Here is a 72,089-nt window from a genome sequence, read left to right on the forward strand (position 1 = left end):
CCTTAAAAACTTCAATTGGTGTTAATGTAAGACAAAATCAAAACCGAGCTAAAAAAATTGTTAGTTCAATTTAATGCCTATAAACCTAATTGAAAATTTAAAATAAGATTTATTATATCATGAATTTCATGATATGAAATAGAGATTGAAAATAAAGAATTTTTACTTAAATACATTTACTCGAGATAATTTTTACTTAAAATCGTGTCGAAGATTTGTGAAAAATTTGAAAAATATTACCCGTATAGAAATATTTATTTCTATCGATAATGATAACCTAAAAATAATCATAAAAATTTTAACTTATGATTAATTTATAAATATAAAAATGATATTTCATAAAAAATGTTAATTTTTTTCATTTGTTGCAATATACTTAAAGTGTTGCAATATACGTTGCATTTTGTATTTTTGAAAACAAGTGTTGCATACATTCATTCATTCATTTGCATATATTCGGTCATTCATTCGTTTGCATAAAAATGATATATGTATATATCTCCTCCCACACTTAAATTGGACCATGTCCTCATTGGTGCAAAATGGAGATAAAACATTAAAGATAAAACAAACGGAAAGAAATGAAAGATATAGCAAAGAAAACAAGCATCATAAAATTAAATTAAAACTGAAATTGTACGAAACATAAGAAAATAAAAATGTACGAAACTGAAATGAAAACAAGATAAGATAAAAATAAAAGATAAAACCTAAGCATACGGCGGGGAATTCGGAGGTGTTGGTGAAGTTTCCACATTTCGGCGTCGAAAAAACGAAAGCATCCGATGCCGAGTCGATCTATGCGCACGCCTCAAAGAATTGAGGTTGTCATTCATCACCATGTTGTTCTCCACCAAATCATCAATCCGTAAATTCATTTGTCGATTATTGGCATTGATTTGGTTCAAAATTCTCCTTAAATCCACCGGATCATTATCTTGTGTTGCTTGGGCTTGTGGGGCATCTTCCGCTCCGTCCTCCGCTCCTTCTTCCTCGGTACCTACATTATGAGAACTAGAAGCACCTCCACCCATAGTGCCACGAAGATGAGCAATACGGGTAGCATAAGAAATAAAAACTGGAGGAGCCGCAGAAACCAACAAATGAGCCCGCTCAAGAGCCGCAATGTCCAAAACCGGAACATATCCATGGTAGGTGGACATATCAAAAGTAGCCAATTCATCCCGTGCTCCCAAAACAATAGCGGTTATGAAATTACCGAGAGGGACTTGAGTGGTATGAGCCCTCGAAGCACGATACAAATTGTCAAATATCATTCCAATGCTATCAACCCGTAAACCCTTGAACAAACAATCCCAAACAAACAAATCCCGGACTTGAATCTTCGAACTCTCAACACGACCAAAAAGTGAAAAACTCAAATACTTGTGAAAGAAGAACACAAAGTGTCCTTAATCAACTTGCTTGAAGTGTTTTTAGAATCAAAAGAAGTTTGGTCGGAAAGAGTTTGCCAAAAAGAGTTATTGTCAAAATCCCGAGGCTTATCATAAAAATCACTAGTAGGGAAACCAAACATATTTCCCATAGCCTCATAATCTATGGTATAGGTGACACCATTATTCCGAAAAGAAATTTCAGTCCTCTTTTTGTTCATCGTCAAAGTAACCAAAAATTCAACCACATACTCTTGAATTTGTGGAAAACGCATAGAAGCAAAAGTTTCCCATCCCAAAGTTTCAATAAAAGCAGTAATTTGTGTAGTGAAGTTCAACTTCCTTACCGAATCAAAGTCAAGAAACTGCATATCCACGAACTTACGATTGGCGTTTGAAAAGTGCTTGAAACGTCCAACTTTTTCTTCAGAATGAATGTCGAAATAAGCCCCGCAACTAATCCTTAGGCGATTAGCCTCAGTGACAGCCGGCTTGTGTCCAACACGCTTTGCTCTAGGCATGGTTATGGTGTTTAGGGTTTAGATGAAAAAGATGAAAAGAGAGAAAAGCTTGAGGTTGAAGATGAAGTAGAAGTGTTGTATGTAGACTTGAATTGAAAGGGGTAAGTGATTAAAAAGGGTAATGATGAAATTGGGAAGAGTAAAAGTGAAGTATTGGGAAGAGGTAAGAGTAGGGAATTGGTTAAAATTGGAGGTGGTGTAAGGTTTGTGTAAGGAATAGGTATATATATAGGGTTTGAAGAGGAAGTTTAATAGGTAGAGTAGGAATAGGAAGAGTAATGAGTATAGTTGGAATAGGAAGAGGTGTAAGTAGAGGAGGAATAGGAAGAGTAATAGGTAGAGGTTGAATAGGAAAAAGGTTGAAAATTAGGCCAAAAATCCGGACTTGGAGTTGCCTTTAACACGCGTGTCGCGGTCGTGGATGTGTATCCGCGGCCGCGGATCGCGTTTTTCAGCCAATTTTTTCTTTGAATTGTTGTGGGAATTTGCTGAAGTTACCGAGAAATACACCATTCGCGGCCGCGAATCGCGTTTGGCAGCGAATTTTTTGTCTGAATTTGGAGTAAATTTGCTGAAGTTACCGAGAATCCATTAATTCTCGGCCGCGGATCACCTCGTGGCTACCCAAATCTGCATATTAACTTCATTTCCTGCATTTTCTTGATAAATCCTATCCTGAACTCCTTAAAAATGTTATCTGTACTTAAAAACATAAATATAAAACATTAAATGATAAGGAAAACCAAAGGTTTATCCTTATTAATGGAAAAATAAATGAAAAATGCTTTAATTAATGGATGTTAAATTAAGAATAGGAAAGGTTTGGAACTAAAATTAATTGAAGCATTTATGTGCATGTATTAATGTAAGTTAAATGAATCTTTATTTAAGGAATTGAAACTTAGTTATTAATCATTTAATTAGTAATGAATGGATTAAGTTTGCATTTAATAAGTGCATTAGTTTAGAATTATGGAATTAAATGTTAGTTTAACCAAATAATCAAAAACAGGAAATAATGCAAAAGAGAAAGATTTTTATTGAATAGAAACATATTTACAAACAAACGAAACAAAAGCTATGCTAAAAACTCGTCCCTTTCAATCGGGATTTTCTTAGCCCTATAGCGGTCTATTTTCAACTGCACGAAGGCTTGACGTTCTTGTGCAGAAAGAAAATTGGGTCCTGATCGAAATACTCGTTTCACTAGACCTTCATATTCTAAAAACTCATAGTCTAGCATTGGGAAAGATTCAGCATCACTCCAAGGAACAGAAATACTTCCCTTGTTCCCTAGAATTATTCCACATACAATATTCCCGAATCCAACCTTCTTAGCCTTGGATCTAGATGCGGCAACAAGACCCTCCATCAGAATTTTTGAAGAATAAACCACGTTGCCTTGAAATATATCGCCAAGGACATAAAGATCAGATTCTTGGACGACACTACTGAACGTGCGACCGAACAGGCTGTGACTCAGAAACTTATGCAAATATAGCATAGAGTTGGAATAGAAAGACTTATTATAGTCAAGTTTTGGATGGAAAGGCCAGATGCCGGTGAGCATTCGCCAAATATCAGTGGACGTCATATCTCTTCCATGATGACGTTTGGTAGTATCCTTCAAGGGAAAACCAAACCAAGCATGTAATTCTGGATATCCAAAAGTGAAAGTTTTGCCATCCCGATGAAAACTAAGACGCACCCGACGCTTGTTAACAAAGCGAACCGTACAGAAGAACTCTAATATCCAGTCTCCAATTATAGGAAACTTCATATCAACAAATCTGGTCCATCCTAAACGTTCCAGGTAGCGACTCATATCTTCTTTAATTCCCAACTGATCGTTAAGAAAGTCATCCATGTATAGCATTCCGACAAAGAATGTGTATCGAAGCTTCAAGAAGCGCCTTCCCTCATCATGATTGAAGATGGGAAAGTTACATCCGTAACGCTCTGATATATCAACATGCTTATTGCGTGAAGCAATAACTTTCTTAGACGAAGTGTTTGAGGAAGTCATGGTGTTTGGAATGATTAAGGAAGAAAGGTTCTGAACTTAATTTCTGGGTTGTTGAATGGTAAGAAAATCAGAGAATTGTTCTGATAGAGATGAAAAGAAAGTGACAGAAAACTGAACCTCTAGAACCTATTTATAAAATCCTAGGACGAAAAGAGGTGTTGTTTTTGAAATGAAAATGCATGAAACAACCCTTTTAGAAATGAAGAAACTTAATGCTTCGTTTCTGAAGAGTTGCATCTGCTGGAAAAAGGGTCAATTTTTGCATAATTTCCCCGTGTCGCGACCGAGGATGCTGACCCGCGGTCGCGACACGCTGATTTCCTTGCGGAAATCAGTTGTCAAAACTCCAAATTTCTGATCCTCTACCGAGAATCCTCATCCTCGGTAAGTTCAGAAATTTTCCTTTCAATTTGAAATCAGAATTCTCAACTGAGAATCTGAAATCCTCTACAAGTCCAGAAATTTTCCTGGCTACTAATTATACCCAAATTCTCAACTGAGAATTTTAAATTCTCTATAAGTTCAGAAATTTCTTACCTCTTTAAGAATTCTATATATGTGAATCCTCGACTGAGAATTTCAAATTCTCAACTGAGAATCACTGAATTTCTTCTAATTCTCATTAAATTCCTAAAAATTAATTAAAATCATGACTTGTATATATTTTTCTATATCTAAGATTCTAATATAAAATGATATAATCTAAACAAAACAAAAATAAAAATAAAAAATAATAAAAACTAACTATTAGAAAAATGAAATGATTTATATGTCAGGAAATCTTGTTACGAAATTAGTTCCTATTTCGGAAATATTTTCGTAATAAATTTTACATCGATTACCGTTAACTTTAAAACGATTACCGTTGGTTTCCTCAAGTTCCAAAGAACCATAGTCGAATGTTTTGACGACTAAATACGGTCCGTCCCATCTGGACTTAAGTTTTCCTGGAAATATGTGAAGCCGTGAATTAAATAACAGCACCTTATCTCCAACATTAAAGTGTTTGACTTTGATCTTGGCATCGTGCCATTTTTTCACTTTTTCTTTATAAATCCTCGCATTTTCATACGATAGATGTCGTAACTCATCTAACTCATTTAAATTGAGCAAACGTTTCTTTCCTGCTTGTTGTAAATCAAAATTAAGTTTTCTAATAGCCCAATAGGCTTTATGTTCTAATTCAACTGGTAAATGACATGCTTTTCCATATACCAAACGGTATGGAGTCATTCCTATTGGTGATTTAAATGCAGTACGGTATGCCCATAGCGCATTATTGAGTTTTTGTGACCAATCTTTTCTTGATGATGAAACAGTTTTCTCTAGAATCCATTTGAGTTCTCTATTTGAGATCTCCGCCTGACCATTCGACTGAGGATGGTATGGCGTTGACACGCGGTGGCGTACTCCATATTTTTCATAAGCATATCAAAATTTCGATTTATGAAATGGGTACCGCCATCACTAACAACGAATCTAGGACAACCGAATCTACAAAATATATCGTCAAGAAAATTAATAACTACTTTAGAATCATTCGTAGGGGTTGCAATTGCTTCAACCCACTTCGAAACATAATCAACGGCTACTAATATGTAAGTTTTACCATTGGAAGGCGGAAAAGGTCCCATGAAATCAATTCCCCACATGTCGAAGATTTCAACTTCCAACACGTTTTTGAGGGTCATCTCATCTTTCCTTCCTAAATTTCCCGTTCTTTGGCATTTATCACAACGAGTAATAAATGAACCAACGTCCTTAAACATTGTAGGCCAAAAGAAACCACATTCTAATATTTTAGCTACCGTTTTATTAACTCCATTATGTCCTCCATATGAGCTGGAATGACATTCTGTTATTATAGATTCATATTCATTTTCTCCAACACATCTCCTAATTATCCCGTCACCACATGATTTGAATAGAAAGGGATCTTCCCAAAAATATTGTTTAATATCGAAGAAAAATTTCTTCCTTTGTTGGGAAGATAATCCTTCCGGAACAATATCGGTTGCAAGATAATTAGCAAAATCTGCATACCATGGTGACATGATACTTTCTACTTTATAGAGATGTTCATCGGGGAAATCATGTCGTATACCGACAGTTTCACCTATAGGACCGTTTTCATCTTCTAGTCTCGATAGATGATCGGCGACAAGGTTTTCTACTCCCTTTTTGTCTTTAATTTCTATATCAAATTCTTGTAACAACAAAACCCATCTAATCAGGCGCGGTTTTGTATCTTTCTTAGCAAACAGATAACGTAAAGCTGCGTGATCTGTATAAATAATAACTTTAGATCCTAACAAGTATGACCTAAACTTATCACATGCAAATACTACGGCTAACATCTCTTTTTCTGTTGTTGTGTAATTTAATTGTGCACCGGACAATGTGTGACTTGCATAATAAATAACATGTAATCTTTTATCCTTTCTTTGACCTAAAACACATCCCACTGCTAGGTCACTTGCATCACACATGATTTCAAAAGGTAAATCCCAATCGGGCTTAGCAATTATGGGTGCATTGACTAAGGCTGTTTTCAATGTTTCGAAAGCTTTAATGCAATCTTCATTAAAGTCGAAGGTTGAATCCTTCATAAGTAAATTAGTAAGTGGTTTGGAAATTACAGAAAAGTTTTTTATAAATCTTCTGTAAAAACCTGCATGTCCTAGAAAAGATCTTACTCCCTTGACAGTTGTTGGTGGGGGTAATTTTTCTATTACTGAAGTTTTTGCTCTATCCACTTCTAATCCTTTTTCGGATATTTTATGACCTAAAACAATTCCTTCGTCAACCATGAAATGACATTTTTCCCAATTTAATACTAAATTCGTTTCTTCGCATCTAGAAAGAACTTTATCTAAGTTTTTTAAACATGCATCAAAAGAATCTCCATAAACTGAAAAATCATCCATAAATACTTCCATGATATCTTCGATGAAATCATTAAAAATTGCAGTCATACAACGTTGAAAAGTTGCTGGTGCATTACATAGACCAAAAGGCATTCTTCTATATGCAAATGTTCCATAAGGACATGTGAAGGTTGTTTTATCTTGGTCATCCGGGTAAATATATATTTGAAAGAATCCGGAATAACCATCAAGAAAATAATAAAATGCATGATCGGCTATCCTTTCGATCATTTGATCGATGAAAGGTAAAGGAAAATGATCTTTCCTAGTTGCCTTATTTAGGTTCCTATAATCTATACAAACCCTCGAACCGGTGGTGATTCGCGTAGGTATTAATTCAACTTCATCATTCCTTACTACAGTTATACCTCCCTTTTTGGGTACACAATGGATTGGACTAACCCATTCACTATCCGAAATAGGATAAATGATTCCATTGTCTAAAAGTTTAGTAATCTCATTTTTTACTACTTCTTTCATGTTCGGATTTAAACGTCTTTGTCTATCCGCTTTAGGTGGCTTATCTTCTTCTAAGTGAATCCTATGCATTACAATACTAGGATTAATTCCTTTTAAATCTGAAATCTGCCATCCCATACTTCCTATTCTATTTCTAACAACTTCTTTCAATTTTTCTTCTTGATTTTCTGTTAATTTGTTAGAGATGATTATAGGTAGAGTATCACTTCCGCCTAGGAAAGTGTATCTCAGATGGTTTGGTAATTCTTTAAGTTCTAATTTAGGTGGAACTATTACTGAAGGCGGAACTGGTCCATCTTCTCGAATCAAAGGCTCTGGGTCCTTATCTTCTAATTCTTCACCCATTATAGGTTCCATTATTTCTTCTCTTTGAACAATTTCATTAACACATTCTTCAACTAAATCAAGCTTCATACAAGCGAAATCCTCCATAGGATATTTCATTGCTTGATTCATATCGAACTCGATCTTATCGTCACCTATTCTTAAAACTACTTTTCCTTCCGACGCATCAACTAGAGCACGTCCCGTGTTCATGAATGGTCTACCAAAGATTAGCGGACAATTAGCATCATAAGCAAAATCTAAGATAACAAAGTCAGTAGGAAAAATAAATTTGTCAACTTTCACCAAAACGTCTTCAATTATACCATATGGTCTTTTAGTGGATTGATCCGCTAATTGCAAAACCATATTGGTACGCTTGATGTCTTCTTCTAAACCTAATTTCTCAAAAATAGACAATGGCATCAAGTTTATACTAGCTCCTAAATCACAAAGACAACTTGGGAATTCCATATTTCCCAAAGTACACGGAATGGTAAAGCATCCGGGATCTTTGAGTTTAGTAGGTAATTTGCTTGATACTATCGAACTACATTCTTCAGAAAGTGAAATGGATGAAATTCCTTCCCAACTAATCTTTTTTGAGATTAAATCTTTCAAGAATTTTCCATAGTTAGGAATTTGCGTAATTGCATCCATGATGTTAAATTTATATGCAAATTTTTAAGTTTATCTAAAAATGATAAAAGTTGTCTATCATGGTCCTTATTTCGGACCCTGTGTGGAAAAGGTGGTTTTGGTACAAAAGGTTTTGGATTAGAGTCAATTGGCGTATCTTTTTGTTTTAATGTATATTCTTTGGATTTTGGTAAATCATTTCCAGGTAAAGTTGAATTTCCGGGCATTTCCGGACCTATGTAGTTTTTTCCTGAGCGAATGGTGATAGCCTTAACATGCTCTTTCGGATTTTCTTCCGTTTGGCTGGGAAGACTTCCCTCTTTGCGGGATGGAATTGATTTAGCAAGTTGTCCAATTTGAACCTCCAAATTATGGATGCTAGATGATTGGTTTTTGATAAGCTGATCGAATTTATTTTCGATCTGTTTAAAACCATCGTCTTGATTACTTACCTTTCCATTCATAGCATCAATAAATTTGTCGATTTTTGAAGATAAAATGCTAATCGTATCTCTTGTTTGATTTTGATAATTATTTATCCGATATTGATTAGCATTTGCATTATTATTATTATTACCATCTTTCCAGTTAAAGTTAGGATGATTTCTCCATCCAGGAATATAAGTATTAGAATAAGGATTAGTAGTTTGGTTTTGTCCTTGGACAAAATTTACCTGTTCTATCTCATTCATACCTTCGTAATCAATGTCTCTCTGGATTGGATCATTAGGATCGCATGGTGCCATAAATTTATCAATTTTGTGCGATAAGGCAGAAAATTGGGCTTGTAACATTGCTACAGGATCAAGATTCATTATACCTTTAACCGATGATGTACCTGAGGATGATGGTTTCGCCGTCGGTATATGGCCACGCTCGGCGGGCCACATACTGCTGTTGATTACCATTTCTTCCAAAAGTTCTCTTGCTTGGGCGAACGTCTTCTTCATAAATAACCCTCCAGACATAGCATCTAATGAACCTCTAGTTGTAGGATTTAATCCATTATAGAATGTCTGCATTAAAAGTGCATCTGGCAGTTGGTGGTGTGGGCATAAACGTTGAAGTTCTTTAAAACGTTCCCAAGCTTCATAAAGAGTTTCATTATCATTTTGTGTAAAAGATGTCAACTCTTTGATGACTCTTGCGGTTTTTGCTAAGGGAAAATATTTTTGTAAAAATGCTTGGGCTAATTGGTCCCAAGTTTCAAATGTTGCAGCAGGCATAGAAGTTAACCAAATTTTTGCCTTATCCTTCAAAGTGAAAGGAAAGAGGCGAAGTTTGATTGCTTCGGCTGTTACATCAGTAATTTTAAAAGTGTCACAAATTTCTAAGAAATTTGTCAAATGTGCATTAGGGTTTTCGTTAGGTAGTCCATAAAACGTTACGTTGTTTTGCAACATATTAAGCAAAGCAGGCTTAATTTCAAATTGATTTGCGTTTATACGGGGTCTAACTACACTATTAGTTACACCGGCCATTCCTGGCCTAGCATAATCCATAAGTGTCGGTGGATCGGCCATAATCTCTGGCTGGTCTACTTTGGTTTTTAAGGGTGTTTTGTCTTTGTTTTTGTTGTTTTTCTTGTTTTTTTTAAGTGTTCTTTCAATTTCTGGATCTAAAGGATCTGGTGGCGTGCCCGAATTTCGCAAACTGCGCATGAACTTGAAATTGTTACACGAGCCAAACTACCTTCAAAACAAAATTGAAAACAAGTATGTTATATAACTGAAAATAAATAAAATATAAAAATTGTATAAAAATAATGTATAAACCTATATTCGAAAATAAAATACGAAAAATAAAAATTTTGTCAAAATTTTTGGCGTATCCCCGGCAACGGCGCCAAAAACTTGTTGAGCGATTACCGCAAGTGCACGGTTTCGCTTGTAGTAATAAAAATATCGATCCCACAGGGATACGTTTTTTAACGAAAAAACTTATTTTTTGAATCTGTTAATTTCGAACTAGTTAGATTTACTATTAAATGTAAATGAAAAGTGAAAATTGGTTTAATTGAATTTAGGAAATTTGTTTAATTGAATTTGTGAACTTTGAGTATTTGAAAATGATGGAATAAGATTTTATATTTAGAATAAATCGATTGTTAGAAAGGTCTTCTGATTTTAAGGATGAATTTTACCAAACAGGAACATTTAGAACTTTTTAGAAAAACGAATGAATTTATTCATTTGCATTAAGCAAAGAAAACAACTTAAACTTTGTATCAGTTATGATGATGAAATAAATGACGGAACCTCTAATTAATTGGCTTTGAACGCGACAAAACCCTTTCGGGATAGTTGCCCTTACTCAAATTAAAACTCTTTCGAGATGATAATTTGCCTAAGTGTTCAACAAAGTTTCCTTGTAATGATTTTGAATTCAAGTGCATATTAATGAAAACACCAGCCTCACTTATATTGGATTGGTTACCATAAGTGCTGCATAACGATTTGTCGAATAGAACGGACTTTATTAGATGAAATATAAATTGATACAAGTTTACAGAGAACAAGGAGCATCGAGTTCTTCGAGGGCGTGCAAGTGAAGGGCTTGATCGGTTCCGCTTCCTTGGGTTTCCTAAGAGGTTGTCAGGCTCAGAGGCGAACACTCTACTCAATCTTCTCGCTGTAACTTCGTAATAGGGATTCGGTCGGCCACTACCATGATGCAAACTAAAACTGGAACAATGTCTAAACGCTACTGAGTTGTAATTAAACTATAAACAATATATGTACCTCATCTTGTTTTGTACAGAATCTAATTTCTAACTCTCGAAATGTGTTTACTTAGAACTTCGACATAAGTTCTACGCTCTGATTCTATATCTATATTATAACATTTCACTGCCACTTTTTCTCAACATCAACTCTTTATTTATAGATGTTGAAGGGTTGTGTTTGAAGTGATGTATCCGTTGGTTAAGAGTCGTGTCCGTTGTGAAAGGACGTCTTTATCCACTTGAACGAACGCGTTTCTTGGATTTTCAGCATGTGTTAAATGCTCTTTGTAAATTTTCTACACTTACCGAGGATGGTAATCTGCGGCCGTGAATGACGTAGCATTGAGTTGAGCTTCGGACGAAGGGGAGAAATAGCTATACCACGCGTGTCGCGGCCGCGGGTTGAGGATCCACTGTCGCGGCCTGGTGATTTTTCTTCGACTTGGCGCTTTCGATTTACGTCGTCTTTGACTCCTTTTGTAGGGTTTTTCTTCTGTTTTAAATCCTTTTTCGTTCCTATTTGGATTTTACCAAATATTTAGGTACCTTGCAAGAAAGAAAGATATTCGAGAGTAAAAGTAATCTAAACAGATATAAATAACACGAATTTGTAATAAAAATGATGTAAATGTTAATGATATTTTAGGTATATTTTGGGCTTAACACCTGGATTGATTTCTGACAGTTGGTGAATTTTGCCTTCAAGCGAATTCATATGGGTGGCCATTGTAAGCACTAGTTCAGTCAGTTTTTCCATTTGCACTTGATTTGGTTGCTGGGTTTGAACCGCAGTGATAACGCTAACCAGATCCTTAAGCCCTCGAAGTTCATTCAGAAGCTGAGTAATACCTGTCAGGTGAGAGGACTCAGCTTGAGTAGATTGGTGACCATCAGCTTGAGTAGTATGAAAATCTTGAAGCAAGGACTGAGCAGAAGCAATGACCCGTCGGCCAGACTCAGTAGCATTCAAATAGGCAAACTTAGCAGTATTGGACTCAGAGACTGGTACAGAATTTGATGGTGGTGGAGGAGTTGGTTCTCTGCCAGATTGAGTACCTTGATTGGTACCTAGACTTTGGTTGATTTGATGAGCTGGATCATCAACATTTTGTGTTGGAGAGTGAATTGGAGTATGAGTTGGCTCAACTTGAGTAGTTTGAATTGGATCTGCAGGGTTTTTGGCTTGTTCCTCAACCTGAGTAACAGAGGCTTGCTTTTCCACTGGAATTTCTGGTGGTGACTCATTTTCATTGGAGAAGTACTGGAACTGGATTGTAAAGAGGTCAGTTTCAAGCTCATCAGTGGGAAAGTCGTTCATGAGATCCATTTGCTTTTGGGATTTCTTCTTGAGTCTTCGCCGTGTCTCAGCACGTGGCGGTGAATGGTCAGTTCGAATATCTTCACAGGACTCAGTAGCAACTGTCTCCTCTTCTACAAGTTGCTCAACAAGACCTTCAACAGCATTACTTTCATTCTTTCTCTGCTCAGCATCATCATGAGATACTTCAACATTGGGATATCCTTCCTGCTCAGTATTAACTTCTTGGTGCTCAACATGTTGCTCAGTTTCTTCCACATCTTCATTTTCTTAGTCAGATCCATGACCTTCAGGTTGAGTAGAGGCTAGTGGGACAGCTTCTACTATCTTTAAGGAGTTACCCTTTTTCTTCTTCTTTAAAGGGGTTTCTGGAGTTTCTTCGTTCTCATCCTCAAGGTCTTCTTGCCTCTTTCTTTTCTCAGCTTGCTCCTTAGCCTTATCGGCTTTAGATTTTTCTCTTGATGAAAGCCTTACTTTCTTTGGGACAGCATGAATGTCCTTGGAGCAGGTTTCTACAGCCTTCCTCTTCTTCCTTCTCTCAGGCTGAGCTGTCTCAGGTGACTCAGCATGAGCCTCAACATCTTCTGCAGGCTCAGCTTCAGGCTCAATTTCTTGTTGCTCATCTTCTTCATCTTCCTCAGCATCTCCAGCTCCTTCATAACCCTTCAAGGGTTGATTATACAATAGTCCATCCAGCAGGACTGCAGTAATTTCACTTCCCAATGTGCTTGTCTCATTCACCGTCTCTATTTGCTTGTCCTGTATAATTTTTGTAATGATTGAGCCTAAGCGGAGTTTCTTACCACTTCGTTGAAACGCTCCAACTAGAAAGACGGGAAGATTGAACGGAGTGCAGGTCAACATGTGCCAGATGAAGCACTGTTCGAAGTTTGATGCGGATGAAGCTGAGCTGAGTTTGGGGAAGATAAAGTTGGTCAGCATGAAGTGGACCATCTTTTGTGCTTTACCCATACAGGTGCTGGGTATTTCCCCCTTATGATCTTTGGGTTTACAGAACCCCTTTAGCTTATCAGATGTGGCTTTTGGTATTTTCTCCTTTGTCGTTCTAAACTGAATTCCTTCGTCTGGTAAGTCTAGCAATGTGGCTAGATAGGCAGGGGTTACGATGATTTTCTGACCTTTAACAGTGGTCTCCAGATAGTCACAGTCATCTGCATCAACATGTAGATTCGAGTAGAATTCCCGTACTAACCTGGGATAGGTTGTTCCTGAAAGAGAGAAGAGACCTTTCCATTTGTTCTTCTCGATCCATTCGCAGAATGGTTTCTCAGACGAGACGAAACTTGGAGAAAACCATCGGCACTTTAAAACCTCCAGATTGTTGACCTTGGAGTGTACCTTGATCATTTTCCTTTCTATTTCCGTTGAAGGACCCGCGAGGTCAGTGGGTTTATATGTGGTTTGAGTTTTAGGGTTTTTATTTTTGCCGGGAGCCATTTTTGAAGATTTTGAAGTTCTTAGAGAGAAAGAAATTCGATTTTAGGAGATTACAGTCGTAGTGAATGAAGAGTGGGGATTCTTCCACTTTTTATATAAATCTACGACGGCCCTTAATCATTAACTAGCCGTTTTTACCTAGGGACGTTCAACCGACAAAAATTCTGTTAATTATGACATCTTCGGCGCATGGGATTTGCCATTAATGTGCGTCTTCCCAAGGTGCCAGAGGTTACACGTGTAGGTTCTCTTTACGCGAGTGGGTTTTTACTAAGTTTCACTAGAATTCGAAGCATCCACGATATTTATTCCCTAACTTTTGAGAAGATAATTCCTCTATCACTAAGTAACTCAACATATATTACTTACTCAGCATGCATATTTACTCAGCATAGAGTGATTACTCAATATGTTTATCTACTCAGCATAGGATGTTTACTCAGCTTTTATGCCTACTCAGTATCATCACTTAATATATATGTCAATTCAGCATAGGGTGGCTTTTTCATTTTCAAGCTTAGTAAGGAGTAGATATTTTACTCAACATGGCATTTGCACAATTATTCAAAGTTCAACTCATGTGACAATTTATTCAATACAGATTTTAGTTAGAGTGGATTTGACATACCAATTGCTTCCCTTAGTGTGTTGAATTGTTCTCGTGCCAAGGGCTTTGTGAAGATATCTGCAAGCTGATCATTTGTAGGCACATAGGTCAGCTTGATCTCATCTTTTAATACATGATCTCTGATGAAGTGATGCCTTATGCTAACATGCTTCATCCTGCTGTGTTGGACCGGATTCTTAGATAGATCGATGGCACTTTTGTTGTCGCATTTGATCTCTATTGTCTTTGTTTTGACTCCGTAATCCTTAAGCTGTTGCTTTATCCATAGGACTTGTGCAACACAGCTTCCAGCAGCCACGTACTCAGCTTCAGTTGTAGACAGAGCTACGGATGATTGCTTCTTGCTGAACCAAGATACCAGACAGCTTCCAAGGAAATGACATCCTCCTGAAGTACTCTTCCATTCTAGCTTATCTCGTCCATAGTCAGCATCAGTATATCCAATGAGTGTGAAGTCATTTGAGGTTGGATACCATAGATCTGCATCAACTGAGCTTTGCAAGTATCTAAAAATTCTTTTTACAGCAGTTAGATGAGATTCCCTGGGGTCAGCTTGATATCTAGCACAATAGCATACTGAGTATTGAATATCTGGTCTACTAGCAGTGAGATAGAGTAAGGAGCCTATCATACCTCGATAGAGTTTACTATCAACTGACTTACTCTTTTCATCCTTGCATAGGACAGTATCAGTACCCATGGGAGTTGATATTGGTTTGCAATCTACCATGCTGAATTTCTTTAACATTTCCTTGGTGTACTTAGACTGACTTATAAAGATGCCATTCTTACCTTGCTTGATTTGAAGTCCAAGGAAGAAGTTGAGTTCACCCATCATCGACATTTCGAACTCAGTTTGCATCTGTTGGCTAAATTTTTTGCACAAAGATTCATCAGTAGCACCAAAAATTATATCATCTACATATATCTGTGCAAGTAGGGTATGTTTACCATTTTTCTTAATAAACAAGGTTGTGTCAGCTTTTCCCCTGATATAGTTCCTGGTTAGCAGGAAGTTGGTTAACCTCTCATACCAAGCTCTTGGAGCTTGCTTTAGGCCATACAGGGCCTTTTTGAGTTTATAAACGTGGTTTGGAAATTTTGGATCTTCAAACCCAGGAGGTTGATTTACATATACCTCTTCGTTTATAAAGCCATTAAGAAATGCACTTTTTACATCCATTTGGTATAGTTTAAAATTCATGTAACTGGCATAGGCACACAATATACGTATAGCTTCTAATCTAGCAACAGGAGCAAATGTTTCTCCATAGTCTATACCCTCTTGCTGACTATAGCCTTGGGCTACAAGTCGAGCTTTGTTTCTAATCACATTTCCATGCTCATCTAGCTTATTTCTAAAGACCCACTTGGTTCCTATGGGCTTTTGATTCCTAGGTTTAGGTACTAGATCCCATACCTCATTTCTGGTGAATTGGTCAAGCTCTTCTTGCATAGCATTGATCCAATATTCATCTTGCTCAGCGTCAGCAAAGTTCTTTGGCTCATGTATTGAGACGAATGCAACATTGCTGAGGTATTTTCTAAGCTGATCTCTGGTCATTAATTTGTTGTTGGAGGCATCAAGAATGGCTTGTTCTGTATGTCCTCTTGGGATCTTTATTTCCTTGGGCAATATTGAGTTGTTTGGAAGAGGTGTTTCTACAGTCTCTACAGGAATAGATTGGTCAGCAAATGATATTTCAATCTCTTGCTTACCTTGGGTCAGCTCCTGTATAGTTGACACAGATGCTTCTGGTTGATCAGCGGAAGCTGAGCCTGGTTCATCTTCTTCAGGCTGAGCTGACTTACCTGTAGGGTCAGTTTCATCGAACTCAACATATACAGACTCTTCTACAACCTGAGTTCTTTTGTTAAATACTCTATATGCCTTACTGCTTGTTGAGTACCCTAAAAAGATCGCCTCGTCAGCTTTAGCATCAAATTTAGCAAGGTTGTCTTTTGTATTGAGTATAAAGCATTTACACCCAAAGGCACGAAAGTATCCAATGTTGGGCTTTCGACCTTTCCAAAGTTCATATGGGGTTTTCTTAAGTATAGGTCTAACTAGAGCCCTATTCAGTATGTAACAAGCCGTGTGAACAGCTTCACCCCAGAAGTATTTTGGAAGCCTATTTTCACTCAGCATTGTCCTAACTATTTCGATAATGGTTCTATTTTTCCTTTCAACGACCCCATTTTGTTGAGGTGTTCTAGGGGCAGAAAAGTTGTGGTCAATACCACTGGTTTCACAGAATTCATCAAACTGTTGATTTTTGAATTCTCCACCATTGTCGCTTCTTATGTGAGCTACTCTTAGGTCTTTGTCATTTTCAAGCTTTTTGATCAATGTGGTAAACATCTCAATGGTTTCATCCTTGCTACTCAGCAAGATAATCCAAGTGTACCGAGAGAAATCATCTACAATGACCAAGGAAAATTTCTTACCTCCTAAGCTGACTGGCTGGATAAGTCCGAAAAGATCCAAGTGTAGTAATTCCAATGGTCTTTTGGTTGAGACAATATTTTTGCTATGAAATGACTTTTTAGTTTGTTTGCCTTACTGACAAGCTTTACACAGTTGATCTTTTTCAAACCTTAATTTGGGTAATCCCTCAACTAATTGCTTTCTAGCTAATTTGGCAAGAAGGTCCATGCTGACATGCCCAAGTCTTCTATGCCATAGCCAGGAGTTGTCCTCTTTAGACACTAAGCATATGTTTTTAGAAAACTATTTTTCTAAGTTCAACATATATACATTTTCTACACGAGGCGCAGTTAAAATCAATTCATTTGTATTTCCCTCGAGTATTTGACACTTAGTATCATCAAATACAACCTTTCTGCCGCTCTTGCAAAGCTGAGCTACACTCAACAGATTGTATTTGAGACCTTTAACTAAGGAGACAGACTCAATAGTTGGGTTACCTCCGATAGTTCCTGAGCCGACTATCTTACCCTTCTTATTGTCTCCAAAGCTTACACTTCCACCTCGTTTAAGCTCTAGTGTGATGAACTGAGTTTCATCACCTGTCATATGCCTTGAGCATGCGCTGTCTATATACCATAGTTTTGACTTCTCCACGCATGTCAAGCTGACCTGCAGTTTAAACTATTCATTTTTAGGTACCCAATTTCTTTTGGGTCCTTTCTTGTTAGTATAAACAGGAGCAAAATCATATTTTAACTTGTGACGGCACACTTTTATGGTATGGTCTGGCTTACCACAGAAATCACAAAAAGGTACCCTTTGTGGGTTGAACTGAGTATGGTCAGCATTATTGTGTTGGGCATGCCAACATACTTTTGTGGTATGCCCTTTTCTTCCGCAGAAGTCACATTAGACAATCCGCCTGTTATGCCAACACACATCCTTTGTGTGTCCCCTTTTTCCACAACACTCACATTGAGTGAATTGCTTATGCTGACTAGTATTTGCATACTCAGCATGGGGTCTATTTCTAGGTGAGCCCTTCCCTTGACTCTGTAACATTGTGATATCCTTTCTAAGTTTCTTTGACTCAGATTGGACCTCCGTGACAAACTTATGTAAGATTTGCATGTTGGTATGCAAGTCAGAGTTGTCCTGGAGAAGATATCGGAGGTCACTCAGCTTGACCTCTTCAATCTCATCACAGCGCCTGCTGAGTGCCTTAATCTTTTTGTTACACTTTTTGGTTAGTGTATACAAGTCACTTAGGGCATTTACCAATTCTTTTCTAAGTAAGAGTAAGGATGTTACCTCATTGCTGTGATCCTCCTGGCCAGTTTCTTCAGAAAGATCAGCTTGCTCAGATTGGGATTGGTCAGCTCCATCATCCGCCATAAAGCATATGTTGGCTGTTTCATTTTGCTCAGCTTCAGATGATGTTGATTCGTCACTGTCACTCCATATGGCTACCATAGCCTTTTTGCTTCCCTTCTTCTCTTTCTTGAGATTGGGACAGCTTGACTTGATGTGCCCAGTTTGATGACACTCAAAACATGTGACATACTTTGAGCTGTCCTTCTTGTACTTGTCACTTGACTCAGCTTTATACTTATCATTTCTTCTAAATGACCTTTTGCTGTTTCTATCATTTCTCCTGAACAGCTTTTTCATCTTTCTGGTGAACATGGCCAATTCCTCATCATCAGTTGACTCCGCTTCAGTTGAGTCAGCTTTCATGACAAGTGACTTTTGTTTCTTGTCTTCTGATTTTTCTTTCTCTTTGGCTTCAAAGTTTTTCATAGAGATTTCATGGGTCAGCAGGGATCCGATCAACTCATCATATTTGTAGGTAGTCAAGTCTTGGGCTTCTTCTACAGCTGTTTTCTTTGCTTGCCAGCTCTTGGGCAGACTTCTCAGAATTTTCTTCACCTGTTCTTCTTCAATGAAGTTCTTTCCAAGCCTTTTTAGCTCATTTATAATGTTTGTGAACCTTGTGTTCATTTCTGAGATGTCTTCATTCTCCTTCATTTCAAACAGCTCGTAGAGTCTCATATGTTGATTGACTTTAGACTCCTTAACTTTGCTTGTGCCTTCATAGGTTACTTCGAGCTTTTTCCAAATCTCCTGTGCTGACTCGCAACCTGAAATCTTATTGTATTCTGCAGCATCTAATGCACAGTGAAGCATATTTATAGCCGAAGCATTATTTTGTAATTTTCTGAGGTCATCCTCTGTCCACTCAGCCTCACTTTTAACAACTTTCTCATTGTTAACAGTTTTGTATGGCACATGTGGACCTTGAACAATTGCAAGCCATGCACTCATGTTTGTGGCTTGAATAAAGTTTTTCATCCTATTCTTCCAGAATGTATAATTTGACCCAAAGAATAGGGGAGGTCTAGTGATTGATAGTCCCTCAGGGAGTATCTGTGTTGTTTGGTTTCCTGGAAGGAACCGAGTGCTATTCTCACCCATTTTTCGGGATCAGCTCAAGATTGTTAAATCTTTGAGTAGTGAGCTTAGGCTCTGATACCACTTGTTGGTCCCTGGTAATTAGTTCCAAGGGGGGGGGGGTTAGGAACTATTATAACTTTTTGTGTTTTAATTAAGCTGACTGGAAGTTATTTTGAGAGTTTATTAACTCAGCTTATGGTAAGCTTGGTGAGATATGTTTGAAGACAGCTTTAGTCAGATATTGACTAAAGTTGTTTTCTTGTGAGTTGAGAATTGACACTCTTGGAGGTCAGCTTCTAACTCAGCACCACTTACTTACTCAAGATCAGCTTAGACAATTTATATGCTGAGTAAATAAAGTAAACAACACATGCAATTATAAGGGAGAGTTTAGAGATTACTCAGTATCACTTATCCTGGTTCGGCCTCTCTGCCTACGTCCAGTCCACCCTCACACGTTTTCTGATCTGATGAGAAAGCTATGGATTTTGTAAAATGGGATGGTCACCGGTTAAATCCTTTGCTAAAGGATAGACTGAGTTCGGTGCACCAACCAAAGGAGGGAAGAGACGATAGAGGCATGGAAGAAAATAAGAAGGTCAAAGAACATACTGATCGTAATTATATTGTCTTGAATGCCTCTAGAAATGAGGTTCTATATTAGGTGGAGAGCAATAGAAAGCACATTCAGTATCCTCCTAAGATCAAGTCATATGGTCGAAGGTACAATGGCTTATGTTCCGAATTTCATAAGAGTGAGGGTCATGACATCGAAGACTGTAGGCAATTGGCTGCTGAGTTGAACAAGATGGCCAAGGAAGGAAAGCTAGACAAATTTCTCAAAAATGGAGTCCTCCGGGATTTTTGAATCCAATACTGAGCTCTTTAAAGGTAGAGCACAAACCGATTACAAGGCAGTTGAATATGCAAGAGTGCCTTCCTCTATTCGTCTACTCAACTCCTACTAAGTGCTACAACCCAGCACCTAGATTTCTCTACCACTGAAATGCTTACAACCAAGCACTCAGCTTTACACTCTCAATATTCCTATTGATCACAGACTTGTTCTTTTTGAACTAAAGAACACTTTAGATGATTACAAATCAATCTAGCATTTACACATAGAATAGGAAAGTCGGTGTAAGATTCTTTTTGTGTTTGAGTGCTTTTGAAACTTTCTCTCTTGTATTTTTCTTTCGATGCTTCAGTGTTTGTCCAAGTTTTTCGATTGTCCTTTTATAGAAGGAAATCTGTAGATTTGATCGTTTTGAAATGTCTTAACCGTTAACATCAAAATGGCTCTTTTGGAGAACAATTTCTGGAAAGCTTCAGACTGCACCTCCATTCCCTTTCTCTGTTTTCTTCAGGCGTCAGGTTTGTCTTCTAGCGTCTGGTTTGTCTGTTTGTGCCAGTTATCTGTTTCCAATAATCCAACGTCCCATGACTCTTGGAATTAGTCTTTTAGGTGTCTTCGAGATTCCAATTATTGGTGCAGAAGATTGGCAGACTCTGTCTTTTAGTGAACGGATCCTTCATGCTGTCCTGACTGTTACTCAGCTTCGTTTGTTCTTTTCGAATGTTCAACGTTCATGCTGAGTTCCTTCAAGGTCAGCTCCGTTCTATTTAACCGCTTCCTGAAGAAGTCTTCAACTTTAGTCAGCTTTGTTTTGCTTCTGAATTTTAACTCCACTCAGCTTCTATTCTGTCATGTTGAGTTCCGTTCTACTCAGCTTCGTTTATGCTGACTTTTGTCCTGTCTTTACTTTATATATTTTTGCACTCAATATTTAACAAATATATTAGTACAATTAAATCAAAGCATCTAAATTTAATTGCCTCTTAATCATGGATGATTTTGTCAAATCAAAATCTTGTGGAAAGGTGTTTCAACAAATACTTCGTCCAGGAATAAATCCAAATTGATTCTGAGAAACAATGCGAGATGCAATAGAAGCGAGTCTATCAGCCAAAATTTTTACAATTATTTTATAACTAAAGTTGCTCATTGCAATAGGCCTATACTGATCAAGAGATATCGCACCCTCCACCTTCGGGATAAGGACCATAATACTGGAGCACAGGCCAGGATGTATCATGCCACTCATAAAGAAGCTTTTGACAACAGCAAACACATCAGCACCAATAATATCCTAGAAAGACTGAAAAAAGACCTCAGAAAACCCATCAGGTCCAGGAGAACTACTGTTATCCATTGCAAAGACTGCCATACGAACTTCATTCATATCCGGGCAACGAGTAAGCAAATCATTATTTAAGTCAGAGACAAGATGTGGAACAACCTCATAAACTAGATCATAATTCTGTGGCAAGACCTCATCATTTTTAAAAAGACTTGAATAAAATTCAGCAATATGTGTCCCAATTTGATTCGGATTAAAGATCGGCTCATCCTCAATTTGAAGCACCAAAATCCCAGAGGCAGCAGCTCAAATAGATTCCATACGATGGAAGAAGCTGGTATTTCGATCTCCCTCCTTAAGCCATCTAACTCTGCTCTTGTCACGCAAAAAAGCCTCCTTTCTATGCAAAATATTATCCAAGTGTGCATGAGCATTCATCTCCTCATGATGTAGTTCAGGAGTAAACCCATTCTTAGAGATTTCTGCCTGCACACGGGCCAGATCCGTCTTAGCATCAGTGAGACACATATCAATGTTACCAAAAACCACTTTATTCCAGTGACGGAGCACCGACCGAAGTCGCATGAGTTTATCGCATAAAGCTTGCATAGGAAGTAAGCTAGGATGCATTCCATTCCAAAAATCAGCAATCACCTCCCTAATCCCTGAATGCAGAATCCACATAGACTGAAATCTGAATCTAGAGATAAGGCGATTCCCTTTGGAGCAGCTAAACATCAAAGGGCAATGGTCAGAGTGATGCCGCGGCAAAGCCAAACTGCAAATCGATTCCCAGAAGTCCGAGAATAAAGCAGATAATAAAACTCTATCCAGCCGACATTCAACCCGCGCAGAGCCAGACCTGCCATTAGACCAAGTAAAGAAGGCCCCATGAGTAGGACCATCAGCAAAAGAACTAGAATCAATAAAATCACGAAACTCCCTACAAGGACGCAAAGCAGGAGCCCATCCCGATTTCTCATGAGATCCAAGGACAGAATTAAAATCTCCAAGAAGCACCTAATGCCCATTCAACCTATTTTGATGAGCCAAAATATCAACAAACATAGTGACACGTCTATTTGCCCAAACGCTCCTTTAAACAAAGCAGACAAAAGTATTTAAATTAGACAAACTCAGAATAACAAATTGTTCATGGCTGAAACAAATATTGGTAACCATGGAAGAATTAATCTTTGCAAAAACCTATAGAGTTGGAAGCTCCTTATTGTTCATAGCAATTAAAGACAAACCAAGTCTTCTCCTGAAGGCCTCATTAACAGAACTGAACTCCACCATAGGCTCAGCTAAACAAAGAAAATCCGGTTTATGAAGAGAACACAAATGATGCAAGTAACCCTGAGTATCCCTATTAAGAATACCCCTACAATTCCAGTAAAGAAAGATCATTTAAAACGGACCAGAGGTTTACTGGCTCGTTTGTTTCGAGTTGGCAAATTCTCCGTTGTTGTCATAATTTTTTCCCTCCGCCTTACTTTCTTAGTGCTAACTATGTTCCAGCTATTGTCATCCTCCTCTACCATATCAGCCTAGGATTTAGTACGGGATGATGATTCAGATGCTGAATCAGCTCCCTCATATCCAGTGAGAATATTGTCCATTCCAGGTGAATTCGGCCTATCAGTTTTATCACATCTGTATTCATCCTCCTTCCTAAGTTGCGGGCTGCCCGGTAGAACAACCTCCACCACACAACCAGTATCATTAGGAGGTCTAAGCTCAGAAACAATCCGTGAAGTGGCATGTTGAACAGGCACCTCGGTCAGAATTGCATTAGGCTTTCTCACAAACTTTATCTCCTGTGAAACCATTGTACATTTTCTTTCAATAACCGGAGCCTCTAGAACCTTTTCCAATGGTTTTTTATTTTTCCTGCAGTCATAAGCCATGTGGCCAATGTTTGAACAAACTTTACAGAAGCTTGGTAATCTCTCATACACCACATCTATCCAAATTTGTTTTCCTTCTCTCTCAATACCCATTTTAACAGGAAGCTCATGTTGGTCCCTGGTAATTAGTTCCAAGGGGGGGTTAGGAACTAATATAACTTTTTCGCGTTTTAATTAAGCTGACTGGAAGTTATTTTGAGAGTTTATTAACTCAGCTTTTGGTCAGCTTGGTGAGATATGTTTCAAGACAGCTTTAGTCAGATGTTGACTAAAGTTGTTTTCTTGTGAGTTAAGAATTGACACTCTTGGAGGTCAGCTTCTAACTCAGCACCACTTTTTTACTCAAGGTCAGCTTAGAAAATTTATATGCTGAGTAAATGTAGCAAACAACACATACAATATAAGAGAGAGTTTCAGAGATTACTCAGTATCACTTATCCTGGTTCGGCCTCTCTGCCTACGTCCAGTCCCCAGAGTCCTCCGGGCTTTTTGAATCCAATACTGAGCTCTTTAACGATAGAGCACAAACCAATTACAAGGCAGTTGAATATGCAAGAGTACCTTCCTCTATTCGTCTACTCAACTCCTACTAAGTGCTACAACCCAGCACCTAGATTTCTCTACCACTGAATACTTACAACCAAGCACTCAGCTTGACACTCTCAATATTCCTATTGATCACAGACTTGTTCTTTTTATGCTAAAGAACACTTTAGATGATTATACAACAATCAATCTAGCATTTACACAGAGAATAGAAAAGTGGGTGTAAGATCTTTTTGTATTTGAGTGCTTTCAGAATTTTCTCTCTTTGTATTTTTCTCTTGATGCTTCGGTCATAATCCAAGGTTCTTCATTGTCCTTTTATAGAAGGAGTTTGCAGATTTGGATCGTTTGAATTGTTGTTACCGTTAACACCAAAACGGCTCTTTTGGGGAATAAGTTCTGGTTAGCTTCAGACTGCTCCGCCATTCCCTTTCTCTGTTTTCTTCAGGCGTCAGATTTGTCTTCTTGCGTCTGGCTTATCTGTTTGTGCCAGTTGTCTTTTACCAATAATCCAATGACCCATGACTCTTGGAATTAGTCTTTTATGTGTCTTCGAGGTTCCAATTATTGGTGCAGAAGATTGGCAGACTTTTTCCTTTAGTGAACGGATCCTTCATGCTGTCCTGACTGTCACTCAGCTTTCTTCGTTATCTTCGGATGTTCAACTTTTAAGCTGAGTTCATTCTTGGTCAGCTCCGTTCTGTTTTTACGCTGCTGAAGAGGTCTTTTGTTTTAGTCAGCTTCGTTCTGGCATCTTGGACTAAAACTTCTGATACGGAGTTCTACTCCATTCGGCTTCCATTCTTTCATGCTGAGTTCCGTTCCACTCAGCTTTGCTTTCGTTCTACTTAGCTTTGCTTATGCTGACTTCTGTCCTGTCTTACTTTATATATATTTTTGCACTCAATATTGAACAAACACATTAGTACAATTAAATCAAAGAATTTAAATTTAATTGCCTCTTAATCATGGATGATTTTGTCAAATCAAAATCTTGTGGAAAGGTGTTTCAACAAACTCCCCCATTTTGATGTTGGCAAAATACATAATTATGGAACTCAGTTATAAGTTACCCCATGATTGATATTTTTGAAATGACTCCCCCGTAAGGGTTGCACATATTGTCTTAACTTAATTCTAAACCTTCCAATGTTTAATTGAATTAGTTTTAAGACACTTGTGTATGCTGACTTAGTTAAATGTTGGATTTTTCAAGATCTGATTTTTCTTTTAATTTTAGGTCATCTTTCAAGCATGTTGTTACTCAGTTTATTACCTAAGTGTCATTGTAACTGAGTATTCTTTACTTCTTAATTTATTTGTTCAGTTTTATCGACCAGTTTGAGGAAATTGTACTTGACATAGATTTAAGCAAAAAGATAAAGTCAACCAGGACATATAAACGTTTCTATGCAAGTGCTAAACAACCAACATTTACTAGACTAGACTACATCTAGTTCTACTTCTTCTTCTTCTGAGCTTGGTGGTCAGTATGAGCAATTCCTTTGCATTTCTCTTTACTTCCAGAAGCATTACCTGCAGGCTGAGGCTGAGTTCCTCCTTGACTTGTCTCCCCCGTTTTGCCATCATCGGGTTTGTAGAGGAAGGTTTCATTTCGAGCTGCAAATGAGAGATAATGGGAGTAGCGCTGAAGCCTTTTAGTGCTTTCACCCAAGCCATCAATGACTGGTACACTATCATCTTGGACATGCCTAGGAACCCGAAGGGAGCTGCTGATCATGCTAAGGAGGCATTCATGGGATTTGCTCAGCCAGGTGAGCGAGCTTGTGATCTGACCAAAAGATTGATGGTACAACTTTAGTAGGGCAGAATCATAGAACATACGCTGAGTATTGTTGATGCACATTGCCTTCATGATAGCTTGTGAAAAGCTCATGAGTTCACTGTTGGAGACTGGATCAACATCCATCTGTGCTCTGTCTATGTTGAGGAGTCTGACTGCTTCACTTAGTTGGTCAATAGTACACTGAGAGGAGGAGGATACTAAGTCACGTGTACTGGTCAGCTCAGCATTAAGCTTGGTGAAGCATTGTTGGAGTTCGGCAGAGGTGACAAACTCAGCATTGCCAGGTGGACTTGATTTAGTCAGCTCAACATTCAGCTTGGTAAAGCAATCATGCAACTCAGCAGAGGTAGCATACTCAGTATGGGCAGTGGCACTAGATTTGGTCAGTTCCGTAGTTAACTTAACAAAATATTCTTGCAGTTCAGTTGAAGTTGCATACCCTGGATTGACTGCCGACAATTTTTGAACTTGCCCTTCAAGTGAATTCATATGGGTTGCCATTGTAAGCATCAGTTCGGTCAGTTTTGCTATTTTCCCTTGATTCGGTTGCTGAGTTTGAACCGTAGTGATAATGCTAACCAGATCTTTTAGTCCTCGAAGTTCATTCAGAAGCTGAGTGATACCTGACAGGTGGGAGGACTCAGCTTGAGTAGATTGGTGACCATCAGCTTGAGTAGTATTGAAATCTTGAAGCAAGGACTGAGCAGAAGCAATGACACGGCGTCCGGACTCAGTAGCATTCAAGTATGCGAATTGATCAGCATTGGGCTCAGAGGCTGGTATTGAGTTTGATGGTGGTGGAGGAGTTGGTTCTCTGCCAGATTGAGTACCTTGATTGGTACCTGGACTTTGATTGATTTGATGAGCTGAGTCATCAACATGTTGTGTTGGAGGTGGAGTTTGATTAGACAAGTTAATCTTCTCAGCTTGAAGAGGTGAAGTGGAAACAGGAAGTGTGTCACCTTGAGCAGCTTGGATTGGATCTGCAGGGTTTTTGGCTTGTTCCTCATCTTGAGTAACAGAGGCTTGTTTTTCTACAGGATTTTCTGGTGGTGACTCAGTCTCATTCGAGAAATATTTGAACTGGATGTTGGAGAGGTCATCCTCAATTTCTTCTGCAGGAAAAGCATCCATAAGATCAATTTGCTTTTGCGCCTTCTTCTTAAGTCTTCATCGTGTCGTAGCTTTTGGGGATGAAAGGTCAGCTTGAATTTCTTCGCTGGACTCAGTAGCAACTGTCTCCTCTTCTACAAGTTGCTCAACCTGACCCACAAAAGCATCACTTTCTTTTTCTCCCTGCTCAGCATCATCCTAAGATTTCTCAACATTGGCATGTTCTTCCTGCTCAGTATGAACTTCTTCCTCAGCATGAGTTTCATCCGCAGCTTGTTGCTCAGTTCCTTTCTCAGCTGCTTCGTCTAGGTCAGTTTCATGACCTGTAGATATAGCCTCATCCAGTGGTGCAGTTTCAACTAGTTGTAAGGTGTTAACCTTCTTTCTTTTCATCAGAGGGGATTCAGGGGTTTCCTCTTCATCCTCAGGCTCTTCTTGCCTTTTTCTTTTCTCTGCTAACTCAACTTGCTTTTTAGCATTGTCAGCTTTAGCTTTTTCCTGAGATACAAGTCTCACCTTTTTGGGGACAGCACGGATGTCTTTAGAGCAGGTTTCAAGAGCCTTTCTCTTCCTCTTCTTCTGCTCAGGCTGAGCTATCTTAGGGGACTCAGCATGAGCCTCTACTTCTTTTTCAGGTTCATGTTCAAGCTCAGCATCTTGTTGCTCAGCTTCTTCATCTCCCTCAGCATCTCCAGCTCCTTCATATCCTTTCAAGGGTTGATTGTATAACAGTCCGTCCAGCAGAACTGCAGTGATTTCACTCCCCAAGCTACTTGTTTCATTTTTTGTCTCGATCTGTTTGTCTTCGAGAATTTTTGTGATTAGAGATCCTAAGCGGAGTTTCTTACCACCTCGTTGAAGAGCTCCAACTAGAAAGATGGGAAGGTTGAGTGGAGTGTAGGTCAGCATGTGCCAGATAAAGCACTGCTCGAAGTTGGAGGCGGATGAAGCTGAGCTGAGTTTGGGGAAGATAAAGTTGGTCAGCATGTAGTGGACCATCTTTTGTTCTTTACCCATGCAGGTGCTGGGTATTTCACCCTTATGAACCCCTTGAGCTTCTCAGCCGTGTCTTTTGGCACTTTCTCCTTCGTCGTTCTAAACTGAATTCCTTCGTCTCGTAAATCTAGTAAGGTGGCTAGATAGGCAGGGGTTACGATGATTTTCTGACCTTTAACTGTGGTCTCCAAATAGTCAGAGTCATCTGCATCAACATGTAGATTCGAGTAGAATTCCCGTACTAACCTGGGATAGGTTGTTCCTGAAAGAGAGAAGAGACCTTTCCACTTGTTCTTCTCGATCCATTCATAGAATGGTTTCTCAGACGAGACAAAGCTTGGAGAAAACCATCGGCATTTTAGAACTTCCAGATTGGCAATCTTTTTGTGAACCTTGATCATGGTTCTTTTCACTGGTTGTGAGGAACCGGCGAGGTCAGCCTGAGTGGGTTTGTTTGAGGTTTGAGTTTTAGGGGTTTTGTCTTTGCCGGAAGCCATTGTTGAAGGTTTTGAGGTTTTAAGGAGAAAGAGAAGTTCGATTGCAGGAGATTACAAGCGTAAAGAGTGAAGAGTAGGGATTCTTCCACTTTTTATATAGATTTACGGCGGCCCTTATTCATTAACTAGCCGTTTTACCTAGGGATGTTCAACTGACAAAGATTCTGTCATTTATGACATCTTCGGCGCATGGGATTTGCCATTAATGTGCGTCTTTCCAAGGTGCCAGAGGTTACACGTGTAGGTTCATTTTACGCAAGTGGGTTTCTTTTTGATTTTTCTAGAATTCGAAGCATTCGTGATGTTGAGTGCCCATGTTTTGTCTATCTCGAAATAACTCAGCATACGTTTGAGCACTCAGTATGTGCTTCTACTCAGCATAAGATGAAGACTCAATATGTCTATCTACTCAGCATAGGATATTTACTCAACATTTATATCTACTCAGTATAACCACTCAATGTTTATGTCTATTTAGCATGAGGCTATTTTTAAACTTAAATAGAGAGTAGATATTTATTGTTAATTTACTTAGCATGGCATTTGCACATTCATTCAAATTTCCACTCAGTATAGCAATCATTCAATCATACAGAATTATTTAGAGTGGATTTGACATACCAATCGCTTCCCTCAGTATATTGAATTGTTCTCGTGCTAAGGGCTTAGTGAAGATATCTGCAAGCTGATCATTTGTTGGCACATAGGTCAGCTTGATCTCATCTTTTAGTACATGGTCTCTGATGAAGTGATACCTTATGCTAACATGCTTCATCCTGTTGTGTTGGACTGGATTCTTAGATAGATCAATGGCACTTTTGTTGTCACATTTGATCTCTATTGTCTTTGTTTTGACTCTATAATCCTCAAGCTGTTGCTTTATCCATAGGACTTGTGCAACACAGCTTCCAGCAGCCACGTACTCAGCTTTGGTTGTAGACAGGGCTACGGATGATTGCTTCTTGCTGAACCAAGATACTAGACAGCTTCCAAGGAAATGACATCCTCCCGAAGTACTCTTCCATTCTAGCTTATCTCGTCCGTAGTCAGCATCAGTATATCCAATGAGTGTGAAGTCATTTGAAGTTGGATACCATAGACCTGCATCAACTGAGCTTTGCAAGTATCGAAAAATTCTTTTTACAGCAGTTAGATGAGATTCCCTGGGGTCAGCTTGATATCTAGCACAATAGCATACTGAGTACTGAATATCAGGTCGACTAGCAGTGAGATAGAGTAAAGAGCCTATCATACCTTGATAGAGTTTACTATCAACTGACTTACTCTTCTCATCCTTGCATAGGACAGTATCAGTTCCCATGGGGGTTGATATTGGTTTGCAATCTACCATGCTGCATTTCTTCAACATTTCCTTGGTGTACTTAGACTGACTTATAAAGATGCCATTCTTACCTTGCTTGATTTGAAGTCCAAGGAAGAAGTTGAGTTCACCCATCATTGACATTTCAAACTCAGTCTGTTGACTAAATTCTTTGCACAAAGACTCGTCAGTGGCACCAAATATTATATCATCTACGTATATTTGTGCAAGTAGGGTATGTTTACCCTTTTTCTTAATAAACAATGTTGTGTCAGCTTTTCCTCTGACATAGTTCCTGGTCAGCAGGAAATTGGTCAACCTCTCATACCAAGCTCTTGGAGCTTGTTTCAGGCCATACAAGGCCTTTTTGAGTTTATAAACGTGGTTTGGAAACTTTGAATCTTCAAACCCAGGAGGTTGATTAACATATACCTCTTCATTTATAAAGCCATTAAGAAATGCACTTTTCACATCCATTTGGTATAGTTTAAAATTCATGAAACTAGCATAGGCACACAATATACGTATAGCTTCTAGCCTAGCAACAGGTGCAAATGTTTCTCCATAGTCTATACCTTCTTGCTGACTATAGCCTTGGGCTACAAGTCGAGCTTTGTTTCTAATCACATTTCCATGCTCATCTAGTTTACTTCTAAAGACCCACTTGGTTCCTATGGGCTTTTGATTCCTAGGTCTAGGTACTAGATCCCATACCTCATTTCTGGTGAATTGGTCAAGTTCTTCTTGCATGGCATTTATCCAAAATTCATCTTGCTCAGCATCAGTAAAATTCTTTGGCTCAAGCATTGAGACGAAGGCAACATTGCTAAGGTATTTTCTAAGCTGATCTCTGGTCATCAACTTGTTGTTGGCAGCATCAAGAATGGCATGTTCTGTATGTCCTCTTGGGATCTTTATTTCCTTGGGCAATGTTGAGTCGTTTGGAAGAGGTGTTTCTACAATCTCTACAGGAATAGATTGGTCAGCAAATGATATTTCAATTTCTTGCTTACCTTGGGTCAGCTCCTGTATAGATGACACAGAGGCTTCTGGTTGATCAGCGGAAGCTGAGCTTAGTTCATCTTCTTCAAGCTGAGCTGACTTACCTGTAGGGTCAGTTTCATCGAACTCAACATGTACAGACTCTTCTACAACCTGAGTTCTTTTGTTAAATACTCTATATGCTTTAATGTTTGTTGAGTACCCTAAAAAGATCGCCTCGTCAGCTTTAGCATCAAATTTAGCAAGGTTGTCTTTTGTATTGAGTATAAAGCATTTACACCCAAAGGCACGAACGTATCCAATGTTGGGCTTTCATCCTTTCCAAAGTTCATATGGGGTTTTCTTGAGTATAGGTCTAACTAGAGCCCTATTCAGTATGTAACATGCCGTGTGAACGGCTTCACCCCAGAAGTACTTTGGAAGCCTATTTTCACTCAGCATTGTTCTAGCTATTTCGACAATAGTTCTATTTTTCCTTTCAACGACCCCATTTTGTTGAGGTGTTCTAGGAGCAGAGAAGTTGTGGTCAATACCACTGGTTTCACAGAATTCATCAAACTGTTGGTTTTTGAATTCTCCACCATTGTCGCTTCTAATGTGAGCTACTCTTAGGTCTTTGTCATTTTCAAGCTTTTTAATCAGTGTGGTAAACATCTCAAAAGTTTCATCCTTGCTGCTCAGCAAGATGATCCAAGTGTACCGAGAGAAATCATCTACAATAACCAAGGAAAATTTCTTACCTCCCAAGCTGAGTGGCTGGATAGGTCCGAAAAGATCCAGGTGTAGTAATTCCAATGGTCTTTTGGTTGAGACAATATTTTTGCTATGAAATGACTTTTTAGTTTGTTTGCCTTGCTGACAAGCTTTACACAGTTGATCTTTTTCAAACTTTAATTTGGGTAATCCCTCAACTAATTGCTTTCTAGCTAATTTGGCAAGAAGGTCCATGCTGACATGCCCAAGTCTTCTATGCCATAGCCAGGAGTTGTCCTCTTTAGATACCAAGCATATGTTTTGAGAAAACTGTTTTTCTAGGTTTAACATGTATACATTTTCTACACGAGGGGCAGTTAAAATCAATTCATTTGTATTTCCCTCGAGTATTTGACGCTTAGTATCATCAAATACAACCTTTCTGCCGCTCTTGCAAAGCTGAGCTACACTCAGCAGATTGTATTTGAGACCTTTAACTAAGGAGACAGACTCAATGGTTGGGTTACCTCCGATAGTACCTGAGCCGACTATCTTACCCTTCTTGTTGTCTCCAAAGCTTACACTTCCACCTCGTTTAAGCTCTAGTGTGATGAACTGAGTTTCATCACCTGTCATATGCCTTGAGCATGCGCTGTCTATATACCATAGTTTTGACTTCTCTACGCATGTCAAGCTGACATGCAGTTTAAACTATTCATTTTTAGGTACCCAATTCCTTTTGGGTCCTTTCTTGTTAGTATAAACAGGTGCAAAATCACATTTTAACTTGTGACGGCATACTTTTATGGTGTGGCCTGGCTTACCACAGAAATCACAAAAAGGTACCCTTTGTGGGTTGAACTGAGTATGGTCAGCATTATTGTGTTGGGCATGCCAACATACTTTTGTGGTATGCCCTTTTCTTCCACAGAAGTCACATTGGACAATCCGCTTGTTATGCCAACACACATCCTTTGTGTGTCCCCTTTTTCCACAACACTCACATTGAGTGAATTGCTTACGCTGACTAGTATTTGCGTACTCAGCATGGGGTTTATTTCTATTTGACCCCTTCCCTTGACTCTGTAACATTGTGATATCCTTTCTAAGTTTCCTTGACTCAGATTGAACCTCCGTGACAAACTTATGTAAGATTTGCATGTTGGTATGCAAGTCAGAGTTGTCCTGGAGAAGATATCGGAGGTCACTCAGTTTGACCTCTTCAATCTCATCACAGCGCCTGCTGAGTGCCTTAATCTTTTTGTTACACTTCTTAGTTAGTGTATATAAGTCACTCAAGGCATTTACCATTTCATTTCTAAGCAAAAGTAAGGATGTTACCTCATTGTTGTTTTCCTCCTGCTCGGAATCTTCAGAGATGTCAGCTTGTTCAGATTGGGATTGGTCAGCTCCATCATCTGCCATGAAACATATGTTGGCTGTTTCATTTTGCTCAGCTTCGGATGATGTTGACACATCACTGTCACTCCATGTGGCTACCATAGCCTTTTTTCTTCCTTTCTTCTCCTTTTTGAGGTTGGGACAGCTTGACTTGATGTGCCTAGTTTGATGACACTCAAAGCATGTGACAGACTTCGAGCTGTCCTTCTTGTACTTGTCACTTGACTCGGCTTTATACTTGTCATTTCTTCTAAATGACCTTTTGCCGTTTCTGTCATTCCTTCTGAACAGTTTTTTCATCTTTCTGGTGAACATGGCTATTTCCTCGTCATCAGTTGACTCAGCTTCAGTCGAGTCAGCTTTCATGACAATTGACTTTTGTTTCTTATCTTCTGATTTTTCTTTCTCTTTAGCTTCAAAGTTTTTCATAGAGATTTCATGGGTCAGCAAGGATCCGATCAGCTCATCATATTTATAGGTAGTCAAGTCTTGAGCTTCTTCTACGGCTGTTTTCTTTGCTTGCCAACTCTTAGGCAGACTTCTCAGAATTTTCTTCACCTGTTCCTCTTCAGTGAAGTTCTTTCCAAGCCTTTTTAGCTCATTTATAATATTTGTGAACCTTGCGTTCATTTCTGAGATGTCTTCATTCTCATTCATCTCAAACAGCTCGTAGAGTCTCATATGTTGATTGACTTTAGACTCCTTAACTTTGCTTGTGCCTTCATAGGTTACTTCAAGCTTCTTCCAAATCTCCTGTGCTGACTCGCAACCTGAAATCTTATTGTATTCTGCAGCATCTAATGCACAGTGAAGCATGTTTATAGCCGAAGAATTATTTTGTAATTTTCTGAGGTCATCCTCTGTCCACTCAGCCTCACTTTTAACGATTTTCTCATCGTTAACAGTTTTGTATGGCACATGTGGACCTTGAACAATTGCAAGCCATGCACTCATGTTTGTGGCTTGAATAAAGTTTTTCATCCTATTCTTCCAGAATGTATAATTTGACCCAAAGAATAGGGGAGGTCTAGTGATTGATAGTCCCTCAGGGAGTATCTGTGTTGTTTGGTTTCCTGGAAGGAACCGAGTGCTATTCTCACCCATTTTTAGGGATCAGCTCAAGATTGTTAAATCTTTGAGTAGTGAGCTTAGGCTCTGATACCACTTGTTGGTCCCTGGTAATTAGTTCCAAGGGGGGAGTTAGGAACTAATATAACTTTTTCGCGTTTTAATTAAGCTGACTGGAAGTTATTTTGAGAGTTTATTAACTCAGCTTTTGGTCAGCTTGGTGAGATATGTTTCAAGACAGATTTAGTCAGATGTTGACTAAAGTTGTTTTCTTGTGAGTTAAGAATTGACACTCTTGGAAGTCAGCTTCTAACTCAACACCACTTTTTTACTCAAGGTCAGCTTAGAAAATTTATATGCTGAGTAAATGTAGCAAACAACACATACAATATAAGAGAGAGTTTCAGAGATTACTCAGTATCACTTATCCTGGTTCGGCCTCTCTGCCTACGTCCAGTCCCCAGAGTCCTTCGGGCTTTTTGAATCCAATACTGAGCTCTTTAACGGTAGAGCACAAACCAATTACAAGGCAGTTGAATATGCAAGAGTACCTTCCTCTATTCGTCTACTCAACTCCTACTAAGTGCTACAACCCAGCACCTAGATTTCTCTACCACTGAATACTTACAACCAAGCACTCAGCTTGACACTCTCAATATTCCTATTGATCACAGACTTGTTCTTTTTATGCTAAAGAACACATTAGATGATTATACAACAATCAATCTAGCATTTACACAGAGAATAGAAAAGTGGGTGTAAGATCTTTTTGTATTTGAGTGCTTTCAGAATTTCCTCTCTTTGTATTTTTCTCTTGATGCTTCGGTCATAATCCAAAGTTCTTCATTGTCCTTTTATAGAAGGAGTTTGCAGATTTGGATCGTTTGAATTATTGTTACCGTTAACACCAAAACGGCTCTTTTGGGGAACAAGTTCTGGTTAGCTTCAGACTGCTCCGCCATTCACTTTCTCTGTTTTCTTCAGGCGTCAAATTTGTTTTCTTGCGTCTGGCTTGTCTGTTTGTGCCAGTTGTCTTTTACCAATAATCCAATGACCCATGACTCTTGGAATTAGTCTTTTATGTGTCTTCGAGGTTCCAATTATTGGTGCAGAATATTGGCAGACTTTGTCCTTTAGTGAACGGATCCTTCATGCTGTCCTGACTGTCACTCAGCTTTCTTCGTTATCTTCGGATGCTCAACTTTTAAGCTGAGTTCATTCTTGGTCAGCTCCGTTCTGTTTTTACGCTGCTGAAGAGGTCTTTTGTTTTAGTCAGCTTCGTTCTGGCATCTTGGACTAAAACTTCTGATACGGAGTTCTACTCCATTCGGCTTCCATTCTTTCATGCTGAGTTCCGTTCCACTCAGCTTTGCTTTCGTTCTACTTAGCTTTGCTTATGCTGACTTCTGTCCTGTCTTACTTTATATATATTTTTGCACTCAATATTGAACAAACACATTAGTACAATTAAATCAAAGCATTTAAATTTAATTGCCTCTTAATCATGGATGATTTTGTCAAATCAAAATCTTGTGGAAAGGTGTTTCAACAGCTCATTCATCAAATCCACATCAATTAACATTCTAGCATAATGACCAAACTCACCTTCAAGAGTGGTATTATCAAATCGTATAAGCCCTCCAATTCCCTTTGAAATATCCGAAAGAATTTGAGGATCCCAATACTCCCACAGAAGAGAATATAATCTAACCCAAACCCGAGCATTTGTAGACTTCTCAGCATAGGGGTCAAAGTCCGGAACCCATGGTTGCAAACGGAAAGTACGTGGCTTAGTATTGATAATGCCCCGCGCTAGCAACTGATTTTTGATCTCTTGGGATCCCAAAACCACATGAAAAAAGCCTCTCCCGATAGATATCAGTCGCCAAGGATCCTTCAAACCCCAAACCTTTGTTAAAGTTTCCTTAAGAGAAAGAACCTTCCATGGGGCATCTCCTTTGTTTAAGATTAACCTGCCACTCAGAGATGATGAGAAAAGGGTCGCACGCCTATCATAGGCAGATTGAGAAATTCTAACCGATCGAAGACCGCCAATATCATAAATCACAGCAGACGATCAAGGAGTCGGATCTATATTTCCAGCAAGGACCTTCGCAAATGACCTGCCATGCACCTCCAAATTAGGCTTTCTCAAAGGATCCTGTGAAATCGAAGCAATCTGTGGTTGCGGGATACGCTATTGCGAATTATGAAAATGAGCCTTTGGATTAAAGAGAACCTCTATACCGAGGTAGTTATCTAGATAATCCATGGTGGATCTAGCTCACAAAATATATTAAAATGAAGTTCGTACTTGCTCAACTCTAAAACTTACCTTCTCTAATATTAGAACCGCATATCCCGATCTTGATCATTTTACTTTTTTTAAAACGCATAATACATCTTCCGTATTTAACTTACTTTTTTACAACTGTGTGATTAATTGATTATATTTTACGCAAATTCAGGGACAAATTGGACATTATATGTAAGTTCATGGGACTATTAAGACACTTTGAAGGTTCATGAGACCAATTAAGATTTTTGGAAAAGTTCAGAGACATGGCAGAAGCGATGCATGCGTCCGCCGCTCGTTTGTCGACCCTCAGTAAGAGTCTTCCAGCCTCGAAAGGCACGTGTCATTGGCTAAGCCCCCGCAAACCCGTAGATTGGAAATTTGTCGGACGGGGCTCATTTCTAAAAAATTCCACCGAGAGTCTCATGTATACAGAAATATCACAAGAACATCGTCTAGTCCGTACGTTGAAAAATAAATAAATAACCCTTCGAGCCACAAAATACCGTCTTTTTAGATTTGCATTCCATTTCGAATTTATATAATTCTATTTAGTTTTTTTTAATAATTCTTTTCAATCACAGTTGAACTATTTGCTATTGACGATTCGGCTGCTTTGGCTCACGGACGAGGCTCGTGCTCTCGGATTGCGGAATGCTGCATGGATGAAAGGATTAAGTTTCCTCATTATGCTCGTAGTCCCTCGATAAAAACAACTGACTCATCCTTCTTGTAGTCTCGAGGCTTCCTCGATACTGCGTGCGAGCGCGGACGGCTCAAATGAGTGCTACCCGGTTGCTCCTGGCAGCAGTAATATGTTTCTCTCAGATAGATAATTGGAAAGAAATGAAAGTTGAGTTTGGGGAGGCACGAATTGAAGTGACAAATGGCAACAATACTTATCGCGTATTTAATTCGTCTTTAATGTATTAAACACTTTTAAATATGAAAGAAGCATTAATTAATTTAAATTTATTACTTAAGAAAAATGGGAAAATGAATCTAGCCAGGAATCTCACTTCTGTTCAAAGCTTTAAAAATTGAAACGGTTATTTATTTGTCGCCTTTGCGTTTGCTCTGTTTTGTCCTTTTATCTCCACTACATTCTAGACTCTACTCAGTACTCATACTTTTAAGCCTTCCTTCTTGCTGTAAAAATCAAAATCATCATCGGTCCCCCTACGATATCTGCACTGTACCACCGCCACAAATGGAAGAATCCGGCGTTACTATTTCTACACGGCCTCTCAAAGTTATAACCGGAGCTGACTCCTTTGGCTGTCCTCTCAAAGACGCTCTCGTCTCCCATCTTCGCTCTCTCAATATAGACGTTGAAGATCTCGGCACTTCCTCCTACTACTCAATCGCAGCAGAGGTTGGCCGCCGCGTCTCCGCCGCCAACACAACATCTCCATCTTCACCTTCCCCTGAAATCCGCGGCCTCGTCGCTTGTGGAACTGGATGTGGCGTTTCAATCTTCGCCAACAAGTTCCCTGGCGTTTTCGCCTCCACCTGTCTTACTCCCGCCGACGCCATTAACACCCGCTCCATCAACAATTGCAATGTCCTCGCCGTCTCCGGCATGTCAACAACTCCAGAAACCGCGATAGAGATCCTCGACGCATGGCTCAATACTCCTTTCAAAGCACCATGTCCGGCTTCAAATTTCGCTCCCTGGAGCGAAGATCTATCTTCTTTCCTGGATAAATCCCTAATTGAGATGCCAAAAATTGGGGGAAAAGATGAATCGAAAGAAAATCTAACTCCGTGTGCGCTTTGTTGTTTAACGAAGAACAGGAAATTGGATCCGATTGATATGATTCCAGGAGGTTCGATGAAGATAGTGAGGGAAAGTCCGACTTCAGCGATAGTGAGGTTCAAAGCAGGGAGTGTGGAACCGGCTCATCACCATACATTTGGGCATGATTTGGTGGTGATGAAGGGGAGGAAAAGGGTGTGGAATTTGAGCAAAAAGGTAAAGTATGATTTGAATGTTGGAGATTATTTGTTTACTCCAGGTGGAGATGTGCATAGGGTGAAGTATTTTGAAGATACTGAGTTTTTCATTAAGTGGGAAGGGCAGTGGGATATTTTCTTTGATGAGGAACTTGAGGTTGCTAAAGCTAAAATTGAAGAAGAAGAAGGAGAGGATGGATTTGAGTGGATAAAGTAGAGCTATTTTGGGTGAAATAGAATTGAGTTGGATGCTTGTAATTAAGGCTATGTTTGGATGAATAACTTGTTTTCCAAACAAGGGTAAAGTATAATATAAAGGGTAAAAATAAATAAATAAAGACTGTAATGCTGAAGCCAGAATCAATTTAACTCAGAGTCCAATTTTATTTATCAACTTAGGTGTTTTTGTTTGATAAAACTAAAAATTAAGTGCTGAAAAAATAAGTACTGAATTTTAAGTGTTAAATATTATAAGTGTTAGAAATTATTAAATGATATAAGTGTTTGATAAATATTAAAAATAAGTGATGAATATTAAAATATTAGTTGATAAGAGCATCTCCAACAGCCTCTTAAGTTGGCTCTTAAGTTATAATTTAAGGAGAGAGAATGAAAATTCATCTCCAATAGTCTTTTAATGGCTCCTCAAATCACTAAGAGTTTCTCCATCCCCTTTATTAATAGAGAGCCTCTCTCCACCTCTTAGTGCCTCCTAATTTTATTTTTTATTAAAAATTTATTATTGATGTGTCTCTCTTTTAACACTATTGGTAATGCAACAATAAAGAATAATCTTAATAATAAAATAATAAATAAGGAGGGAATATAAGGAGCATTGATCATATATCTTAGCCACTCTTAAATCACTGAGAGTCAATTATTTATATTATTTTTAGAGAGCTCACTAAGAGTCTTTTGGAGATGCTCTAATGCTTAACTTAAAATTTTAAGTTAAATATTTTGACTTTTCAAAATAAGTGATATGTAGCTTAATTGAATAATTTAAGTGGTTAATAAAATGCTATTATCAAACACACTTAAATTAAACAAGTGCTTAATTTATTAATTTAAGTGATTTTTATTATTATCAAACAAGGCCTTAGTTTTCAAGTCGGCAAATTTTAATAAGTTAATCCGAATTTAATATCAAAGAATGTATAACTTCTGTGAAGTTAAAAATTGAGTTGATACCTAAATATCAGTTTAAGTTGAGAGTATTTTCAACCGTTTTTTAATTTGACTCTTACAATCAATTTCAATAATTTTTTATTGGCTCTTTAAATCATTAAGGGGGCGTTTGGTTTGGAGTCTTTAGAAATGGGAATGGGAATGGGAGGGTTTCATTCCATTTGTTCTTGTTTGTTTATAAAAAAAACTCATTCCCTTTACCCACTTTAGGTTAAGCCATTACCCACTTTAGGTTAAACCATTACTCCATGTCCTCTAGGAAATTGGATTCCCTTTACCCCATTCCCTTTTCTAAACATATCCAAACACATAGGGGAATTAATGATTAGTGCAAGGCCATATACTTCCAATGTTAGATATAGCTAAACTTTTTTGCAGCCAGAAATGTTAAAACCACCATTATCACTATTCTCGCTTCACAAAATCAATCCAATTTTCATATAAAATCACTCTCAAACTCATCAAATTTCCTCACCAACAATCCAGCTTACTGGTGAGAAAATGCCTATGATTTATTGTGGGGGATTGTGAGAAAATGACTTTAATTGGTGTGTATATTTGTAAATTGTGACTTGGATTTTAGGAGCTCTTTTCCTATCCCACGTGAAAAACTTATCAAAGTTTCTAAGGATATATATAAAGGCTTAGGTTTTACAAGCCTTTAAATTGTGTTAAGTGGGTTTTGACAAATATATCACATGCGTGTGTTCGTTCCCGTGACGCCTGTTCGGTTGGATTGGGCCCAAATTTTAATTTTCCTCCTGTTCTATCTCCACAACTGCACGTTCTAACGTTCAGATTTTTCCAACTCTTATATATTAGTTTGGTTTTCAGCTTTGAGATACACAGTTTTAATCTCTTCTTTTCACAAAACTTTCTGGGCAACCTTGGAGAGCGACCGGATTTAAGATTGCACATCGGTCTGCTGAAATCGCTTTCAAGGCAGTGGCTCTCACCACGACACAGTTCGATTTCTGTTTCAATTTGCGATTAGTTTTTTCTCTAACCCAATTTTTTTCCAACAACCGGAACCACTAGAAAATCTAGATTCTGTCACCGGACATGAAAATCACAGCAAGTTCTTTGCTGATCTTTCTCTGCTTCAACAACCATTAAAAGAAGCCATAGAAGAATTAAAACCAGACGGATTAGTTTCAGACTTCTTCTTTCCTTGGACTACCAATTTAGCTGCAGAATTTCGGATTAGTATCAGAACGCATTGAAGAACATGATTGTATCAAATGGCTTGATTCAAAGAAACCTAATTCAGTTCTTTAAATTTGTTTCGGTACAGTTGCGAATTTTTCGGATTGGCAGCTCCGGGAACTTGCATTATGGCTCGAAACTTAAGGGCAAGAGTTAAAGGGAATGAAAGAAAGGGAAGATTGAGAAGGAATGTTAAAATGAGTATTTTAGGTTTTAACAGGGGAAAGGAGAGAGAGAACAGGTAAAAAATGAGAGTCAAAGATCACAAATGTTGATCAACGGTCACAGTGGCCACAACAAAATGTAAAGTTCAATGGCCAATACCGTGAAGAATTGAAGTTCAGTGGCCATAATGTGAAAATGGGTATAGTTCAGTGGCAATGGGTGTAATTTACCCAAAAAAGACATGTGGTTTGACTTTTTTTTCTACAAACACTGTTCCAAAACTTGGAAACAGAAGTCAGTAGTTTGTGCAGTTTGCAAACTCAGACATTCCGTCAAAATTTGTTACCGCGGCTGTTTATCCAAAAAAAGAGCGATCGGAGAAATTAAAAAATCTGATTTTACAAATTACCTTATGTATAAGGCCCGATTTTACAAATTAACCAAGCCACAAGTATTTTTCTACCGAAAAATTGACTAAAAAATTCAACTGCAAATTACAAAACCATAATTATTGTTTGTAAGTTTTTAACTGCGAGGCTGTGTTTGCAAATTGGGTAAATCAAGGTTTTTTTTATATACTTTACCCTTGGTGTTAACAGAGAATTGGAGAAATAAATTTTGAAGGACTCCTATTATGCTTTTCTTGTTAAGAGGATTGAAAAATGACAATATGCGGTTGTGTTCACATGGACCCTCGTGATTAAATGAATTTGGTCATTCACCATTCTAAACTCATTTAATCTAAACCTTATAATGCTTTGAATTTTCACTTTAAGATATATCTAACCGTGAATGACCAAATGTGTGCTATTGTTATCGATTTTTTTATTTCATTTTATTTCTACATTCTAATTTTCTATAATTACAATTAAATTCAAATAGGAGATTATAAATATTTATATATATGATTTTTAACAATTGAAAGCTAAATAATTATCTTAATTAAAATATATTTAGAATTGAAAACCTCTTAACCAGAACGCCTTAATTAAAACATATTCTGGATTGAAGACCCCTAAAAACGGAAGCTCCAGGCGACTGCCTAGACTGGCTGCCCCTGGAGCCGGCTCTGAACAAATATTCTATTATTCCGACACATCAGCCAATAAAGGCTCTAAAATTCTAACAAGTGCCCATTAGTTTTTTTTTTAAAAAAAATTGCACACAATGCAGTTACATTAAAGAAGAAAAGAAAAATCTCTACCAGACCCGGATGTTATTCGAACCCATGACCTCCCTAGTCATAGGTAAATTCTCAACCACTAGGCTAAGAACTTCACCGCTAACAAGTGCCCATTAGTTATGACCCCTAATAAGGTAATAGTTAATGTGGCATTATTAACCCTCAATTGAAAATTGGGGGTTTAACCGTTTAATTGTTACAAATTATAGAGAAGTTCTATTGAAATGAGTAGAGGGACGTGAGTGATATTTACCATTTCATTACATATTTAAGTATAAAACTAAATTTTATAAATATTGGCATTAATACATTTAATTGAATTACATATTTTTGTATAAAAAAGGAAAAAGATTTTTCTATGACCATTACAAGCTCTCATACAAGACTCAGCTCATCACTGATAGCAGCAGACTCAGTACTTTCTGCAGATTCAATGGCGGCGAGCTTCTTCTTCAACGAAACCAGCTCTTCCCCAGCATTGCATATATATGCTGAAGCCTGTCTACCCGACAATGTCGCGCCTTCCATACTGTCTATGTAATCCTGTTCATCATATGGTAGATAGACACATTAATTCTATTTCTCAACATATCATATGGTTTCTTTAATTTGGGAAGTTTTAGAAACCTACCTGTTTTGTATAAGAGCCAGCAAGGAAGAAATTTCCGACCGGAGTTTTTTGATCAGGTCGAAAGGGGTCTTTTCCAGGTCCCTCGCGATATAAAGATTGCCCGATTTTTACAACAGATGACCATGTCACTTCTAATCCTTGGGATGATGGAAATAGAGCCAAAACCTGAGTTGTTATGAAGACGAAAGAATTATCATAACAGTTTTAATCACGCGGAACCTGAATTGCTTTAACCATATTAGACGGGCTGATTCGCGATATGCAACTTCTGCTGTTAGAGAAGTCGAGCTTATGCATTTGAAGCATGTGCAGCATTTCAATGCAAGGTATCTTATAGAAAGATGCAAGATACTAAATCATAGATAAACTGAATCTAAAGATAATATTTACGAACTTCGATTATCATGCAATGCGCATAAGAAGCTACTAACCTGCTTTGTCACTCGGTTTATGATTTCATCATTTGGCAAAGGCATGTAAGGATCACCTGGCGTAAGCACGCATCTGAAAAATTACAGTTTCAGTATATTGCAGAAGTACATGAAAGATGCAATCAATAAGGGTAACTTATAATTGAAACAACCAAAACAGACCAAAAGTGAGAATATTCATTTGGATTCTATACACGTACGAAGAATTTATAATATAACATAATGTCGAGGGAGAAAATTATCGAACCCTCTTAAATGTTTGAGGCTTATGATCAATACAAGAGTCGGAATTTAAGGTTATCAAGAGGGATTCTAAATCAAGTCATTCAAATGGCAAAACAGTAAGATGATGATTTCTAGCTACAAAATATCAGCTTCATCAATCCGATGAAACACATGCCACGGGAGCTACAAACAACAACAACAACAAAGCCTTAGTCCCGAGATGATTCGGGGTCGGCTAACATGAACCATCATATAAAACCGTGAAATCAAGTCGTGTCAGCGACACAAATTCTCTCCCTCCACTCTTTCCTATCCACTACCATATTTTCCTCAATCCCCAATACACTCATATCACTCTCGATCACCCTACTCCAAGTTTACTTAGGTCTTCCCCTACCCCTCACTACTACATCCCTTTGCTACTCTTCAGTCCTCCTAACCGGCGCATCAACCGCTCTTCGTCTTACATGGCCAAACCACCTTAGTCGGTTTCCCTCATTTTATTCTCAATAGATGTAACCCCTACTTTTGTCCTAATTATTTCATTACTCACCCGATCCTTTCTCGTATGACCACACATCCATCTTAACATACGCATCTCCGCCACCGACATCTTATGAGTGTGACAGTGTTTCACTGCCCAACACTCCGTACCATATAACAGTGCTGGTCTGATTGACGTGCGGTAGAATTTTCCCTTCAATCTATTTGGCATGCCGGGGTCACAAAGTAAACCCGTATTACTCTTCCACTTCGCCCAACCAGATTTAATCCTATGAGCAACATCTCCATCTACTTCTCCATCCGTTTGGATAATAGATCCTAAATACCGAAAGCAATCCGATGCCTGAACAACTCTTCCATCTAGGGTGATTGTCCATGCCTCCATACTCCTATCGCCGCTAAACTTACACTCCAAATATTCTGTCTTACTTCGGCTCAGCTTAAAGCCTCTAGATTCTAAAGTTTGTCTCCATAGTTCCAACTTCCTCTTCACGTCTTCTTTCGTCTCATCAACCAACACAATATCATCTGCAAACAACATGCACCATGGTATACCATCTTGAAGTGAACTCGTTAGTTCATCCATAACGATGGCAAAAAGAAATGGGCTTAGTGCAGAACCTTGATGCACTCCAATCGTAATAGGGAACTCTTCATTCTTCCCAACACTGGTGCGTACACTCGTGCATGCTCCCTCATACAGCTAAAATCAAATAATTGGGATTGATGCATTTCATCATATTAAAAATTATGAATTTATGTCTTCAATGAATGCCTAAGGTGAATTTTTTCTTCTAAATTTTCGAGATGTTCCTTACAGCCACAGGCATGTATATCTTAGCTTCTGACAGACGCATCTTGCATCCCATCCTGAAATATATACTCCTTAAAGGATAGGGAGGCAACTATAAATCATGACTTGTTCACAAACAGAATCCTCCAGTGGTGATTATGAACCATAGGACTGTTCAGGACACGGGGGCGTATGCAATAGATAGTGTTTGATGCAGCTTATATATTAACTGTAATTCTCATCAGTAACAAGTTTTACTTACTGTAGCAGTGAACCTTGTCCTTCAAGGTAGTAATCTTCTGGAGATGTGAGTGCTAAATCTGCAAAACAAGAAAAATCTGCATCCGGAGTGTACAGGAGGTTGTCTAAACCCACAGCTTGCTTCGATTGCCTATATTCGAAACAAATAGGTACCGAAAACACCTTGTCAAGTAGTCTCGAAAAGTGAAACAAAATCAAATGATTGCTTCAGTTTGCAAACACATGCTAGAGTCGCATAATAGGAAAGGTAGTTGAAGAGAGATTCACCTTGATCGCTCTAGATCACGCAACTCGGTGACCCAACCATTATATCTAAGTTGTACTGTTACTACAGGTACTCCAACTAGCTCATAAATATTATCGAAAAATTTTGATTCCCTCCATTGCGAAGGAAGTAATCTTTTAATTCCGGGAACATCACATGCTGCCAGAATAAAGAAAGAAAAAAAACATTTTGATTACATACTATCACCCTAAAGAGGGACAAAAACATATGATCATATAACAGAAGAGGGAAACGAAGGAATATTTGAATCCGAACCTGCTACATAAGCATCAGCCTTTACGACTTTTTTGTCAGTAGCCTGCAGCGAAACAAAACTTTTCACCATTAAAGACTAAATCAAATCAGCACTGTATCAATGTCATAGAGGGGACAAGGTACTCCAAGGACCCCCCACCCAAAAATTGACACGTGTCTCCCAATCATCATTTACGACGTGTCAATTTTTGAGTGAGAGTTTATCAAAGAGGAGAAACATGAAAGCAATTACTTTTGACATGGCAAGCCCTGTGACATAGGTTTCTCCATCAGCAGATTTATCATAGAGTATCTCTCTGCATCCCCATCTCAGATGAAACCTACTCAAGCAGAATTGATTCATACAAACATTTAGAAGACAAGACAACAATGGATTTGTAATATAAAAAGTTCGAACTTTTAATCTGTAACACAGTCTTTGAACCATACCTGCCTCCTCTATCTTCAATGTACTTTCTAATGGGACCACTCAAGTATACGTCTGGCGAACCCTTGAGCATCCGTAGTAGTGATGCCTCTGTCTTGGTCGCAAACAATGAGAATATAGTGAGCATACAACGGGCACTGATGTTATCACAGTCAATAAAACCAAGGGCATATGCAACAGGATCCCACATTCTTTGGATACTCATACGTGTTCCGCCTTTCGACATAAACCAATCAGAGAAACTGATCTGGAAGAAGAAATATCGTTTCACGTAAAAGATAATCGTGATGTAATCGACAAAAAGTTAAGAGCTGTAAAAAGAATAATATAACATTGCTTGCTTACACTATCTAAATTTCTTATGTCCCTCATTGCTCCATCCGGATCAACAAGGGCCCTAACAACTGGACTTAAGGCAAGGGCCAGTGCATTTCTCGCTTTATCATATGTCTGCACTTTAACAGCAACAGCAGAAAATGTATCAAGAAACTTTGAATGAAGAAAGGTAGAAGAAACTGAAAACAATGTTTTCTGTATCACTGAAAAGGGTATATGGATAGAATTCAGTAAGGTCGTCGTAATGCATTTCTTACCTTAAGCTGATTCGTAGTTAAAAATGCTTGAATCCCATGCAAAGGAGCTCCAACTGGAAACCGAAAATCGAGCTCTGAAATTCAAGTCAAACTTATTCAAAGATTTAACCATAGTACCCAAAATGTTGACTATAATGCCAAAAGAGAGATAATATTGATCTATGGTACTAAAATAACGTTAATCGAATCACATAAGGTCTAGCATAAAACCATACCACCAATATCACCGCCTTTGTTCACAAATGTGTGAGTGTGATCCTTCACGAGGAGGTTCTTATCTGCGCCTACCTGAAATGATGCAGAGATTTAGGAGAAACAAATATTATAGACCATTCAAAGTGTAGCAATTGAAATTAAGTAACAAAAATTCAATATAAATGTCGTCATTGAAGTCAAATAACAAACTTCAACATATAAATTATGCAGTTCAAGTCAATATGCCAATATTTCATTATTTGGTAAAGGATTGAACTCCGTCAAACATGAATATTTGAAGAAAATACAATATGATATCAGAGTCCAATCCTGATTCAGCACATTAGTCATAGAATATTTCTGAAATTGAGATGAAATATTTCAAATATACCAACAAGACACGGAAAGAAGGCCGGTAACATCATAAAAGTAGTTATGAAATGGTCTTTAAAACATCAATCACACGAAAAGCAACATTTCCATGCCAATAAAGTATCATTGGATACATAAAGTAATACAGCAATAAGTTACTTATATTAGACAATATAAGAAAAATTTAGACAAACAAGGAAGCATTAAGGCACTCAAAACATTATTTACCTTCTTCATCAAACGGAAAAGGTTATTATAGCAACCAAAGAAAACATGAAGTCCCATTTCTATGTGATTTCCTTTTTTATCAACAAACGAACCCACTTTACCGCCAATAAAAGTCCTTGATTCATATATATCCACCTGGGAAACAACAGACTTCATATTACTAAATGAGGCCAATTACCAAGTTAAAGAAACTTAAACGCTGAAATACGGATTATATCGTTTAATTCCAATGAAATTAACAAAACGAGAAAGAAAAATAACTGCCGAAAGCAAATGGATAAGAGATTATTGCTATAATCAAAAGGCCTCAAAGAGTAAAATGAACAACACCTCATGACCTTGATCCAAAAGCTCCACTGCAGTTGACATCCCTGCTAGCCCGGACCCAATAATAGCCACCTTCAGCTTTGGTCCTCTATAATGTTCGGGTTCCGGTGGAAACAACCCCTTTGGAGCTAACAAGCATATCATTCAACATGTGGTGAGAAACAAGAATAACAAAACTTCTGTCTAGAACTACAAGACTTCTTAAAACCCACCCTTTTGGTGACATTAAACAAAAAGAATAACAAAACAGTAAAAGTATGCATTGAAATTAATCACAATTCACAATAATTTGTTCTATGATTCCTATTGGATCTTGACACAGAAGCAGCTAAAGAATTGGACTTCAGAGCTCCAATTTGACATCCCAAAGCAATTTCAACCCCCAATTTCTTATTGATAATTTCAAATTAGGCAAAAGTGAACACTATCAAAGGAGTGAAAGCTTAGAAAATTACCATTAACACTCATATCAGAAACCTTGGTTTCCAGAGAGTCCAAAGCAGAACGAACAAAGAACAACCGATGACTCCTCACCACCGACCGGGGACCACCAGATAGCAAAAACGCAGTGTTCCTCCTAGTTCCGACCATAGAATTCGCCGGAAAAAGAATAGAAGAAGCCATAATTTTGAAACACAATCAGTTCCCTCTACTCTTCCACCTCTCTTTATTTATATCTTTCAAAGATAGAAGCAGAAATGAAAACCCCCTTTCTGACTTGTATTCTTCAGTAAAGTGTCAATTTGAGGAGGAGCAAGTTGAGAAAAGAAGGAAGGTTTAGCTACATAAGAGACAAAAAGCTCATAGCAGCAGAAGAAGAAGGAATCTTGAGAATTGAGAGAAGAAGATGCTTGAGTTAAGCATGAGCTAAATCCGTTTCAAGAGTTTTTGTCTGGTAATGTTATAAAGATCCCATATTTGGAGGAAAGTATTGCGGTGGGCAAGTGTTGCACTTTGATTAACAGGTGGATTTGCCACTAACAACGATAATGGACCGATAAATCATAATTTTCAATTTAACATGAGCGAATCGACGTTGTTTGTGTCGAACGATTTGTCGTTTAATGGAGACGGGCTGTCGTTCGTTACCTTCTAGTACTTGGGTTTAACGTAAATTGGGTAACTTACACCCATGGCTTCTCAATTTGCTCTTATTTTTATTATTACCCCTAAATTTTAAAACATGATATTATGACCATTTTACTCTATCATGACTAGACCTGGGCATGGGCCGGGCTCGGAGCCGGGCCTGTCGGGCTTTTAATAAAACCTGACGAGCTCAAGCCCAGCCCAGCCCACAATAAATTGAGTCAGGCTCGGGTTCGGGCTGGACTCGGACCTAAAATATGAATCCCAAACCCGCTTGTTCAAGCCCATCTGCATATTAAAAAAATACAATTAAAATATGACACCAACTTTTCTTAATAAAAAAATAGTATACACAACACAATACTTAATAAGTTTGTAAAAATTCTAAAAAACTAATTGTCTATCAAAACATCAAATCCAAAATAAATTAAATAAATATCATCTCATAAAAAATATAATATATATATATTTATAAATTATAATATATATATATGTAGTATATCGAGCCGGCCTGATGAAAAATTCATATAATCCAAGTTTATCCAGTTTCTGTCGAGCTTATACAAGCTTGGTCGGACCTGACTTGACACCAATCTCATGTGTCCAACCCTGACTAAATGGATCTGGATGGACTGGGCGGGCTCACCAACCCATACCCAGATCTAATCATGACTACTCAATTCAAGGAGTTTTTAGAGACAAATTTTCAAAAATTATAATTTAAAATTGAAAACAACGATTTCATATTTATATGGTTCTAAATAATTTTAAATCTTAAATTTTTCTATTTTCATAGGTGAAAAACCCCATAATATTGGGTAAATTACACTCATGGTCAATAAACTTTATCAATATTTATGTATGATCACTAAATTTTAAAACCTAATATAAAAGTCATTGAACTTCACCCTCTCCATGTTTTACTCTTATTTCTTTCTTAAAGCTATGGAGAGATAAAAAAAAATATACAGAGAAAAAGAGGAAGTTTTGAAAGAAAAAGAAATGGATGGTTAAAATAAAGAAAGAAACAAAACTAACTTGTTAATAGGTCATCATAATAGTGGTCACGGTGGTCACGGGTGTAGCAAAATGTAAAGTTCATTGTTTTTTACATTATATTTTAAAGTCTAATGCCCATATCATAAAAAAGGAAAAGGTTTAGTGGTCATTGGTATAATTTACACCATAATATTAGTAAAGTGCCAACTTAGAGACTATAATGTCTAATTTTAAAGTTTTTGAGCTATAATGTAAGTAGAAACAAAATTAAAAGGCCATGAATGTAATTTACCCGTGGCCTCTTATCTTTTCCCTTCTTCTACATGGGAAGGAAATGGACCACGTTCACCCACTTTGAATGAGGCTTCTCTTTAGCCAAAATTCCTCACATTTGGATTATTATTAATTATCAAAATCGAAAATGTCAATTTTTTAAACATATATGTACTGAAATAACCCACATAATTATACCTAGTCACACACAATAAAAAATATTTATATGGATACCATTTTATGGTCTTTTAATTACACAGATAACATTTTTTATATATAAAGGAAGGGATAGATATTTGATTTTCCAATGTTGAGGGAAACCTATGTAAATAATAAATTTGCATAAACTTTTTAACAATAACAATATATAAAAAAACTATTCAATTACAATGTATGAATCATATTTTAAAAATTTTGGATAACTTTTTCATTGATAATGCTATTAAATATTTTTCTTCAAATATATATAACTAAATAATCATTTAAATACATTTCCTAAAAGGTTAGGGAGTGGAGTTTTCAATAAATACATTCTCGGAAATACTATTTCCGCTGATGTAGTTGGAACCGGTTAAATTAAAGCTACCTTTACTAGCAAATAGATCAGAAAATATAACACATTCTTCATTGTCCTAACTAAGCTCTTAGCAAGATCTCTTTAAGCTTTAAAAACTGAATGTAAGATCACACATCAAAATATAAGTTTCCAACTGATCTATAAGTATAGCAACCTGCATAATAAAAAAATCAAACGGATAAAACTGAAGAAGTTTAATAAGTTTTTGTTTATCAATGACAATGTAAAATAACTCAACTTGACAATCATGCAAGTTTGTAATATTTGGAGAATTTCTTCGTAACTTTCCTTTATCCACAAACACATTATTCATTTTTGGAACAGTGGTGTTATTCTTTTCACGAAAAGAAACCATTTCGAAAAATAAAGATGTCCATCCATCATCTCTCATTTCTTAGAGCTGATGTTTGAAAATATTAACAAAGGCTATTATATTGATGATATCTTGATCTTTTCTGTGTCATGTTTGGGATTTGTAAATCCCAATATATTTTTCATCAAATTACAAGTTTAAAACAAACTAAATGATTGTATCAAAGCAAGTAAGGCATGAGCTTGATCTTTTTGCTCTGGATTTTGCCTATCAAGCACATCAATCATGGAGGTAAACATATGATTAGACTTACCAATGAAACATAAAGCGAACTCCATTGTGCATCACCAGCTCATTTAAGGGAAGTTTATTGATATAAACCTATACCACTTTATACATCTTCATTTGTAGTGCTTCAATAATTTTACTATATTATTTCTCACAGAGAGGATCTCTTCTCTTTTTGCATGAAGCTCCCATAATATTTGATGAGTTAGAAATAACATAAAACAACAAAGTAGCAACAAACGCTAATAGTAAGTGATTAGCAAAATAGTGGTCATACTATGGAGAAGGATTTTGCATCAAGATCAATGCCTTTAGGCGTTAAACTAAAAATTTATAATTCTAGCTTTATCACAACCTTATTACACGTAAAGGTGGTATGCTTAAACCATGCTTGGTAAACAATTGTTCCACGCCAACTTAAGTGATAATGGAGTTGTATCACTAACATGCACAACACCAAAAAAAAGTTCAATAACACATCCTTTTGCATTCATATAACATAATACAATTTACATTTTTTCCTTCACTGATATATCCTGATATTCATCAACTAAAATAGCAAATTGTTCATCATAAAAATTATTGATAATAACTTTAGTGGTTTCAACGAAAGCAACACACACAATATCCTTTTGAAGGAGTCTCAAAATCTACTTCAATGTTGTTTTTAATTCATTAAGTATTGACATTTATTCAAAGCTTGGTTATACGCACTATTATGGCTGCCAACTTGATTTGGACCTATCTTTCCTTTTCCAATTTCTAAATCCTTCAACGATAAAAACAATCCCCACTTGCTTGCTTCCAATTTGTGATAACAATATGGACAAAAAAGTGCATCTTTATTAATATTTTTCGGTTCTTCTTTTGTTTGAAATCATGTTCATATTTATTAAACTCCTCTAAACTCATTCCCCGTCCCTCTTCCCTCCTAATGTTTTCTATTCCCTTTTCCCAATTCCTCCTAACTTCAACTTCTACTTTCCTTATAAAATTATACTTTACTATTTATTTTACTTTTTAATTTTTATTTTGGTCCATATATTTATTTTTTTACTTTTTTATTATTGGATTAATTTCATTTTTGATCCTTGTAATTATTTATTTTTAAATTTTATTTAAAAAAATATTTTTGAATAAATTTTATTTTTCATTTTTATTTTGATCATTGTACTTATTTATTTATACTTTTGTTTATCCCTAGAGTAATTTCACTTTTGGCTCATATACTTATTTATTTTTAATTTTTTACTCTGAGAAATACTTTTGACCAAATTTTTTTCATTTATTATATTATTCAGGTTTACTATTTATTTTTTAATTATTTTAAAATAATTATTTTTTTTTAAAATAGAATGTTTATGTATTTTTTTGATTAATTTTATTTCAATTTCTCCAGTTTCATCCTATTTTGATTTTATTAGTTAAATTAATTATTTTTAGTTCTTATATTTTATTAATAGAGATATATGTATGTATAGAAATTGTTGTTAAAACTCTGGTTTATTACCTTATGTATATCATTCTTTTTATGGAACCGAAACAAACAATGTAGGAACCAGGATCATTCCATTCTTTTCTTCTTGTTTCTCTTTCTTGATTTCATTCCGTCACCGTGCACGAACCAAATGCCCCCTTATTTTATACGCGTTCTGTGAATTCTCACCCCCAAAAAGCCCATTACGGCCCAATTAGAGTTACTCCCAAAGCCCATTGCTAGGTGGGACATATATGTGATATATTATCCTCTTGCCCTGTCATTTCCTGTTTAACGGTTTCTCAATCTTTTATTTCTTTTACCGGAAATTCATTGGTGATGGGAGGGTTTCCACTGCAATTCTGCTTTCCTTCAGTTCTCCGATCCGCGGGGTAAATTTTGTACGAGAATATTTGCATTTTAGTTCTGATATTTCGTTAGTAGCAAGGTCGTTACTACTTTTTGTATATTCTAGCTTTACGAGAAGGAGATATTGTGTGGCAATGAAGTTGGATGAGCAATTTCCTTCACTACCGTTCAAAACATTGCCGAGAAGATTGGCGTTGAAGTTTATTGGACTCAATGCTATCGTATTGATAGTTAATCCTGTTTTTGCTGCTCCAGTTCCAGATATGAAAGAGCCTGAAATTATCAGGTAATTTGTTTTTGTGCTTTCCAAGCTTAGAAGAAAATTATATCTTCTTTGGCTCACTCTCATTAAAACTCTTGTTTTGGAATTTGAAGTATTCAGGACTCTGAAGCTTGGCAGTGGTGTGAGAATTCAAGGTACTTATTTCTTATTAAGTATTAATTAGATGCCATGTGACATATAGGTTTAGTTGTGTTCAATTGGAAATTGAGCTTTATACATGATCTCAAATTATTTGTGCGTTTTATCTACATGAAATTGTGGAAAATTAATGAAATCCTAATTAATTCAGCATTATTATCTAGTAAAAAAGGATTGCAGATAGTGTTTTTATAGTTGATGGACAGACATTGTTTTCCATGTTATTCAATTGTCTCTGGTATCTCGTTTTCAGAATTTGGAACTTAATTCTTGCTTTACTTTCTAGAAATTGTTGAAGGAGAAGGTCCAGAAGCTAATGAAGGAGATGTTGTTGAAGTAAATTATGTATGCCGCCGCTCAAATGGATATTTTGTTCATAGGTACCTTCATCGTTACAGTTTTCTGTTGTTTTCACGCATTTTCTAATGTACATCTACTCTAACTTCTAGGGAATGATGGAAAAAGATCATCCGATACAATGCTGGATTCTAACTATTAATTCTTAAATGCAGCACAGTGGATCAATTCAGTGGGGAAAGTTCACCTGTCATACTTCCTCTGGATGATAGTAGGGTAGGTTGCAAATTCACGAATCTTCTTGAGAGCATTGACTCGAAATTTCTAACTTGTACATGATCAATGCAGATTAAAAGTTGATAGGGGAAATTGTTCAAGTTTTAAGTACTTTTATTGAATGCCGTTACATTTTTATGGCAGAAAATAAAGAGTATGAAGTATGGGTGCTAGATGTATTGTATTTTATCGTCACAAGAGAAAATGGAGACAGCATAAATTGTTTTTTTGCTATAATCATAAATTGTTTCTTTTTCGTTTTGACAGACCATTAAGGGCCTGAAGGACGTCTTAGTAGGCATGAAGGTTGGAGGTATGTGAAATTGATACTTGCGTTGCTTTTTTTCCTCAAAGTTCACTAATCAAATGTGTTTGTGGTATTCCTTTTATAAAGGAAAGAGAAGAGCGCTGATACCACCTTCTGTGGGATATATAAATGAAAACTTGAAACCAGTCCCTGATGAGGTATAAATATAAGCTTCTTTGAAACTTGAATGAATCCTACTGGTTCTTTTTATCCTTACTTGCGTCATTTACAACCTCTCTTTGTTTGGCAGTTTGGTCCTCGACGAAGCCTTCTGTCCCATGCAAATGAGCCTCTGATATTTGAGGTGCAGCTCTTGAAAGTTTTATAGGTTTGTCTTTGTTATAGTGTACATGCTCTTGATGTTATTATTCCAAAAGAAGTTTATAGATCTTTGTGATAGATTTTGTATTTTAGTATATCTTATAATTCTATAAACTTCGTTATTTTAATAGTGTCAAATATTAATTCTCTCTGCAGGCACTTCAACTCTTTATAATTTTTTCTTCTTCCATGTTAAACTGATTTTATGAATTAGTTGTGGTATATTATTACTTACATTTCTATCAATTTTGTCTCTTTCAGTTAGATCATTAAAAAACAAAGCATCCATGGAAACTTCTCGTTTTTTCTTGATGCTTGAATTGTTACGTGCGTCTGTGTAGGGAGAGAGAAGAGGTACTAGTTTTCAAGAATTGCATAGGGACTTTCTTTATAGTTAAGTCCCTTTTAATCAATCTAACTAGATCATCCAATATTTGAGTGTCTGATTAAAAGAAACAGAGTTGAATCAATAAAAAGCAAATGTGCCCAGAATCAGATGTTAAAGTAGATAAGGTGGGAGGAGTAGATGTTAAAGTACATCAGTTTCAGCTTGGTTCAACAGAAATAAATCAATAATAACATGGTAAGTAAGACTGGTCTAAAAGTTGTTAGTTATGATGCGTAAGGCTAAGGATTTCATTGAAATTTTAGAGGTTAATGTGGTGGGGATAGGTTGAGTTGTCTTTTTAAACTAAATTCAGATGCAGCTTTGAAATATATTTATGCTGCTGCAGGATTTGGGCTAGCCAAATAAAAGTTTTGAGGTGTTAAAATGAGTTGAATTAGCTGATGCAGGTGGTTTGCTGTGCGATTTATGTGTGGCAGTGGCATTGGAAGATTAACTAATTGCTGAAACAGATTCATTAACGGTTTCGGGGTAAGTTTCTGGTTCTACTGCTTTGGACCTGGCTGGTGAGTGTTGAAATGTTATATATATACACGTGATGTGTCCACTTATCACAATCATTTATAGATCTCCAAATTCTCTGTTAACAATCATTTGTAAATCTGGCCTAGTGTGAAAGCATTTTGGATAGTTCAAGGTTACTAAATGATAATTCAGGGAAAATCCAACATTTTGATAAATCAAGGGACAAAAAATGCTTTAAGTCAAAAATTATATAATGGTCACATTTTTATTGATAAGATCCAACGAACCAAGACTATAATAGAATTTTTCCAATTCCGTACTTCACATGTTCAACCTAAATAAGTGTCGACATTCATTTATTATGGTGCAATCAACATCGTGTATATAAAGATGAGTTGATGAATAGGAGCAGGAAAAGAACCACCCGTATAAGGGTGGTTTCTAACAGCCGGAGTGTGTCAGCATATGTCCATATCACGGCCTTAGAGGCCTAGATAACAGTCCCAATCTTATGAGTTATGTTACTCAAGCTCAAAATTGATCCATGTAAGATTTTATCATTTCTTTTGTCAGGATATAAGGTAATGAGAGAAAATTGACTAAGGTGGTTTGGCCATGTAAGATGAAGAGCGCTTGATGTGCCGGTTAGGAGGACTGAAGAGTGGCAAAGGGATGTAGTGGTGAGGGGTAGGGGAAGACCTAAGCAAACTTGGAGGAGGGTGATCGAGTGATATGAGTTTATTGGGGATTGAGGAAAATATGGTAGTGGATAGGACAGAGTGGAGGGAGAGAATTTGTGTCGCTGACACGACTTGATTTCACGGTTTTATATGATGGTTCATGTTAGTCGACCCCGAATCATTTCGGGACTAAGGCTTTGTTGTTGTTGTTGTTATATTTGTCTTTCTTCTGTTATGGTTAAAATTATACCTAAATCTAACATAATTATTTTACATGTAATTAAATTTAAAACTAATTATGCATCCATGTATTTATTAATATTAAAGTGAAGAAGAAAAACATTGCAGAATCGGAGGCTTCTAGTATTAGAACGGAAGAGATAGGAGTTGAGACAGACAACTTTATTTAATTCTACTCTAACTTTATTTAATTTAAGAGAAAAGTACAAAAATAAATCTTATGGTTTGGGCCATTTTCAATCGTATACTATGTGGTTTAAAAGTTTACAAACTGGTACCTTGAGGTTGATTCCGTTAGCAAATAGGGATAAAAAGTGTAACACCGTTAAAAAACGTGTGATTTGTCAATTTGGGTCAAAAAAGTCAAAGGGTAAATTTGTCTATTTCCTTCATTTCTTTCCTCTTCCTTCTATTTCCCTTCCCTTCTTTGGTCTTCGTTCGCCATCTTCTCGCGACCCTGACCCTGCTGTGCTATACCTGGTAAGATCTTAACCTATGCCACCTGCTGCGCCATTGGTGAATGGATTTCTTCTTTCTGATCGCTAGCCTGCCGGACCGCCCTCTCGATCAAACTAGATATTTCATAAGAGAAGAAAGATCGTAGCGTAGAAAAGAAAGGAGAAATCGTTTTGATTTCTGGTTCTTCTCGGTTTAACTGGTTGAAAACCATCTTCTTCCTGTTCCTGAGATTGAAAGAAATGCATGAGCTATGGTAACCACGCCGCTTCCATCTACTTCTATGCGAGTTTAGATGAGGAAAGCGTTTTTTTTAACGGAAATATAGTAGATTGACTCTGATGAATTTGAATTACCGACTGTGGAATTATCGCCGGAGGATGTGGTGGCGTGGAAAAAACTTAAACAAGTTTCCATTTGCTGCAACTTCTTGGAATTAAGAAGAAGAAAAGGCAAATTAGGGAAATAACAGATTGAATGCAATTGAGTATAAGAAGAATGTAACAGGTGCAGCAAAAAAAGACAGTTACAGGAGTTTTTGAAGGTTGGTCTTTTCGAGTTCTTCCATTGCAAAATTTCGTTGGGGAAACTAAACAAACACATTCAGAGCAGAGGGGGGAATGAATCGTTGGAAGAGAGCCTCTAGAACTCTCAAAGACCGTAAAGCCTTATTGACGGCAAGCCTTTCATGGCGGACGTCGGTGGACGTCTTACCGGATTCCTTTTCTTAAAAGTTTGGTCTGGAAAAGCTCTTAAGAAATGGTAGAGTAAAGGTAAATAAATGGAGAATCTAGGAAAAGTGGTGGTGGTGGTGGTCGGGGGTGGCGGCGGAGGAGGATGTGGTGGTGTTGAAGTGGAGAGATTTGGAAATGGAGTCACCGCCACAGGGAGTGTAGAAATGGAGCCATTGGAACGGAGAAGACGATCAAGATGTACAGGAGAGAGAGAGGAGTAGTGAGGTGTCAGTTGGTTAGTGGGTGAATTTTAAAAATATTAATAAATTATAACATAAAATAAATGAATGTACAAAATTACCCTTCAGATTTCTTGACTTTGACTGCCACCTCAGCTTTTTTAACACCGTTAGGTTTTTTTATCCTATTTGCTAACGGAATCAACCTCAAGGTACCAGTTTGTAAACTTTTAAACCACATAGTATATGATTGAAAATGGCCCAAACCACAAGGTTTATTTTTGTACTTTTCCCTTAATTTAATGATACCGACAACATTTACAGGTTTGTAGAAGGAGGATTTCATTAGGGCTGTAAATCGCCTGAACCCTCATGAGCATTTGGATCAATAAAAACTTGATCATGTTCAATTCGATTTATAAGCGAGCTGAGCTTGAGTATGGTGAAACTCGGTTCGAAAGCTCACGAGCAGGTTCAATTATAGGTTCATGAACAAGTTCATGAGAAAGCTCGATTATAATGTTTATGAACATGCTCATGAGCAAGTTTGATTCGGGTTTTTTTTAATAATAATATTCCTAAAAATGGGGAAATGTAAAACAACGTAGTTTTGTGTAAACTTAAATTTTGTAGATATCAAAACTACGTAGTTTTGTGTTAAATAAATTTCAAATCAATATAATTAATGAGTTGCTGGCGAGTGAAATTCATGAATTGATTAACGAGCTTCTCACGAACAAAGCTCGTGAACATGCTTGTTAACAACAAAATGTTGAGCTCACCAAATTCTTTATATACTTCAACAACTTTATTATACTTCAACAATAGTAACCGGAGAAATCAATCAAGCTTAGTCCTTGCACTATTAATCTAATGAAAGCTCTATATGATAATGATGTTGGACTAGAGGATCGAGATGGTTTAATTACGTAGAAACTAGCAATATCAGAATGAGCTCCATGGCTTGTTGATGCAACGTTTGATGTGTATGAAGTCAAGTGTTAAAGATTTGAACACATATATTATCAGAATTGAGATAAATTAGTGAAAATAAGAGTTTAGATATACCGAATTACATTGGGATAAACATAGATATGATAATGTACATCACTAATTATCTTTATTTATTGATCATGAATGTGAAATGTTAACAAGATTCCCGAATGAAGTCCCAAACTGAGTAATTTATATCAAATTTCTTCCATATGAACATTCCATCAATTACTACTTATGAGAGTGTTGCTAAACCTAAACCAATATTCGTAAGTCATTTCCAAATACCGTCCCATAAAGTCCCATGTGTATCAAACCTCGACCCTTATAGAAGGGTACACTATATATCAAACCAATATTGGTTTACTCTCTCATCACTCAATATTCTCGTGAATTAGCATCAGAAAAAGAGAGAAAATAAATCAAACATGAATTAAATGAGTTGAATTTCCAAGACAATAATAAAATTGTTAAAAATAGAAATTTTAGTGTTAAATTCCCTCCAAGTAAAACTTCAAATAAATGGAATATCAAATCCCCCAAAATCGTCACATATTAAGAAATGAATGGAGTATAACTTCTAGAACCTGTTTGGTAAAAATCTTTCTAGAGAAAAATTAGAGATTTGAGACACTTTAAAAGTTTTGACTAGTCAAAGCTCTAATAGGGGTGTTTGGTAAAAAAAAAGTTTGAAAGAGCTTATCGCAAAAAGCTAATTTTGAAAAATCTGGTTTTAAATTTTTTTTCAATTAGCTTATTACTCCATCTCTTTTGAATGACACTTTCACCCCTAATTACTACATTTTAATCTCAAATAAAGGCTTTACCATGTCCTTATTTATTATTTTACAGAAACGGCTATTAGCAATCAACTAAATTTTACCAAACAAGTTTACACAATCATAACGAATACCAAAATGTGAAGGCCGAACCACAAATCTACATCATTAAAAAAAATTTGACAAGGTCACCAAAATAATATAGCCTATAAGGAGTTATAAATATCATTGTCTTATGCTGAATTTGATCATCCGAAAGACAGTATTTTCCTTTGGTAGAGAATACAAAATAAATAGAGAGAAATAGAGACGGACATTTAGAGAGTTCGAGAAATACTACATTATGAGTGTAAAAATACAATTTTATTATTTCAATTGTCTCATAAATTATTGTATGCTTCAAATTTTTCACATAAATTTGTGTCTATGTTTATTGTTTTATTTTATCCTCATAATTTATTATTACTCTATTTTAATTTATACACATCATGATGTTACCAATTTGATTTGCAAGATCCTAATAAGTGGCATCAGAGTATTGGTTTCACACAAGTGGTGGTATAATTAAAATGAAATGTTTTTCTTCAACTCCAATTATATTGCAAGGATAAGCATGAAGAAATAGAAGGAGAACAAGCTTAGCTCTAGGAAATGAAGAATTAAGACTAGAACAAGGTCGTCGAAACCATCCATTGGCACCTAGATTTCAACGTGTTCCACCTTGTGTCCGAGAAAACGTTATCGATGAACTGTAGAATAAGTTGCAGGAACTGTATAATTGAAAAATAGCTAGAAACAAATTGTTTCTTATAAGGAAACTTGCCAACCTCAAATATAATAAAGTCACCATAGTCACTGAATATTAAATAAATTTCTTGGTGATATTAAGCAATTATTTTCTATGAAGATTATATTAGAAGATGATGTTCAATTTTTTTCCACACGATGGAGCATGATGCAGTTGAAGAACGAGTTATGAAGTTTATGGAAAAGTTTGATTTAATGACATTTCAGTAATTTCGATCAAGTTGTGGAGTTTCATTTTTCTGTGTTTTCGAACATTATTTTACATGAAAACAGTCCGCAAGCAAAACACACCTTTTTATTATGATGGTTGTGCCTTTCTAGGCAAATTCTATCATTTAGACATTCAATTTTGCAATTTAATGTTTTCCGCGATTTTTTAGGATTTTACTTTTATCTTTCTGATTCCTTTCAGTTTTGCTTGAGGGTTTTGCCTAATCTAAAGGTTTGTTTTCATTGTAAAGAGACATTTTTTGCATTAATGAAATATTGGTTTTGTATTTACTAAAGTTTTTGGAATTTTGAAGGTTTGTAATAGATATTTGTGCGTGAATCAATTATTAGCAACAAATATGTTTTTATTATGTTGCCTTATAAAGGGACATGAAATGTCCACCTTATGATTTATGGTTTCAGTTAGGAGTGAACTGTGTTTTATCGATATATAAATGTAATTTTTTAAAAGACAAAAACGTCATTGATTGTCGGTTACACACTATCAAAACTTGATGGTGTAATTTAAAAAACTTATAAACCATGGACATATGTTTGTAAATAGACAAACTACATTTATTTATTTTTATTGTCTAATAAAAATATTAAGAACTCAATGAAAATTCAATAAAAGACAACTAATTATATACTAACTAAGAATTATAATATACATTTCTAATTTTTTTAGATATAAAAGAGCATCATTGTTTTGTTTTCTTCTTAAACATTGGAAAATTACAAAATAAATGAAATTCATTTTGCTTGGTTGTCAGAATTCACATCGAATTTTTTCTCAACAAATAAACTAACTTCGCAACAGGGAAGTAGGAGAAGAGTGTATAATGAGTTCTCCCGCACATGACCCTAAATTTAAAAGGTCCCAATTTTTTTTATTATATAAATCTAAATAAATTATTGTTACTAATTATCATGTGAAAAATTAAATGAATATTAATTTGTCTAGAAAATTAACGCTCTAAGAGCTTTAAGGATCCAATTTTTTTATTATTATTATTATACAATATCTAATTTAATTATTTTTATTATGTTAAAAGTATTTTTATTATGTTAAAAATCAAGTTAAAAGTATTTTGGTGTTTCATTCTGTAAAAATATTATATGAAAGTATTGAATTTTTTTAATGCATAGAGCTCAATTTTTCATTTAGTATAGGACCCAAAAATGTTTAAGACGATCCTATTTGACAATATTGGCTTAATTAATTATGATATCACCGGAAAAATTGAGTTGAGTGCAAAATAATTAATTAAATTGAATTTTACCTAATTAAAATCATGTTTTCCTGACACTATTTTACACTATTTAAAAGTGGCTCCTTAAAAAAAACAATTAAATTTCTTGCTAAATTCAATTAATTCATGTTTTAATTTTGTTTGAAAATCAATTACTAATTAATAAATTTATTATACCAAAAAAATAATATATTTATTTCATCTAATTTCCATATGAGATTTTTTTTTTTTATTGTGTGCATTGTCAAATATACGGTTGCATTTGCTTTTAAAGTTGACTTGAGTGGCATATACATCAAATTGCTTAAGATAGAAATCTCGAGTTCAAGTCTTAGATTATGTAGTAGACTTTAATTAGAAAAGAGCATAGACGCTGTAAAAAAGGGCTAGAAGAGCTTGAGCATCATTGGTCCCAGGAAAATATTGGAAAATTCTATGAAAGATATATATGAGACTTTAATTTTTATATAAAAGCACTCAAAAAAAAATATCAATAGATCGTCCATAAATCACGAGAGATCGCCTTGAGTACCCCGTCAGTGAGATTGAGAGATGTCAATTTTGTGTGGTATCAATTGAGCATAAGTAACTATATCGGCGAATCCTAAATCCATCACTGGAAGAAAGGTCACTAAAAGTGCCTCAGCACGTTTGAACGAATTAATTAGATCTAATGACAAATAATTCTTTTAATCTCTATTGTTGCTTTATATCTTAATCAGATATTTTGATAAAAATCTTAATTAGATTGTTGTTTGTAAATGATGAAAAAAAGGTATATAGCTTCATTGATGAAGGGAAAATTAAGCGTTTTGGAAAATACAAAAGTTAAATCTCGATTTGAAACATTATCATACTAAAAGAGATGAAGAGCAAAAATAAACATAACCATCACAGGAACCCCAACTCCATTCTCTTCATTTCCATAATCTTCTCAGCAATGGCAATATATGTTTACATGTATATCACCATCTGTTAACTCTTTCTTATCTTCGGATTGATCAAACAAAGGTAGTTGAAAAAACAACCACTCTATAAATGGTATACCAAATAAGGATTCTGTCATTCCGATTTCATATACTAAATTAAGGATTCTGCCATTTAGATTTATACAATTAAAGATTTTGTCATTCAGATTTCATATACTAAATTAAGGATTCTGTCATTCAGATTTCATATACCAAATTAAGGATTCCATTCTAAAAACAACCACTTTATTTATACAATTAAGGATTCTGTCATTCGGATTTCATATACCAAATAAAGCTTTTTCTAGGTTATTTTCACTTTTTAATTCTATTGTTTTTAGATTTCAATTATCCTACTTTATAAAGAGGAAATTACTCTAGATATCATATTTAAATTTAATTTTAATTAATGCAATTATCTTTTTTCAGTTTTATCAATAAATTAATTTTTTTAAGTATTTCCTCAAAAACTAATATTTTATCTTATTTTTGGCAAGATACCAAGTTAAGCCACATGCAAATAATATATAAATTCTGAATTTAATATTAGATAATTATAATACCCTTAAATTCATGTTTCCACTGTTTTTTTTCTTTCTACAGTTTTCCCTTTTTTTCCTATTGTTCCTTGCTTCAATTAACTGTTTCATGTTTGGTTCTCTCATTTCATTTTCTCACTATTTTCCTTATAGGAAACATATGAATCGCAAAATCTAAAATTTAATTGAATAAAAAACAAATAGATAGAAAAAAAAGCAAAAAAAAAAAAAATATGGCAGTTTTTTTAAAAGATAAAAAAAATGATGATTGTAGTTAAACGGGTAGGTATGATGTGTACTGAATAACCTAGATCAGGTTTGATCCGTGAATGCTCCATAAAAATACTTTTTTCTTCTCCTTGGCTAGCAGGTGCGCCCTATGTAACGTCAGCTTTGAAACCGCTGACCATCTGTTCGGTTTATCTTTGCCACATGCCTCTAATTTTGCAAATCATTTTGCTGGTCTTCAAGGTTGCCGTGTAAGGAAAGGTGTTGTGAATGCTTGGTCATATGTAGTGGTCACTTGCACTTGGTTAATCTGGAAATGCCGTAACAACGCCATTTTTAACGTTGAGCTTCCTTCAATCCAAAATGCGATTTTCTCTCTTCGTTTTCATCTGCAGGAGGCGAACCCGGTGGCTGCTCATCCCCCTCTAGCTCCAGACTTTATTCACGTTCGGTGGGTTCCGCCTGGTATAATATGGATTAAAGTAAATATAGACGGCTCAGCTACGGGATCCCCCCAGGGCAGCAAGCGCGGGCAGAATCTTCCACAATGAAAGAGGCTTTGCACTATGCCATTTTCCCTTTCACATGACACAAGATACATGACAGACATTTGTTTTCGTGTCGTCTGAATATTTTTCGTGACAGTATTTTAACTGTATTTTAACAGTATTTTAACATTGTAAAAGGGTCATTAAGCATGTGGCTGATTAGGCATACTCTAAAGCTTTGAATGTTCATTGAGATTGGCACTACTCTTACACCTATGAGTTATACTGCTAGAAGTGATTGAATAGGTGTATGTATATGAAACATGTTTATGTATGATGTTCTGTTGATGCTTATGTTTGATTTTCTGTATGAGTATATGTACGATTGTTCATTTGGACATGTAGCTTATTAATCACGCATCAAGTATTAGAGGAACATTGTAAAAGGGTCATTAAGCATGTGGCTGATTAGGCATACTCTAAAGCTTTGAATGTTCATTGAGATTGGCACTACTCTTACACCTATGAGTTATACTGCTAGAAGTGATTGAGTATGTGTGTGTGTATGAAACATGTTTATGTATGATGTTTTGTTGATGCTTATGTTTGAGGTTCTGTATGAGTATGTGTACGATTGTTCATTTGGGCATGTATCTTATTAATCATGCATCAAGTATTAGAGGAACATTGTAAAAGGGTCATTAAGCATGTGGCTGATTAGGCATACTCTAAAGCTTTGAATGTTCATTGAGATTGGCACTACTCTTACACCTATGAGTTATACTGCTAGAAGTGATTGAGTATGTGTATGTGTATGTGTATGAAACATGTTTATGTATGATGTTCTATTGATGCTTTTGTTTGAGGTTCTGTATGAGTATGTGTACGAGGAACATTGTAAAAGGGTCATTGAGCATGTATGAAGCATGTATTAAAAGGTAAATTTAGGCTAATTGCATGTACTGATATGGCTTGCAAATGATAAGATATCACCATACTCTTTTTGAAATTGAACATAACCTATGATGATAAGTAAGGAATAAGTTGTCTTGAATAAGTAAGGAATGGACATGCACGAATAAGTTGTCTACTTGTTATAGCATGTTCACTTGAATATACATGTCTACTTGAATAAGTTGTCTACTTGTTATAGCATGTTAGGCATACTCTTAAAGCTGAAAATGTTATGAACTTAACTGGCTCATTTTTATTTGAAATGATAAGTAAGGATTCTGAATGCAATTCGTTTATGAAGCATGTATTAAAGGGTAAATTTAGGCTAATTGCATGTACTGATATGGCTTGCAAATGATAAGATATATTTTGATTAGATAGAATATACATATACATACGAACTGAATAACAAGCTCTACATAAAGGGTTATGTATGTGCATTGGCCATACTCTTACTATTTTCTTTTCCACTCGGTTTGATATCGTAACAACAACATTAAACATGGTGATAGGTTTATGATGCATTCAGCACAAACATAGTCCCTTGTTTTGACAGCATCATAAACCTCATTACCAAGTTTAGAGTACCACGAGTACAACCCAAGTGGAAGGAGCATTGTAAAAGGGTCAGTTTAGTCTACTTGCACATACATACAAACTGAATAGCAAAGCTCTACGTTATATTACAAAAGGGGGGATGAGTGTTGCCTTTCGGTTGTAATTGACAGTCCAAAGTTCCTTAGATGTTTTGACTAGTGAAAGGAAATTTAGAATTGGAATGAGAACCATATTTGGATATCACATTGCCTTTCAATTTTCCTTTCACTTAGCCAAGACAGCTTAGAATATTTGAACACCCTTCATATTCAGCACAAACAGAGTCCCTTGTGATGACAGCATCATAACCCTCATTACCAAGTGGAAGGAGCATTATAAAAAGGGTCAGTTTAGGAGCACAAAGCTCTACGTTATATATTACAAAAGGGGGGGAATTAAAGGTCCAAAGCTCCTTAACTATTTTGACTAAAGAAAGGAACTTTGGAAATTGGAATGAGAACCACATTTGGAGCTCACATTGCCTTCCGATTCTCCTTTCTCTTAGCTAAGATATTTTAGGAGATTTGGACACCCTCATATACGCTTTTGCATACTCCTCAGTCCATATCCGGGCGATCCCCTCATACTCTTCCCTGTTGCTGCGGTATTGCTCAGCAACTGCTTCTTGCCCAGGAAATGGCTCCTCACTGTGGGGCTGTAGAAGTAGATCATATATGTGCCACAAACACTACAAAATGCATAGAATAATTAGAACAAAAATATGATGTTGTATGTTTATCAAATGAAATAGATAAATGGTTGCATTATACCGTGGCAGTGGAAAAGCGATGGTTATTAAGGATACGGGGAAGATGAATCGACCCTTGAGGAGCCACGTTAGGATGATATATCCTATTCCGGAACCAAAACTGAGAATAAGAGGAGAGATCTATTAGTGTATGTTTCATATAGGTGATTATATCTTACTGATCTGAGTTATTAATACTCTTACAGGTCTGTTTGGGAAATCCGGATGGTAGCTGATTCTGATTTCAAATACACCCTTTTCATATGGGGTGTATTGGGGGCCTTTCATTCTGATCGACCATTTGAAGAAGTTACCATCGAGAGGACCTGAACGTTATCATCCAAGAAGAATCATTAGAAATACATAGAAGAAACCAGGAAGAGTTACAGAACAACTATGGATTGACATACGTACCATTGATGGCCAAAAGTCACTCTGGGTTCTCCATGTACAACTTACCCAAGTCAGCAATTATTTCTCCTGGAGTTTCAACATGGGGATCCATTGCTGGTAAGTTTTCTGGCTGTTGAAGGTATGATTCTGAATTATGATGCATATATTTATAGTGATATGATTGTGGTAAGTGAAAGGTCGTGTTAGGGGAAGGGTCACGTAATTACTACTGAGTTTAGGGTTGTGTGTAATATTAATGACCTGCTTGGCTTTTGCAGATAGCAAGACCTTTGGGATTATAGGCCTAATTATTACTCCAAGATATGGATTGACTTATGGAAGATATTGGTTATTATTTTTGTGTTTTAGTTCAGAAATGTATTGGTTATTCAAGATATGGATTGACGTTAGGCACAAATGTAAACATATTATGAGTATTGGTCTCCAATAAAATTGAAACCATTGATATACAGAATTTAATCTTCATATTTTAGAATGTTTCTGTATTCAGGTATAAAAACCAGAAATTCAAACGAAGAAGAAGGCATAAAGTGACATTTTAATTTTTAAAAATGTCATCTAAACATCAATAAAAAAGACATTAAAATTAATGTTTCTGTCACATGAAAAAAATCCTTTGACATGATTGATTAAGACGTGTGCCATCTAAACAGGCTATAACGACAAAAATTATTATACGAACTGTCATCTCAAATTAAATATGACAATTTCCCACACGCTAACCTGGCGGTTTTAATTGTAAAAATGTCATTTGATGACATTAAAGGTGACGACATTAATAAATAAGTTGCATCGTAACAAGGGTAAAATGACAGTAAGAAAATAGACTAATGTCATGTGTGATGACGAAACATGATAGAACCTGACCGTCGTCTGAAGGTGCAATAGACGGCAGCGAGCCCCGTGACAGATTTATATCTCGCGGGACGACGGTTTTTAACCGTCATCTGAAGAGGGTTTTGGCGTAGTGTTGCGAAGGGGTGTTTTGCATTCCTGATTCCTAATAGCTACGCCATCATCGCGGAATTACGCTCAGTCATGTTCGCGATGGAGATGGCTTGGGAGAAGCTATGGGTCAGACTATGGATCGAATCAGACTCCAGCTTGGTAGTGCAGATGCTCAAAAGTCGTTCCTCTTCGGTTCCTTGGACGGTCAGGCAGCAATGGTTGAGATGTTTGCAATTGTATTCTCAAATGGATATCATCGTGATACACATTTATCGTGAAGGAAATAAAATGGCGGATGCATTGGCACGTTTTGGTGTCACGGCTACTGATCTGATTTGGTGGCACTCCGCGCCAGCCTTCTGTTAGGCTTTTATTTTTTATGATTTATGTAATGTTTCTTATTTACGTTTTTTTAACTTTCCTCTCTTGTTCTATTCTTTCATTTTTTAATAATATTTGGGTTTGCCCAGTTCAAAAAAAAAAAGGTTTGCTTGGGTTAGCGCTATGAGGTGCCAACATAGTTGGGTAGTCTGAATACTAACTCGATCTCGTCCCAGCCTTTCATAAAAAAAAAAGATAAAAAAAAATCTATGGATAAATGAATATTTAAAAAAGAAAATTGCTCATCTAAATCAAGCAATGTGTGGCAGTTTATTTTTTCAATGATAAAATCAAAATAATTTTACTTATATTTGACAATTTTAGATGTAATTAAACTCTTCTCATATATTTGTATATATTTATACCAATATGAGTTCTATATAACTTACCCTACTTCATATGTCATATAGATATGAATTCTCAAGCCCAAAAAACTCAATTATAGTCCAATTAGAATTACTCCCAAAGCCTGTTGCATTTTTTTTTTGTAGATAAAGCAAGGCTAAACGCCCGAGACAACAAAAGAAAAACGAACAGAAAAAAAATTGAAAACAAGAACAAGAGCACTATCTAGTCACCAGCCTAGGAAGCGAAGTCCCACACTGATCATCAGAAAGAATAGACTGAATGCATGTAGGAGGCATAAGACACTCGTGAAAGCCTAAAGAATAAGAACCTGCGAAATTCATCATCCAGTCAGATGTTATGTTCCCTTCTCTCAAAGTGTGAATGACTTTCAAATCCCAATTTCGAGCTTTGAATTCATGGCAGGGAAGCAAAATCCATGAGTAGGGATGATGAACACTAATAGGGCCATTCATAAAATTAACACCCGTCAAAAAGTCGAGTTCTATCACAACCCGTCGATAGCCTTTGTCCCACGCAAGTTGTAGCCCGAAGAAAAGACCCCAAATTTTTGCTAACATCGAATAACAAACCCCCAAATTCACCACAAAGCCACCTTCCCATAAGCCATGTGAGTTAATAACTATTCCCCCGATAGAAGAAGATTCAGAAGAACTATCACCGTTCACTTTCACCCACCCATCCTCAGACAAATACCATTTAATAAGAATCTCAGTTCTTGGCTTCAAAAGAGAATTCTTAACTGCCACAAACGCAACATTATTTTCCTAGCATTTATTAAAAATAAAACGGACAGTCTCCTGATGTCTACTATTCGACCCCGGGACACGCTCATTTCTCCACTTCCAGCTCCACCAAGTAACCATGTCAAACACAATCTGCCATTTAATCCCTCTCCAAAGAATCCCAAGCTATAAATTATACATTATCCATTAATCATATGACAAACTGGAAAAGGTAGAGGAAATGTTACCTGGAATGATGCTCTCTCAGATGTTGGGCGGACAATCGCACAGTCCCTCACAATGTGCAGTGTGGATTCTGCCTCATTGCAAACATCGCACCCCACATCACTCCCAATATGACGACGGACTCTATTCACATTAGATAGGATGCAATCGTGTTTTAGCTGCTAAGTGAACATTCTAACCCGTTCCGAGGTTTCAATCTTCCAAATGAGCTGCCAAGGAAAACTACAAACTCAATAAATGGTAGGCTGATGATGCTGTAAAATAGCCATAAGAATTACTCGAGCAGGTCCAAACGTCTTTATTTGCAACCTCAAGAAAAGTAGCCTTAGACGCAAGAAGCATGAGATTCGACGTAGGAATGAGATTTTGGAGCCTAGCCCAGTCCTAGCTTCCATTACTCCACCAATTAGCAACATGGGTATGAAATTCGGTATCCGCTAACAGTCCCAAGACTGAAGGTAAAAGAGGATCATGGTCCAAACACTTGTCATGCAAAAATTCAATCTCCTGCTCATTCCTTACCAATTTGCTAATGCCCTACCTCACAACCGCAGATCCCATGATGTCGCGAGGTATAAGAGGACAAACACGCGACTTGGAAGATATCGAAGCCCTGACTCGCCCTGTCATACTTCACAACAACCAATTTGATCCAGATTGCGTTATCCTTGATCAGAATACGCTAGCTAAGTTTACCAAGAAGAGCCAAATTTGTTTCCATCATTCTTCTTATACCAAGACCCCCTGTTTAAAAGGTTTAGTGAGGATACCCCACTTAAGCAAGTGAACTTTTCGTCGTTCCCCTGAGCACCCTAAATAAAAGCTCTGTTAATGTTATCCAGTCTATTACAAATTCTAGTAGAAAGGGAAATGGATTGCATTGTATACTCCAGGAGAGAAACTGTGTAACACCCTGGTCCAATACCATGTAGATATTGTCCGCTCTGGCCCAAATCCAACACTTTGGGCCTCACGGCTTTAAAACGCGTCTGCATGTATTGGATTCACATCTTACTAATAAGCCCCAATCACCCCCTCTCCATTTCCGATGTGGGATTCAGTTCATTCCTGCCCCCATTTCCATCCCTTAGGGCCGCTCCTTGCTCAGGCTTTCTACCCCGGCGCCACCCATTCCGGACCGGGTCGTTACAGGCCCACCAGCTTCTGCCTGGTTTGTCCCCAAACCACACATCGTACGTGGAGAGTCGGCTCAGTGACCCTAGAGTGGATAACAGGGATGCCTAAATATTTCCCAAAGTCCTTCATGATGGCGACCCCCAACGCATCACTCAACTGTTTATCAGCCACCTCTGAAATATTAGCGAAGATAAACAAGTTGGACTTTTGGCAATTCACTAGCTGACCTGAAGCATTGCAGAATTTATCAATAATTTTCTGAACGATATGAACCTGTTGTAAACTAGCCTCAGCTAGGAGAACAATATCATCAACGAAAAAGATATGAGACAATGCAGGGCCTCCCTGAGAAAGTTGAACTGATTTCCACCTTTTAGCATTAATAGCATCCAAAATTCAGTGGTTTAAGCACTCGAGACCACTACTAGAAAACTATCAAACAGTGACGGAATTTTCCATCAGAAATTGCCTAATTCCGTCAGTAAACCATCTTAGAGATGGAATTTGTAACGGATTGAATCTGTGGTTATATTGATCGATGAAGATTTCACTTATGTTTATAGTGACGAAACATTGTGATGGACTGGTGATGGAATTCTACGAGTGGGGTGAAAACCAGGCAACAGATCCCCATTCCAATTGAGCCGCATAGATGAAGACGAGACACAAGAGAAAATCAGTTGCACCCAATAATCATTAAGGCCTAGAACAGAAAGGGTAACCCGGAGGAAACTCCAAGTAATGCGGTCATAGGCCTTCTAGAGTTCAAGTTTAAGGACCATAGCCCCCCTACCACTTCTCTTATTTCAAAGAGAAATCACGATCTCCTGCATAAGAATCACATTATTTGTAATTTGCCATCCCGAGATGAAACTGCTCTGAGCAGGCCCTACCAGGTTGCTGAGGAAAGGTTTCAACCTATTCACAATACATTTTGTAATCACTTTGTATAGCACATTACACAGACTTATTGGCCTGAACTAGGCAATGATAGGGACGTTTTGTCCCTATCTTTTAGCGTGATTTACGGTTTAATTTTGGACTAAATAAGTAAGTTTAATTACAAAAAGAGTGTGTTTTCAATAAAATAACAAAATAAAAATAAATTTTATGTTTTTAGTTAATTTACTTTATTTTTTACTTAATTTCATAAAAATAAACGTCAAGCTAATTCGGTTCTCGATGATCGTATTTTGTGGGTACAAGATAGGAATAAACAAGGTGATAATTCATAAGACAGGCGGGGCGTAGGACGATGCCCCCTGAATCACAGCAGTCAACTGCGCGTTCCCACACGGTCAACACCTACCACGCGAGGCGTATGGCACAGTGTGTGGGGCATCTATAGTGTGAATCAAGAGACAAAATTCCAAGAGCTCAACTACGCGGGGCGTCCCCCAAACCATGTGGGGCGTCTAAGGCATAATCCGAGTAACAAAGTTCCAGGAGCTCAACCACGTGGGGCGTACTCCAGTTTACGCGGGGCGTGGTTGAGTCAACAGGTCTGAATTTGTCCCACGCGAAAGAAATTATCAACGGAATGGGCTAATTTTGCAGAGACGCGGGGCGTACCACCTCTCATGTGGGCCGTGCCTTGTGAAACCTGCAAATATAGTGTGGATTCTTACTTTTAACTTGTGTATTTATGATTTTACCTCCGAGCTTGATGTGCATAAATAAGAGTGATTAGCACTCATTTCTTCATTCAGATTTTTATGTAACTAAACTCTACCACTTTGAGATCTTGTTCACTTGTTCCATCACTCCGTCGAAGTTCCATTCCATCCTCTTCCACCAAG

General features: G+C 36.9%; 3 protein-coding genes and 1 non-coding gene across 10 annotated transcripts; 3 read left to right on the plus strand and 1 right to left on the minus strand.

The window, feature by feature from the left end:
- Positions 1-9,349: 9,349 nt before the first annotated feature.
- On the plus strand, positions 9,350-9,456 carry LOC136207647 (small nucleolar RNA R71). The gene has a single exon (XR_010676777.1). It is a non-coding gene; the product is annotated as a small nucleolar RNA R71 (small nucleolar RNA).
- Positions 9,457-37,206: 27,750 nt separating this feature from the next.
- On the plus strand, positions 37,207-38,466 carry LOC136207424 (DNA damage-repair/toleration protein DRT102). Its single transcript, XM_065998680.1, has one exon. The coding sequence runs from the start codon at positions 37,327-37,329 to the stop codon at positions 38,287-38,289; it is 963 nt and encodes a 320-aa protein (XP_065854752.1). The 5' UTR covers positions 37,207-37,326; the 3' UTR covers positions 38,290-38,466.
- Positions 38,467-42,053: 3,587 nt separating this feature from the next.
- On the minus strand, positions 42,054-48,312 carry LOC136206042 (zeta-carotene desaturase, chloroplastic/chromoplastic). The gene is made up of 14 exons (XM_065996953.1): positions 47,798-48,312; positions 47,346-47,470; positions 47,016-47,150; positions 46,436-46,508; positions 46,221-46,294; positions 45,973-46,077; positions 45,630-45,874; positions 45,433-45,520; positions 45,201-45,243; positions 44,927-45,083; positions 44,661-44,789; positions 42,877-42,949; positions 42,446-42,610; positions 42,054-42,357 (listed from the first exon to the last, which is right to left on the minus strand). Exons 1-14 carry the CDS (start codon positions 47,964-47,966, stop codon positions 42,190-42,192), a joined length of 1,749 nt encoding a protein of 582 aa, XP_065853025.1. The 5' UTR covers positions 47,967-48,312; the 3' UTR covers positions 42,054-42,189.
- A 4,346-nt stretch (positions 48,313-52,658) lies between these two features.
- On the plus strand, positions 52,659-56,231 carry LOC136205311 (peptidyl-prolyl cis-trans isomerase FKBP16-1, chloroplastic). 7 transcript variants are annotated; one of them, XM_065995846.1, is made up of 10 exons: positions 52,659-52,750; positions 52,834-53,013; positions 53,110-53,144; positions 53,435-53,528; positions 53,661-53,721; positions 53,989-54,034; positions 54,116-54,186; positions 54,279-54,332; positions 55,136-55,226; positions 55,794-56,231. In XM_065995846.1, the coding sequence occupies exons 1-9, from the start codon at positions 52,698-52,700 to the stop codon at positions 55,193-55,195; spliced, it is 654 nt and encodes a 217-aa protein (XP_065851918.1). In that variant the 5' UTR covers positions 52,659-52,697; the 3' UTR covers positions 55,196-55,226; positions 55,794-56,231. The 7 variants fall into 7 exon arrangements, with proteins under 7 accessions (XP_065851918.1, XP_065851920.1, XP_065851923.1 ...); XM_065995848.1 differs by having other exon boundaries at positions 55,145-55,226; positions 55,794-56,230; XM_065995851.1 differs by lacking the exon at positions 55,794-56,231 and having other exon boundaries at positions 54,279-54,356; positions 55,136-55,787.
- The last annotated feature ends 15,858 nt before the right edge of the window (positions 56,232-72,089 follow it).

Source organism: Euphorbia lathyris, chromosome 9 (assembly GCF_963576675.1).
Source record: "Euphorbia lathyris chromosome 9, ddEupLath1.1, whole genome shotgun sequence".
In the NCBI taxonomy this organism is placed as follows: domain Eukaryota; kingdom Viridiplantae; phylum Streptophyta; class Magnoliopsida; order Malpighiales; family Euphorbiaceae; genus Euphorbia; species Euphorbia lathyris.

Coding starts and splice junctions, on each gene's coding strand:
- LOC136207424 (XM_065998680.1), top strand. CDS start 37,327: ATGGAAGAATCCGGCGTTACTATTTCTACACGGCCTCTCAAAGTTATA.
- LOC136206042 (XM_065996953.1), bottom strand. CDS start 47,966: ATGGCTTCTTCTATTCTTTTTCCGGCGAATTCTATGGTCGGAACTAGG. Junction 47,471..47,797: donor TTCTGATATGAGTGTTAATG/GTAATTTTCTAA, acceptor TATGCTTGTTAG/CTCCAAAGGGGTTGTTTCCA. Junction 45,521..45,629: donor ATTGAAGATAGAGGAGGCAG/GTATGGTTCAAA, acceptor CTGCTTGAGTAG/GTTTCATCTGAGATGGGGAT.
- LOC136205311 (XM_065995846.1), top strand. CDS start 52,698: ATGGGAGGGTTTCCACTGCAATTCTGCTTTCCTTCAGTTCTCCGATCC. Junction 53,145..53,434: donor CAGTGGTGTGAGAATTCAAG/GTACTTATTTCT, acceptor TTTACTTTCTAG/AAATTGTTGAAGGAGAAGGT. Junction 54,333..55,135: donor ATGAGCCTCTGATATTTGAG/GTGCAGCTCTTG, acceptor GAGTTGAATTAG/CTGATGCAGGTGGTTTGCTG.